The sequence below is a fragment of the Mesoplodon mirus genome, assembly GCF_964341445.2.
Source record: "Mesoplodon mirus genome assembly, chromosome: 12".
NCBI classification, from domain to species: domain Eukaryota; kingdom Metazoa; phylum Chordata; class Mammalia; order Artiodactyla; family Ziphiidae; genus Mesoplodon; species Mesoplodon mirus.
Window position 1 is genome coordinate 71726832 of NC_138988.1, and position 71039 is coordinate 71797870.

The 71039-nt window shown below is 51.0% G+C and overlaps 1 protein-coding gene and 1 long non-coding RNA gene across 4 annotated transcripts; one reads left to right on the top strand and one right to left on the bottom strand.

The window, feature by feature from the left end:
• Nucleotides 1-14976: 14976 nt before the first annotated feature.
• Nucleotides 14977-52892, bottom strand: KCNK5 (potassium two pore domain channel subfamily K member 5). Of its 3 annotated transcripts, none has more exons than XM_082637612.1 (5): nt 52361-52892; nt 21631-21742; nt 20294-20460; nt 19814-19982; nt 14977-17544 (listed from the first exon to the last, which is right to left on the bottom strand). In XM_082637612.1, the coding sequence occupies exons 1-5, from the start codon at nt 52544-52546 to the stop codon at nt 16679-16681; spliced, it is 1500 nt and encodes a 499-aa protein (XP_082493738.1). In that variant the 5' UTR covers nt 52547-52892; the 3' UTR covers nt 14977-16678. The 3 variants fall into 3 exon arrangements, with proteins under 3 accessions (XP_082493738.1, XP_082493739.1, XP_082493740.1); XM_082637613.1 differs by lacking the exon at nt 52361-52892 and adding an exon at nt 43608-43663; XM_082637614.1 differs by lacking the exon at nt 52361-52892 and adding an exon at nt 21996-22064.
• LOC309813185 lies at nt 28604-30576 on the top strand. The gene is made up of 3 exons (XR_014295449.1): nt 28604-28616; nt 30190-30298; nt 30395-30576. It is a non-coding gene; the product is annotated as an uncharacterized lncRNA (long non-coding RNA).
• Nucleotides 52893-71039: the final 18147 nt, after the last annotated feature.

Sequence of the window (71039 nt, forward strand, 5' to 3'; positions counted from 1 at the left end):
GAAAAGGGATGAACAGTTACTTAGCCTGGCAGAAGTTGTATCTTAACTCTCTGGGGTGGGAGGATGGGCAGAATGATAGTAAGAAGGCTGCTGCAAGCTGTGGGCACCTTGAACGTCTCAGCACTTGGAAATGCCAGATCCCTCTAAGAGGGGTGGTGTTGAGGGTGGGGCTGAAGAGGACTAGTTGGAAGTGGGTTAAGAAGCAGTGATAGGGAGTTCCCTGGTGGTCTAGTGGTTAAGACTCCGTGCTACCAATACAGGGGGCCCGGGTTCCATCCCTGGTCGGGGAACAAGATCCCACAAGCTTCAGCTAGGAGCCCACATGCCACAACCAAAAGAGCCCGCATGCCACAATTAAGAGAGCCCGCATGCTGCAACTAAATATCCTGCATGTCGCAACTATGACCCGGTGCAGTCAAATAAATAAATAAATATTTTTTTAAAAAAAGAAGAAGAAGAAGAAGAAGAAGAAGAAGCAGTGATAACCCCAAATCCTCTCCCACTTCTTGCACAGCTAGGCACTGCCTTCCCCACCCTGGCAGAAAATGGGCTGGTTTACCAACAGAGAGGATTATACAGCTGAGGCAGAGGATTAAGTGCAAGTCTGAACACCAAACGGTAAGTTTCCATGAGCCCTTTCCCATTCAGCATCAGAACATTGGAAACAGGTTTATAGCCCCCAGCAGATTCCAGGGATTCTCTCTAGGGAAACTGTCCAAAGAGAAGAGTCCTACAGATATTGGCATTTAAAGGTTTCTCAACGAAAAAGTCAGCTTGTCACCAAATCCTTTAGGCACAAGCTCTGCTCATATAATCAGAGCCTTAGTCTTAAATATGAATAGACAATGAAGGGTCACAGGGATGTGCAAGAGAGGTGTCACTATGAAAAAGAGAGCCAGAATAAGCAAATAAGAAAAAAAATAACTCAGAGATGATGCAGAAAGCAGAATCTTTTTTTGTCTCTTTGAGATAATTAATATTCTCAGAGATAAGAAAAATACTGCAACCTTTGAAACAAGAATAGGATACTATAAGAAAGTAACATTCACTGAATAAGAAGTAGCTATTGAAAATTAAATATGATAGCAACCTATGTAGCATCCTTGCAAAAAATATTTAACCTGTATTTTACCATGATCTAACTTCCAGTCTCCAGTATATACAGCAGGTAGGGGGATAAAATTAAATGACATTATGAGGAAACAAACACAGAATGTAGGGCATCCTACAAGACAACTTGCCTAGATCCTTAAAATGTCAATATTGTAGGAGAAACAAAAAGATAAAAAAGACCTTATAGATGCTAAATAGACTAAGGAGGGAAATCCCTAGAGGTCCAGTGGTTAGGACTCAGCACTTTCACTGCTTAGGACCAGGGTTCAATCCGTGGTCAGGGAACTAACATCCCACAAGCCACACGGTGTGGCCAAAAAAACAAAACAACGCAAAACAAAAACCACTAAGGAGACCTACCAACCAAAGGAAGTTAAGATTGGATCCTAGTTCAAATAGACCAGCTATAAAAGAAAAATTGGACACAATTGGGGAAATTTGAATATGGACCGGATATTAAAGATATTAGGGGATTATTGTTAATTTTCTTGGGGGTGATAATGGTGGTGTGATTATGTAACAGAATGTCCTTGATTTTAGAATCTGAAGGCTAAAGTATTTAAAAATCAAGTATAATATGGTCTACAAATTTCTTTCAAATAGTTCTGCCAAAATATACAGGCAGTTCGTAGACAGATATATAATAACAATTGTTCAATCTAGTCCTACACTGTCTAATACAGTAGCTACTTTTCACATGTAGCTTCTAAGCACTTGACATCATCTGGATTGAGATACACTGTGAGTATAAAATACACACTGAATTTCAAAGACTTAATACAACAGAAAAAATGAAAAAAATCTCATTAATAATTTTTATATTGATGGCATGTAGAATTGATATTTTGAAATAAGTAAAATATTAAAGTTAATTTTACCTATTTTTTTAAACTGTTTTAATGTGGCTACTATAACGTTTACAATTACATATGTGGCTCACATTATATTTCTATTGTACAGCACTGACCTAGGTAGGGAAAAGAATGTTAAGTATACTATTTTTTCAACTGTACTATATATTTTCAATTCTCTTAATAAAAACTTAGAAAGAAAAAGAAATGAAATAAAAATAGAGACTTTCTTTTTAATCCATAGTAGGGTTGGAGTTAAAGTTTAAAAATCCTTTTGAAAGTAGGATAAGATGATAAAAGTAGAGATTAGAAAATCAGAGAACCAATCCAAGAGGCCTCATTCAAAAAGATAGAACATAATAAGCACAGAAAGGAACCAAAGGGCATAAACTTCTAGATTAAAGGGGAGCCTGAGGACTCAGCACTGTGAATGAAAAGATATACCAACTGATGCCCTGGGGAATAAAGAGATTCTAAAAAGTTTCCAGAGAGAAAAAAAAATATCGGTCACATTTAAAGACCCAGGAATTAGAATATCACTAAACTTCTCCACAACCACCCAGGAAACTAGAAGACAAAGGAGAAAAACTCTCAAAATTCCAAAGGAAAAAATTTTCAACTTAGAATTAGATACCCAGCCAAACTATCAATCAATATGAAGGTAGAATAAAGATATTTTTAGACGTACAGGGCCTCAAATTTTTTACCTCCCTTGCATCACTTCTCAGAAAGCTATTGAAGGATGTGCTCTATCAACTAAGAAAGTAAACAAAGACAGAAGGCATTGGATTCAGAAAACAGGGGGTTTGATGTAGGAAGAAGGCAAAGGGAATTCCTAATCAATGGTGAAGGGACACTTCAGGATGTGAGCTGTCCTAGAGAGCAACCATCCAGCCAGGAGCAGAAAATGTTTGGCTCTGAAAGCAGTTCACCAAGAAAAAAAAAAAAAGGGACTGAGAGATTATTCTTCTGAGAGAAGTTTTACAATTATAGCAGGGAGTTTGGGAGTTAATTAGTGACACAGACATACAAAGTTAAGCAAACAAAAAACATGAAAAACAAAATGTCATGCAAGAAGAAAAGTGTACCCAAGTACATTATGAATATTTACATAGCTATGATAGTGTTAACATCGAGTTGAGATCTAACTGTTTTGGGTTATAGGGAAAGAAGTATATGTGTTGGGGATGGAATGGAGCTAATTGTCATCTTTTGTAGTAGGAAGATAATCTATACTAACTAAAGTAGGATAACAAAAATAATGATGGGATTTTAAAAACAGCTATATGTTATTTAAAGAAGTAGAAGAAAAATAGGAAGAAGTAGGTGGAAAGTCTAAAAGAAGTTGCCTCTGGGGACTGGGAATGGGGAAGGGTGAGGCAGGCAATTGCTGTTTTCCGTTAGTCTGTGTAGTATTATTTGACTTTTATTAAAAGTATTTATATACATATATCACTTTGCTAAAAATAAAAATTGAATTAAAAGATAAAAAGAAAATCCAGGTCATCCAGGGCAGGCCTAGTGACTGCCCAGAACTGAAGGTCATTTCAGGTGTCACTGCCTGGCAGCTGCCTACGTCAGCAACTCCGGACATGGCTAGAGGGAGCCTTTTTGGAGAAACATTATCCTGCCTACCCCCATGACTCATAGGCTCCCATTGTTTCCACACCCCTGCCACTCTCCTGCCATGGGGATGTGTGCGCTGATGTGGGGGGTGGGTACCAAAGGAACTTTCTTGTGCTCTTTGTTTACTGTGGGCTCCACTCCCATCCCCATGGGTACAGGCTTCCTTGCCAGGGACCAGGTGTCAGGCAAGGGGTACTAGGTGCCAAGAAAGAGAAAAAAACAATCTTAAAATACCTCTCTGCCCACCCATTTCAGAAATTCAGAATCATGTGGTTGAGTAGGACATATGAGATCAACTTGCCAACATCTCCAAGAGGTGGACACCGACCCTTGGCTTGAGCACTTTGAATGACGGGGAGCTCAATGCTTCAGAGGGACACTGTTAAGGGTTGGGGGCAAAGTAAGGGGCACATAAGGGTCTTTGGTGCCTACAGGCTTTTGCATGAGCCATTCTTCTTGCTTATATTGGTCAAGGCCCTTTGAGTGTCAAAGAACCCACTAGTTCTAAAAGGTGAGGTTCAATGAAAGGATACAGCTCTCAGCGGAAACAGAACCTGCCTAGTCCCCACCTCTGCCTCTTTCTCCAGATGTCTGCTCTATCCTCCTACTTCTCTCTGCATACTTCCTTCCTCTGCCTACTGTCTGGTTCACACATGACCCCAATGCCTGCCACCACTCCCAAGCCTCCATGACTTCCAGATTCAGCTCCCCACAGCTCACTGTCTTAGTCCTCTGATATACTAATTTCAAATACCTAGCCAGGTCATCTCATTGATTCATCTTTTTTCTTTTTTTTTTTTAAGGATTTTATTTATTTTTTATTTTTTTGGCTGCGTTGGCTCTTCATTGCTACGTGCGGGCTTTCTCTAGTGGTGGCCAGCAGGGGCTACTCTTCGTTGAGGTGCGTGGGCTTCTCATTGCAGTGGCTTCTCTTGTTGCAGAGCATGGGCTCTAGGCATGCAGGCTTCAGTAGTTGTGGCACACAGGCTCAGTAGTTGTGGTTTGTGGGCTCTAGAGCATGGGCTCAGTAGTTGTGGCGCACGGGCTTAGTAGCTCTGCAGCATGTGGGATCTTCCCGGACCAGGGATCGAACCCATGTCCCCTGCATTGGCAGGCAGATTCTTAACCACTGTGCCACTGGGGAAGTCCTCATTGGTTCATCTTGGTTCAGGTTTCCTCTCCTAGCCCAATCAGCCTTACCAAGGTGAATCACATGGTTCAAAGATGACTACCTGGTCTGTCCATCTTCAGGAAGAACAGTGGGTAGGGAAGGCATCTCAAATGTATCCACCACCCTCACCACCTTTCTCTCCCCCCTACCCTGCATTCATCCAAGGATGCCTTCAGCAAATTCTTACCAATTACCTTCAGAAAGAGCACTGGGGGGTTGAAGACGGAGGAACCAGGCTCAGATTTGTGACTTTGGGCAAAGCACTGCCTATCTATGGGTCTCAGTTCCCTCCTGAGCCCCTAACATGAGGGGGGCTATGGTTCAACTAGATCAGAGGTTCTCAACCCTGGGAAAACATAATCATCTAGAGAGTTTTTAAATAAAATTCTGATAGCTGGCCTCACCTCCCTCCCTCCACAAATATTCTGATTTCATTGGTTGGAGTAAGATCTGGGTAACACCCTTTTGAAAGGGCCCCAGTGATTCTAATACACAACCAGGGTTGAGAGCCATTGGATTAGAATCTAATCATTAGATCATCATTAATAGTCAATGGCTAAAATGGTACTTGGCTTACAATAAGTGCTCAATAGATTCTCCCTGAAGAAATGAATTCCCTTCAGTTGTAACATTCTGTTCTGAGTTGAGAGGTAGGTTTGGGGGTACTGGGGGGGCTCCAGTGGGACTCAAAGAGTTTGGTCAGAACAAGGGACAGAAAGACACTGGAGAGAGGGTCACTGCCAGTTAAGGAGGAATCTCAGGAGTGGTCCTTTGGAGACAGACCAAGTTGGATCCTCTGACTCACTTGGTATCTACCGCTGCTGTTGGGGTCCAGAGGCTGGAGGGCTGCCTGCGGTGAGGATGAGATCTTGGGGAATCTGAAGGCCAGCCCAGCTCTAGGACCTTGGGCAAGTCAATGAACCACAAGATTTTCCATGCAAAACAGGAACTTAAGAGTTCTCCTTCACTAGGCTGATGAGACGATTAAGGGAGACAAAGGATTGAAGTGTAAACAATTATTCACATGAGGCTTAATCTCAGGTAAATCTCAGGCTATCACTGCCTAACATCACCCAGAGGGAGCTGTAGAGAGGGGGCACTAGATTGTCATGTTCTGACCTGGAAAATGACAGCTGTCCAGTCAAAGTTCTCCCTGGAACTTCAGCGCGTTACTGTCAAGCCATTTCCTAGGGTGAACGGAAGGACAATAATGTACCTGCCAGCCCTACGGACAGTAACATGGAGGAAGACCCCGGGCCTCACATGCTAACCTTTTAAATAAATTTATTTATTTATTTTTGGCTGTGTTGGGTCTTCGTTTCTGTGCGAGGGCTTTCTCTAGTTGCGGCAAGCGGGGACCACTCTTCATCGCGGTGCGCGGGCCTCTCACTGTCGCAGCCTCTCTTGTTGCGGAGCACAGGCTCCAGACGCGCAGGCTAGTAGTTGTGGCTCACAGGCCCAGCCGCTCCGCGGCATGTGGGATCTTCCCAGACCAGGGCTCGAACCCGTGTACCCCGCATTGGCAGGCAGATTCTCAACCACTGCACCACTAGGGAAGCCCCACATGCTAACCTTTGAGGCAGGTTATAGTTCCCAGTTTTCCTGAGAAATAACAGAAGCCCAGACAGGTTAAGTGACTTGCCCGAGGTCAGGCAGCTAGGAGAGGGCTGGGCCTGGAATTTGAGGCGGCCCAAGAGCAGTCCCTATCCTGCCCTCTCATTGGGAAGATGGGACAGGCACCTGTGAAACATCTAGAAAACAAGCCAGCAGCCCCAAATGTGAAGTTACCTGCCAGGTGGAGAAGAGCAGAAAACCTGGGAGAGGCAGGGACTGCTAAGAGCATCTTTCTAGAAGGTTAGTGTAGAACCAGGCCAGCCGGTGGTGGAGGGGCATAAAGAAATGACTTCTCATTAACTACCATCTTGGGCTGCTTCTCCTGGGATGGCAGGTCAGGGTTTCTGGGGTTACATGGCAAGAACCGGAGCCCACTTTAGCTAGCTCATGGAAAGAAAAGTTTGTGGTCAGGATTCAGCAGGTGATGTCAAGGGGATCCAGAGATAGGACCAGTATTTCCTTATAGAGAGTCTGGAGCTGGGGGCTTAGAAAGCTGTCTTCTCTGTAGTGTTCCTTCTCTCTTTCTGTCTGTGTCTTTCTGTGTCTCTCAGTCCCTCTTTCTCTGTCTCTGACTTCACGTTATGCATGTCCACACCACACACACCCCACATACATGCTCCTCTGCCTTTCTCTGTGCATCTGCTACATTCTCCTCTCTCTACTGTCTGACTTCTATGTGAGCATACTTTCTGCTCCCCCATAATTGTGGTGGCAGCCATGAAAGTGCACCCCGAGGACCTCCAACTACAAGGAGGAAACTGACCAATGACCCCAGCTGCTGCCTCTGAAATCCATCACCAAGTTTGTTCCCAGATCATGGGCTGCTCCAGCCAGTAACTGAGCAGAGCAGGGTACCAAGGTGGGTCCATTTCCCAGAGACCTGGGACTCCCCCGAGCCTAGCCTAACCTCCCACAGCCTGCAGGGTAGTCTATCTTGCTTCACCCAACCTCCCCTCCTTCTCAGCCACTCAGGATGGGACTTGCATCTTGGTCAGATGGTGCTTCCAGCCTCTCACAGGTGTTTCCCCTAACATAGTCCTTTCCAGCTTAATCCAGCCATGGCATCTGCTTTTTGGAGAACCTGGATTAACACACAGCGGTTCCAGGTGGGTCATGACAGAGCCCCCACTCCAACCCTACTGACTCTCCTTCCACCTCCTGTCACCAACACACACACCGAGGATGGGTGTGGAATCAAACAAAGGAAGAGAAGTCTTTTCCCTGGGTCCCCTTGTCAAGTCCCAGCACAGAGCCTGTCCCAAAGCAAGTAGTCACTAAAAAGTGGTGGTCATTAGAGGGACAGCCCTACACGCGGCGCACAAGGGGGCCAGACCACGGCTGGCTTACTGAGGACTGCTCTTGGGAGGATTCTGGGGTGGGGCTGGGGCACTGGACCTCTGCAGCATCCACTTTTGACTGGGACCCTGGACATCCTGCGTGGAGTCACCTCCTCCCCTGCACTAGGGGCGGGAAATTTTGGGAAGGCCTTAGACTCCTTCCTGTGTTGTTTGACCCAGGCACACATCCTGTGTATCAACGGTGTTTTTGCTCGGCGATACGATCCCTGCGGCCTTAGTCTGGACCCCAATAGCCCTGGTCCAGTTACCAGACCTAGTGTATGCCAAGAGGGTCTCTCCTTTAATTATAAGGACACCCAGGGGATGAGGACTTTGCCGAAACCACAGTGCGGTTGGGAGAATGTAAGGCACCTCCTGGACTAGGCTTTGGGCAGTCGGAGAACTCCAGCTGAAGGCAGATATGCCTTCTACACAAGGCCTGTGTTCCCCTTTCTGCCTCCAGTTTGGAGTGTGACCCTTGGGTGTACCCTTCCGTGTACATACATGGGGCAGGTACCTGTGTCACCTGCCCACCCACTACCCTCACAGCTCCCACGGCCTTTGATCTTCACCCCTACTCAGCAATGGTCTGAGGGGCCCATGGGATTGCAAGGGACACTTTAGGAATTATGTTCCCCCTGAAACCCAGACATTGCTGGCTCCTTTCCAAGATGGACAAAAACTCACTGCCTCCCACCCCGCCCCCGCCCAGTTCACACAGCGCTTCCAGAAGATCAGTGCAATGATGTGTTGGCAAATGTTTAACATCTGGCTCTCTGCAGAGAGGAGAGCCCTGATTTATAGTGTTTGCTCATTTCTGTGGTGTAAATACTTCCACTATGGCTATTTTAAGCTACAACGTGATGTCACAAAAATGAAGTTGGGAAGAGAAACGCAGTAGCATACCATTATGTAATATTTCCACCGGGTACGTCCAATGGATGTCAGTAACCTCAAAAGCTTGAAGAGTAGTAACATGTAAAGTAATTAGGATATGATGAGTTTTGAGTATGTTTTACCTTCGCTCTTCATACAATTTAAGCATATGGTTATATAATTTAATTTTTAATATAGTCAGCTTGTAAAATTTCTGAAACTTTAACCACTGGCTCTCACGAGCGGGACGAACGGGCTCCAGACCCCTGGGTCAGAACCTTTCCCCTGGAGTGAACTGTTGAGGGGGGGAATGTGAGCAGGTAGAGAGATAGAGAGAGGGCCTGACTGCCTGACTGCCTGGTGGGTAATTGTCTGCTCCTCATTTCCCTTCCTCCTCAGTCACCAGCATCAGGTGTTCTAGGCGGCCTATGAGAGACTCAACAAGTACATGTCGGGGACTTCCCTGGCAGTCCAGTGGTTAAGACTCCGTGCTTCCATTGCAGGGGGTGTGGTTTCAATACCTGGTTGGGGAACTAAGATCCTGCAAGCCCCATGGTGCAGCATTAAAAAAAAAAAAAAAGTACATGTTGTTTGAATTGAATACAGTATGATGTCACCACCCCAGACAGAGCAGCTCAGCTGGCCAGAGCCACAGGTGAAGGAATCTAAGAATGAGAAGAAAGTTTTCCATAACTGGAGGTAAACAGATTTCAACGCAGAATATAAACACAGGCAGGGAAGGATTGGCAGAAGATGCCAGAAACACAGAACAGAACTGCCCTCTGAGATCTCCAGCCAGGCATTTCCAGAACCTGGGTATTTCTGGATTTTACCCCAGGTCTGCTAAGTCAGAATCTCTTGAGAACAGAGCTCAGGAATCCGCTGGTGACTGCTGGGTAGTCACCACAGGGCTGGGATCCGCTGATTGGTTCACCTCACTGGTCCTGTAGAGGACAGGTAGCTGGGAGCTGCAGCCAGGGCACCCTCTTTGGGCCCCCTGGCCCTGGAGCAGGAAAGCCCTGCTCTGGCAGGCTTATGTGGTAGTTACTAGCACAGGCTCTGGGGTCTCAGGTTTGAACCTAGGCTCTGCTTCTAGCTGTGTGACTTTGGGCAAGTTAACATACCCACTCTATGCCTCAGCTTCCAAAGGGCGATAATAATACTGACTTCACAGTGTGGTGGGGATTAAATGAGATCTGAGGTCATGGGCAGTAAGCATCCTGTAAATGGCCGAGGTGGCTTATTTAAGGCACAGGGCTAGATGGTAGCAGACCCCAGGCCTACCAGTACTGTTCAGACATAGCAGAGAGGACCAGAGACCCCAAAGTAGAAGAGACTTTGATATCTTAGGGTAAAAAACTCTGATCTTGCTTAAGGTAGGGAGCTCCTGGTAAGGAGTTTCTGCACCTTCAAAGAGGTTGAGTCTCAGGGCAGTAGGTGCTGTTTGCGTCCATGTCCCAATCCCTCGGCCTGCTTCGGGTGCCAGTGCGGCTATAGCGGACAGTCCTGTACATGCTGCCCAAGCACCTCCCCAGGGGTGCCTCTCTGCGTTTGCACCCCAGAACTTTCTCCGAAGCCCGGCAGAAGGTCTGTTAGCCCCAGGGCAAGCCCAGCCAGTGTTGCCGTCAGCTATCATTGCATAACAAACCACCCCAAACCTTAGAGGCTTAGAATAACACCAATCATGTATTTGCTCATGATTCTGAGATTCAGGGGATGGCTGGGCTCTTCATGTGGCCTCAGCTGGGGCTGGAATGTCCCAGATGGCTCCTCGGCTGGGCAGATCCCCTCCAGGGCATGAGTCTCCAGGTACTTGGATTTCTTACCTTGCAGCTGGCTTCCCCGAGAACACAAAAGAGGAAGCTGCCAGGCCTCTTAACACAGAAGGTCACTTCCAGGGTATTCTATTGATCAAAACAGGCCCAGGGCCAGCCCATGTGCAAGGGAATGGACTCCACCTCTTGTACGGAGAGTGGCAAGGTCACTTTGCCAAGGAGAGTGTGGGATGGTGGCGTCTTTGGACAGTACAGTCTGCCACATCCAGCCTGTATAGGGGGGAGGTGGGGATTAATGTCCGTGGGGCCATCCTTCACCAACGAGGGTGGGAACTGGTGGATAAACGCAGGTCTCCTGTCCTTCAAAGGGACAATTCTGAGGTGTATTCAGCAGGCTCTTCAGAGGGGTCCCAGCAGGATTGAGCCCCAACTGCCCACAGTAGAACCAGCTCAACGATGCCCCCTCAATTGCCTTGTGCTCTTTCCCCATCTTTATCTCCCTCTACCTCTCTGCTACTTCCTCCAGCCATCTCCCAGTTCTGGTCTTAGGCCTTGCTCTCCTGGGCAACCAAACCAAAACATTCAGTTTCCTCATTTGGAAAAAAACCCTTAAATCAGGCTATAAAATATTGCACCTGGCTCACGGGCTGATGAGTAATCCCACAGGCATGGAGGTGAAAGGGCTTTGTAAACTGGGCGGCCCCGAAACCGAGGTGAGTGGTCACTGTGAGCAGAGGTATTCCAGAGGGAAGCACGGGGACTTGGGGGCTGCAGGGGTGGGACACCCAGGCCCCTGTCATCAGGGAGTGGTGACCAGAAGGAACGCTGCCACCTTGGAGGCAATGAGAGAGGTGTGGGGAAACGGGAAAGGGGGTGCAGACAGAGGGGCTTCCTGGAGTGTGAAGTAAGGAGTGCTGCGTCCCTGCCCTGCCTACCAGATTCAGGTGACTCGGCGCAATCAGGTGACTCACCGGGCCAACGCAGCCTGTGACAAGGTCCCTCAAGATCATCCACCCAGTTTTGCAGGGACTAGCCCTCGTGGAATAAACTTCACCTCCTGATTTGGCCTCTTCCCGGGAGGAGAGGGACTGAATTACAATGGGAGGGTCCAGGATTCTGGTTCACTTGCCCTCCATTCAGTAAACATTGAAAAGCTGAGCCCTTTTCCACGCTGGCCAGCTTGTGGTCTGGATCCAAGGTGAACAAGCCACTCCCTGCTCTCTCAGAGGCTCCAGACCCAGAGACAGCAGACTTGAATAGCATCGAAGCAGCCAGCTTGCTGAGGGACGGGCTCTGGGCCTGGTGAGGGACATCTGACCCAGGATCCGGGAGGGGGGTGCCAGTAACTGTGGAACTCTTCCCGGAGAAGCTGCTGTCCACCTTTAACCCCAACAGGTCTTAGAACTCAGCTAGGAGAGAGGAAGGGCATCCCAGATGAAGGAAACAACATGGGCGGCCTGGCTCACTTGGGAAACTTCACTGTGTCTGGAGCCCAGAGAGGTGGGGGAGTAGGGGTAGGGGGCAGATGAGGTTGAAGAGGGAGACAGCGCCAGGAGAGCACTGGGAGCCCCAGAGGAGTTTAAAGCAGGAGATAAAGGGGGTCAGATTTGAGTCTGGGCTCCAGCCTGCTGGTTGCAGTGATGGCCAGGGGGAGACCAGCTCAGGGGCTCATTCATTCATTCAACAAGGGCTCAACCAGGCATCAGGCCCTGTGCTGCTGCGGGGGTCCAGGTGAGGGGCTGTAGTGGCCTGGATGGTGGCCAGGATGGAGAGAAGGGGCAGAGATTCTGGGGAGGCTCTCTCACTGTGTTACACAAACACATCCTGGCAATTCCCAAACTGGCATCTGGTTCCTGGACCAGCTGTGTATGAATTTGGAAACTGGGGACCTGTTATTTCAGGGGTGGACAGCTGATTGGCAGGGCTGAGCCCAAGCCTCAGGGGCCCCCAGAGAGGCAGCCATTCCTGGAGACCCACCCAGAGCAGCACAGCCCAGCCTGCCTCCTTTCTCCCCTTGCCTTTGCCCCAGGCTCCAGAAAGCTTCCCCACAATGGTGGCTGAGGATAACCTTTCCAGCAAGGGGGTGAAACAACCCGGTTTCTTTTCCTAAGTGACTCCTGCAGGATCACACAGGAGCCAGAGGCCCAGCTGGGACCCAGAGTTTGTGCTTATTTCCTATTTCTGTGCTCCTCTCCCTCTCAGATTGCAGGCTCTTTGGGCATAGGAACTGTCTCCTCCATCTGACTGTGGGTTTTCTGAGGGTGTCTCCCCCAACAGATCAGGAGCTTTCCGGAGGGTAGAAGGAAGAACGGAAATGCAAGTCAGGGAAGCTGTTTTGCTGCCATTTAATAGCTGTTTGAATTTGTGAAAAATCCTGTATTTGCCTCAGTCTCCTCATTTGGAAAATGGGGTTAATGATAACATGACCTGTTGTGAGGATTAAAAGACATAAGATAGAAGAGACATTAAAAGAGCCTTGGTGGGGGCTTCCCTGGTGGCGCAGTGGTTGAGAGTCCACCTGCCGATGCAGGGGACACGGGTTCGTGCCCCGGTCCGGGAAGATCCCACATGCCGCGGAGCAGCTGGGCCCGTGAGCCATGACCACTGAGCCTGCGTGTCTGGAGCCTGTGCTCCGCAACAGGAGAGGCCACAACAGTGAGAGGCCTGTGTACCGCAAAAAAAAAAAAAAAAAAGAGCCTTGGGGGGTATGGACAGGACAGAAATACCAAGCACAGACCATGAAAAACAGCGGGAAATGAGAGCAAAGGGAACCAAACTGTAGGCTCCATGAACAGGATTTCTGTTCATGTTACACGCTGTAGTTTTCCAGGTGCCTGGGACAGAGCCTGGTCCATGGTAGGTGCTCGGTGAACATTAGATGAAGGAATGAATGGAGAGTACAGGTGGCGATGGTGGAGAGCAGGGTGCCAACTCACCACCAGGGCGGGAAGGCTTCCAGGAGGGGGCAGTGGAGGGCCCAGGCCTGGAGGGCTGCTGGGAGTAGGCGTGTCTGCCTCAGAACTCATGAAGCGCTGGGGGTTCAACAATACACCCCCATAGTTCTGACCGGGTTATGAATCTGGTGTCAACAGCAGGATTTCCCTGCCAGGGTCCTCTCCCTCGACTTCTAAAGCACTTCCTCCACCTGCCATCCCCCAACAGTTCATGGGCACAGTGACAGTGACAGGAGGGTTCACGGCCCTCCACACACGGTACCCCTCCTCTGCTCTTGATCCCTCAGGAATCCCTCCTGGGCTCCACCCTCTGCTCCAGCTGCTGTCCCACCCTGTTTCCAGACCTTTCACTCAGAAAGCTCACCACTTACCTTAGCCGCAGTGGACCAAAACCACACCTTAACCCCAGCCTTCCCTGCTTCTATCATCTATGAGCAACTCTGCGAAGCTGTGCCTGGTCAAGTTGTACTCTCTGAGCTTTCATCTCCTTCACAGTAAAGGGGGCCAAAAGCCCTGTGCCACGGGGGGTGCTCCGAGCCGCCTGTCAGAGGGCTTTGTGAGAAGGCCAAGTGCCACGGTAGTAAATAGAATTGTTACCTTGAGGTTGCAAGGGGCTAAAGCAAAACCAGATAAGTTTGAACCTCTGTGTGTGTGTGTGTGTGTGTGTGTGTGTGTGTGTGTGTGTGAGAGAGAGAGAGAGAGAGAGAGAGAGAGAGAGAGAGAGAAAGTGGAGAGATGTTTTGGCAAAGGGATGGATGGTATCAAGTCATTACAGAACCCGTTGATATTTTAAACACATATGATCCTTTATAAACGCAGCCACACCCTCATGAAAAATGTGCTTCATTCCTGAAATCACAGAACTGTAAATTTTTCCCAGCAGCCTGAAGATTTTAACCAATGTCCTGTGTGGTGTGGGAAGGGGACCCTGACACTGCTGTGGAAGAGGCCAATCTCTAAACCGTTGAGACCACAAAGTCTGACAAATCCTCCTGTTAAATGGATGCATATGGGCCCAGCTGAGCCTGTCCACTCTTCTTTCATGTCCTTTCCAGCCCACAGTGCCCACCCCTCGAGCTCAGAAGGCCTGATCTCCGGGGTCCTTCCCTGGCCCACCTTCCTGAACTCAGAGGCCCTTTCAGGGGACGCCAGACGTGCCACAACAGAGCAGGTGATTGTTAGCTGGTCATGGGGGCTGCGTGGGTTTGAACCCAGGCTCACCATCTATGGAGGTCTTGCCAAGTCACCTCTCTGTGCCCGTTTCCTCGTCTATAAAACGGGGATGTAATACGCACCTCACAGGGCTATTGCAAGATCAAATGAGTCCATTCACATATTATAGAGCATAAAGCGTGTAGAACGGGGTCTGGCAGACTGGCGACATGAGCTGCTAGCCACGGTCCCCCCACTCCTCTCCCCTGTCCTCATTCCAACCTGTTAACTGTCACCTCCTCCTAGAAGCCCGCCCTGACCACATCTTATGTAGCCGGCCCCTTCTCCACCTCCCCACCTCTTTCATTTTTTTTGTCCCTTCCAGACCACCCCAGTTCTCCCCTTGACTCTCAGGCTGTCCTCAGTCCTCCCAGACTGCCCCCCCATCTTGCCCCCAGCCCCTCTCCCCCCACCCCGCAATAGCACGCATCAGACTGGCTTGTCCATCTCATGTTTTATTGTAAAAATGTTAAAATAAATTACATTTGACATCATTGCCAGTATGTACATACAGTGTGTGTGATTCCAGGACAGTCAGCAACACCCCAGCCAAGTGGGGTCAGGAAAACTAAGACGAGCTCGTTAAAACATTTCACAGAAAAACAGAAGGCCGCTCCTTCCCACCCTGATGCTGGGCCATCACACCCCTGGGTTATAGGCTAAGTGGGGATGGGTGGGGTTCTGGCCCTCTTTGGTCCTGCGTATTGGGGAGGGGGTTGAGAGGCAGAGAGCGTGTCTGGGTGGCACCTCCTGCCCAGCATCCAGTCACCTGCGACCAATGCCCCTCCCCAACTCTGACACCATGACCTTGGCTGAAGTCACCGAGAAAGGCCCAACTGGATTGGGGGATAGGAGAGTGAACACTGGACATCCCGATCCTTGGGACCCCACTCTTGCACCTTTTCTCCCCTCTGGCTCTGAAGCCAATGAGATAAAAAAACAACAACAGCAATTCATTTAAAAAATAACAAAACAAAACATGCAGGGCAGAGTGGGCTGGCCCAAGGGTGCACCTGACGAAGCACCCAAGAACTCTGCCAGCCCCTCACCAGAAACAGTCCGTCTGCAGTTTCACATTATCTTTTGCTCCTCCCATTGCAAATCCTTTCTTTCTTACACAGACAGACAGACGGACATAGACACACACACACACCAAACAGCAGCTGGAGGGAGGAGGTTGATTCACATATTTGGACATTCCCCACTTGTGAGCCAAGAGTGATCTGGGGAGCGGTGAGGTCACGGGACGGAAGGGTGGAGGCAGGATGAGCCGGACCTGAGCCCACTCCTGCAGCTCCCCGGCTGCCAGCTCCAGGAGCCCCAGCCTCTCGTTCTGCCACCGCTTCCTGGGAGGCAGAAGCCCGCGCCTGCCATTGCTTGGCCAAAGGGTGTCTGGGACAGGGAACCGGACTCTGGGCTGGGCTCCATCCCAGTAAGTCCACAGAAGGGCTGGGATGCTGGGCCACACCTGAGACTTACTCTGGGTCCCCCGTAACGGGAGTGTTTCAGCACCTGCCCGTTAGCTCCCCTTCCCCAGATGGCCTCCACCCTACTGAGGTCTGCAGTACGGGCGACAGCCAGGCGGACGAGCTGGGACTGGGGGACGGTTAAACACGTGCCCCAGGTGGGGCCTCACTACTGCTGAGGTGCTGAAGTGCCCAGCCCCCAACCCCACCAGGGTCTTACACCACCCTCACCCTCTCTCTGAAATGCCTGGCTCAGTGCTGGGTGCACAGGAACCTGTTAATACTGGTGAACTCAAACGGCCGAGGCCCCCGACCTAAGAACCGTGAGACAGTCTTAACCGAATGACTGGGCAACGACCCACGCAGGTGCAGGCCTCCCCAGGATCAGTCCTGCCAGCCCACGTGTCCATGAACCGCCAGATCCCCCAACCATGCTCAGGACAGATGCCTCCCGCTGCCAGGGTGCCCATTCCGCTGATGAACAGAGGCCCTGTCCTGGGTGCACCATGTCTGACCGGTAGCATCTAGCTGCAGGGGATGAAGGTGAGGAAGGCCCCTGGCCCCCTACTCCCAGTTCCAGGGCCACCCCCCCCCACCAGGGGCCAGGGTCCCAGCCACAGTAGGACACCCCAGGTTGAGGAGAAGAGAAGCCATGGAAGGTGGGGTGGGGAGCCGGCCCCACCTCACGTGCCTTTGGGGCAGTTTGCCTTGTTGTACTCGTTCATAAGCTGTTCGTAAGGCACAGAGAGTTCTGACTCAGTGCTGGTGAAGGTGGACTCATCCGACGAGGGGAACTCGCCCAGGTTCAGGGGCACCTCGGCCGTGGCCCCCTCCTGGGGCCTCTCCTCCCCAGCTAGGTTGTCCTCCAGTGAGGACTTGGAGGTGTCCTCGTCCGAGAGGCCGGCCTCCTCGTTCACAAAGGTGATGCTGACATTCTGGAAGATGAGCGGGTGGTAGTCCTGGGCGTCCCACGGCTCGCCTTCCTCGCTAATGCGGTCCAGCTGGTTAATGAACACCTCAGAGGTCGGGGAGCCCTCCTCGGGGGGCCCCGCCCCGGCCTCCTCGCCAGGCGGCCGAGACACATGGCCTTTGCTCCTCAGCGTCTGGGACACCTCTTCCAAGCTGGGCACCCGGTTCTTGGAGTAGACCACCAAGGGGGTCAGGGAGGTGGGCAGGGCTGTCAGCCCACCCCCCTGGGGCCCCAGGGCCGGCCCTGGGACCCGCTCCCCACCCCCGCCCGTCTTCATTGCCTTCTTCCCGATCTGCTTGATGAGATCGTTGTAAGTCTCCTCCTTTTTCGACAGAAAACTGAAGATGTTGACATCCTTGGACGCTGCACCCCCTGCCACCTGCAGGGCCTTCCTGGAGTGTGGGGAGCTCTCGAAGGACTCCTTCCGGCGCCGCCGCCGCTTCTTAATGGCCTTGTGCACCTCCACAAACATGCTCACCTTCCAGTTGACAAAGAGGGAGAGCCAGGCCAGCCCCAGGTAGATCCAGAGCTCCACGAAGTAGCGGTATAGGGCGTGGTAGTTGGCGCTGGGGTTCACACCTGAGGACGGGTCAGGAAGCCCAGAGGGTCAGGAAAGGGCCAGCGGGGACCCGGAAACACACAAAGGCCAAAAGCCGTGTCACCTGAAAGTGGACACAGCGCAAGAACACAGAACACCGATGCGGAAGCACCAAGAAAGAAAGGAGGCCTGTGCTAGAAGCCGGACACCCCATCATCCTGAGAACCCTGGCCTGGTCACTCATGTGCCTGTCCCAGACCCCAGGCTGAGCTTCCTCAACTATCAAATGTCAGGAGAGTGGCTCCCTGGGGTGTGGGAGCTTCAAGGGGGAGGGGCTCTGGGGAGGCTAGTGATGGAGCCAGGACTCAGGTCAGGAACTAAGCCATGAATGTTGGCCTTTCAATGATTCACGGACACTGACACTTGGCTGCTTTGTGTACTTTTTGGGTGTACGTGTTACAGTTCAGTTAAAACCTGGATAGAAATTAAGTGACAGGGCAGCTGGCACCCTCCTGCTGGGGATGGACTCACTAATTTAATATAAGTGAGGCTGATAGTTGGGCCTGGGATGTCCAAGAGCACTGGTCCTGGCAGGAAATATCCTGGACAGCCTTGATTCTCCTTCTCGTGACGTCTGGCCTGCCTCCTGACTTCCTGTATCTACCCTCCTCCTACTGGTTCCTCCTATGGCCTGGAGGGCTCTGCCCTCTCCACACCCCCACTTCCGTGGCCAGGCTCCAGACACCTGCTCCAGGGAGCCCTCCCAGGTCACCCTGCACAGCTCTGGTTCCTCCTATGGCCTGGAGGGCTCTGCCCTCTCCACACCCCCACTTCCGTGGCCAGGCTCCAGACACCTGCTCCAGGGAGCCCTCCCAGGTCACCCTGCACAGCTCTGGTCACTCCCCTACCCTCCAGGATCACGGAGATTTCACTTTACACTTCCAGGCATGTTGATCCATATTATTACATATCCTGTGTCCCCCCTTCCTGCCCTGAGACTGGGAGAAACTTGGAAAAGGAACAGGAGGAAGGGGGCCACCTCCAGAGCAAGGACTATAACCCCCTCATCAGACTGGAGGGAGTCTGAAGGCAGGGGCTGTCTCCCTTGCAGCCAGGAGGTGCTGTCAATCTTGCTCAGGACTCCGGTCATAAGCAGGTTATGATGACAACCAGGGCACACTAATATAGCCGGGCCCTACCCACTGCACTCATGAATAGCAACTCATTTGATTGTCCAAAACCCTGTGAGGTACGCACCGTTACTTTTTTTTTTTTAACCAATTTTACAGATGGGGAAACTGAGGCAGTGGTTTGGTGTCTTGCTGGAGCTGAGAAAGTATGATTAAACACCCTTCTGTGCTTCCATGATACGAAGGCTCCTCCTTAGCCTGCTCTGGGCCCCAACAGCTAGACAATGGCAGGGTTGTGCCTCCGTCTAAATTTATCTCCCAAGACAGCAGGCTCAGATCTGCCAGGGTCAGTGGAGTGTTCAGGCCTCTCTTTCCTGCTTCTCCCACCCACTCGGCCTCCCCCTCCCAGCATTCCGAGTCTCCCCTTACAATGGGGCAGGAGGGTAGTGACCTGGCCCTGGCCCTAGGAAGGGGGAGGGGAGAGATCGGAGGTCCTGGAGCAGAGGTGGAGGTCAGCTGGGCAGGGCAGCAGGCACTGAGGGAGCAGCCACTGGGCCAGTGCAGCCAAACGGGGTGTCAGGAAGATTAAGAACCAAGATGCTGTGCAGGCCACAGGCGCAAGGACATGAGTGGCTGGAGCCGACAGACAAAGGGGCCAAAGAATCTTATCGCCTGTCTGGATTAAGTAGGGGAGGAGTGGGAGGGAGGGAGGGTCCGGGGCCGAGGGAGCAGAACAGCTTGGGGGAAAGGCCTCTCTGGTCTTTAAGCTGCCAGTGGCAAGAGCAAAGTTTCTGGCCTCCGAGCCAAGCATCCAGCACAGCCCCCTCAGCGCCCGGGAGTGATGGGAGGAGGCAGCTGTGACGTGGACCCTGCAGGCTCTACCCCCAGTGCACCTAAGCACCTAAGCTCAGGAGACGGCGGGAGAAGAGAAGAAGAGACCAGACGCCAAACATGAACAGAGAAGAAGGAGGGAAAAGCCACGTTCCAAGAAAGAGAAATAGAAAATGTCTGCAATTACTCTGTGCCTTGGTTTCCTCTTGCAACTGGCAGGATCCCACTGGGTGGAGGCCCAGGACACTGGACGCCTACCAGGGCCCCCAGTAAAGGTCAGCTGAATTGAACTTGGAGGAGAAGCAGAGAAAGACAGGGTGTGGAGGCAGAGGCAAGGGGCAGGACTCACCGGCCACGAAGTCGCCGAAACCGATGGTGGAGATGGTGATGAAGGAGTAGTAGAGGCCCTCGATGTAGTCCCACTCCTCTGTCACCATGAACACAAAGGGTGGGATCACCAGGTGGACCAGCACGCCCCACAGGATGAAGATGGCCGTGCATGTGATCTGCGCCTTGCGCTGAGGGCGAAGGGTAGGGAGACCAAGTCAGACGGCAGTGGAGACCGGGGGGAACCCAGCAGAGCACCCAGAGGGCCGAGGAGGCAGCCAGAGGTGAGGCCGGTTGGGCGCCAGGCCTGGGAAGCTCACTGCCCAGGGGAGGGGCGTGGTGATGATGCTCCCAGCCTCACCCGGGAGGGCAGCGGGCTCTGAAACTGCTCCCTTGCCATCTGTCCTGACACTTCTGTCCAATTCTTGGATCCTTCCCAACCCCCCCCATCACCTGCCAGGGTCCCCCCGTCTCTGCCCAGGACCTAGGGTTGGGGACATACCAGGCTCACGCCTCTCTTGGTGAGGAACTGGCCCAGCCTCTTGGCACGTCCCCCGAAGAACTTGCCCAGGGCACTGATCCATGTCAGACAGAGTGGCACCCCAAAGAGACCATAGAAGACACAGAAGAGGCGCCCGGCGGGGGTCTTGGGGGCCACGTTGCCATAGCCTGAGGAAAAAGAAGAGAGTGAGGCCAACAGAGCCACAGCGGGGGTTATGGACCCAGACTCGGAGTGGCACCTGCCTCCACCGCCCCTGCCCCACACCCAGCCTGAGGAAAGCCCATTCCCTAAGATCACTTGACACTGATTAATATCAAGGCTTCAGAAAAGAAATTTCCCTTGACCATGCTATGATCATGATCATTTATAGCAATTATGATGGTATGGGCTATGTCTCCTTCATCAGACTGGGAGCTCTCTGAAGGCGGACTAAGCCTCCACCATTAGCAAGCCCTCCACGAGTCCGTATGGCACCCTTGCACAAGTTACAAGGCACAAGTTAGTAGGTTCTCTGGGTAGACACCCCAGAAGCACTGTGGTAGATGGTCTACAAAGACGGCGATTCGTAATTCCGTCTCTTCTTATGCTCACATCAAGCTGGCCTCTAATTCCCCTCCCTCTGAATCTGGGCTTTAGTGACCTGTTCGTGGAACGTGGCAGAAGGGACCCTGAGTCAGTTAAGTCCTTATCAGAAGCCTTGTTGCTTCTCCCCTTGATCTCCTGAAATGCTCACTTTGGGGAGTGTCCCTCTTGAAACCCAGCTGCCATACTGTGAGATGCCCAATCATCCCCAGCAACAGCCAGCATCAACTACCAAACATGTGATAGAAGAAGGCATCTTGGACTTCCAGCCAACTGGGCTTTTGGATGACCACGGCCCCAGCCACTCCAACTACCATGGCATCAGAGACCTCAAGCAAGAACCAATCAGCCAAACCCCGTCAACTCATAGAATGGCCGACAATAATAATAATTTGTCTTTTAAGCCACTAACTTCTGAGGTGGTTGGTGATGCAATCATAGATGACCAGAACAGACACCCAGACTGGTGAATAAGCACGGGGTGCATTTGTGCAGTGAGCAACCTGCTCAACCTCTGGCTGTCAAGCTGTGTCGTTTCTACTCCAAGAGCTCAGGTCAGGACTTCTAGAAAACAGTCTCCTAAGCATGGCCAGTCACCAGGGACTTAGTAAATCTCCAGGGACGTGTCAAAAGGACAGAGTGCAGCTGGCCTGATTTTAACCTTGACAAGGCCATGTGACCAGAGCTGGACTCTTACAAGATTCCGGGAAGCTTGGACGTGGAAGTAGGTATCCTGAAGGTCCCAGAAGACTTACCGATGGTGGTAATGACCGTGGCTGCAAAAATCATTGCGTTGGGCCAGTTCCAGTTGTTGAAGGTCTGGTTCCCTGTGATGGCCACGCCCTGTCCTGCAGCATCAGATACTATCTGAAAAGAGAGACACAATGAAGGTCAGAGAAGAGGTCGACACTTTATGAACCTCCTTATAAGCGTTCTTATTTAAGTATCACAATAACAAAGTGACAGTTACTGTCTCCAATTTATAGGTGGTGAAACATTTTATAGAGGATCAGAGAGGTTAAGTGATTTGCCCAAGGTCACACAGCTGGTAAGAATATGAACTCCGGCAATCCGGCTCCAAAGTGCCTTCTCTCACTGAGCCAGTGCTTCTCAAACTTACTAGAATCACCTGGAGGACTTCTTAAGTACAGCCTGCTGGGCCCCACCTCCAGAGGTTGATTCAGTAGGTCTGGGAGGTAGTCAGAGAATGTGCATTTCTAACAAGGTTCCAGGTGATGCTGATGTTGTGGTCCCGGGACCACAGTTTGAGAACCGCAGCAGACTCTTCTGCCTCTGAAAGGAGGCAGATGTGATGCAGACAAACGGGAGGACCTCTGGAAAAGCATTCTACTGCAGGGTTGGCCTGGGAGGGACCACCCCCCACATCCGACATGCCTTTCACCCCCACTGTCAGGACACCTGCTAAGGTCAGCCCGGTAAGCTCTTGGGTCTGTCCTCCGAGGGTGGACACAGCTGGCCTCCTTTCTCCCATGCCTGGGACTCTGTCCTCTTCCCCCTACAAGCTCCCCCTTCCCTCCCTTCTCTGGATCCCTTTCTCTCTGCCCTGGGCTGAGCAACTTCAAGGTTCGGGCCAGGACAGGTCATCAGAAGGTGGTGTGTACTTTTCAGGGTGACTCAAATTCATGCTATCAGTCCCCACGGAGCTCCCGGCAACTGTGGGGGGCAGCAGGTGAGAGGTCACCTGGGGAAGTACACTGGGAGGCCCCCAGAGAGGCCTTCCTTATTTGTTCCAGGAACACAGACAGCGGCCAAACCTGCTCGCCGCCCAGGCCCTGCCTGTACCCCATCCTCCAGTGCGACCTCCCTTCACCCACACCCACCACGGGCAGGACCCGGACCTCAGAAGGTGGCTCCCGAGGAGGGGCCAGGATCCACTCTCCATTTGGGGTCCTGCCCCTGCCCCCTAGGAGAGCCCCAGGATGGACCAGCTCAGAAACCAGAAACTCAGCCAAATTCCCTCTAAAAATCAAGCCTAGGACCGAGAAAAGACAGAGGAGTGAAGGATGGAAGCAGGAGGGAGATGGAAAAAGCGGAATTCTCCCTGCGGCACGACTGAAGTTTGGTGAGAAAAGAGGGAAGGGTGGGTTGTCCTGAAGGAATGTGCAGTTTGCAGCGGCAGGCCTGTGTAAACGGATCTGCAGACTTTGTAAGGAATTTTCCATGATGACGTGCTCATCTGACAGGCCGTCAAACCACAGGGCTCACCGCCCTGCCTCCCCCTGCTATTTCCTGAGCATCTCTCTGCAAAGTGGGAAGTGCGGACGGCTGCCTTCACCTGCCCTCAGAGAGCGGCCGCCAAGCCGGCCGGGCCACTTCCACGCAAAAGCACCAGGACGTTCAGATACAAAGAGGCCAACAGGTCTATCCTGTTGGAGGTCCACCCAAAAGGTTTTCTAAACCATGAAATCCACGTTCGAAACAGGAGAATGAAAAGTCCCAGGGCCCTGGATGTTAATGTTAAACAGATGGCAGGGAAAGCAGAACTGCTCAGCTCCCTTTGGCCGCAGCCTTTGTTATCTCAGATATCCATCTTCGGGCGGGGGGGGGGGGATGGGGGGGGTTAGTGCAGCATTGTCAGGAAGCACAGCCCAAGACGGATGACAACTGACCAGGAAATCATGGGACTGGGGCACCACCCCTGGTCATCCCCATGGAATCCCGGAGGAACAGGAAAGATGTCAGAAGACAAGTTGCCCCCCGCCACCCTACCCCCGCCTTCTCATACGAACGAAAAGGGTGGATTCTAGAAACTCAAACCTGAACTCTTGCTGACTCTTCTTTGGAAACAGTAGAACATTTGGCATATTCAAAGAGGAAGTGGTGGGCACTGGAAGCTACTTAGCACAGGTTCACCAGAGCAAGTCATGCTCAGCTAAGTGCATCTCCCATTCCAAAGAGGCTGCAAAGCCTTGAAGTTCAGTGGAATGCAGTCAATCTGGATAGCAGCAAGGCAACTGAACAGATGGGCTTAAAGATATTTCACGTGGACAAGACAGAGAAATGTAGGGAGGAACCGGGGTTAATCCGGGTCCACGTAAAGGCAGATGAACAACCCCAAGAAGTACTGATCATTATCCACCTGGCCTGAGGTCTCCATTATCATGCCAAAGGCCAGGCCTCTTCAGTCTTTTAATCTACAACACAGTAAGGACAAAGATGGCTGACCAGTTTAATCTGCAAAGGATGCAAAACTGGGACAAGGCTGGGATGGGAAGATAGCTAACACACTGCCAACGGCAGTTTGGGACTCAAAATCATCTGGACTGGAAAAATGGGCCCAAACTAACAAGATAGGGCTGTCTTTTAAATTTTTCATGTCTTACACTTTGGGTGAGAAGGCACTGACCCATACAGGGTTGAAGGGGAAAGTCCTTGGGTTTCAGCTGACCACAAGCCAACAAACACTGGTACGGCTGCCAAAAGAAAAGTAAATACAATCTCAGGCAGTGTCAATACCTTATCTTTTCAGGGCTGGGAGGCAACGAGCCCATTGTCCTCTGCAGGTCAGGCCACATGGGGGGCACTCTGTTCCATTCTTGGGTGTCGGACTTCATGATATGTTAACCAGTGGGCCAAGGTGCCCAAGGGAACGGGGGTGGCTTTTTTGGATAACGAGCTACCTCAGAATGGACTGCCCTTGGCAGTCATCCATTTCCGATAATGGAAAGTGTTTAGACGCAGGGAGACCAGCACACATCAGCGATGGTGAAGGTGTGACTGGAACAGGGGTTCTCAACTGGGGTGGTAGCACCCTCTGGAAGTGTTTGGAAATGCTGCCTGAGTATGTGCCTTGTATGTGCCAGGCACTGTTCCGGGCACCAGAGAGAGAGCAGTGAAGGGACGAAATCCCTGTCCTCCCACACATCTACTCTAGTGGATGCTGGGGGTGCTCCTGACATGAGGGGAGCAGGGACCAGAGAGGTGAGATGCCCTGCCACCCACAGGACAGCCCCACACGCCACGTCCATGCTGCCCCCACTGAGATAACACTGGATGGATTGCCAAAGGTGATCTGCGACTTGGGAATCACTTAGTAAGGGCTAAGGAGACAACAAACGTTAAGAACTGGCAAAACAGGGTAACCGAAGAGGGCATTATGGTTGGGAGCTTTGCAGTAGAAAAGCTGGCTTCCTGCTCTTCACTCCACCAATGGTGTGTCCTTTGGGGCACAGCCCTCAGACCCAGCCTCTGCCCTGGATTATCAGGGAGCCACAGCCCCATGAGCTGTCCCCCTGACCTCCGTTATCTCTCCATGGTCACCCAGAGGGGGGGCAGGCAAAGGGGACATTCTGAAGGGCCCTAAGCCCTCTAGGGCCAGAAGCACCACTCACCCTTACAACAGGCCAGTGGCGGTAGTTATATCCACTGGTCAGGTCAGGAGACTGTGGCTGAGAGGTTAAATGGCAGAACTGGGCCAGGTTCTAGACTGTCTCTTGCAAGTCAGCCCGGCTCCCCACCTCTCTCCCTTCGCTGCTCTCCCCGTCCGTGGACGCCCCCAGCACCCCTGTTGTTGCCTTCTCTCTGCCCATGGGTCCCAAGCAGCTGGCCTGGGAATCAGCTTGGCTCCATCCCAATGCTGGGGAGACTGGCAGGATTTTAGTGCTGCTGTGCGTCAGACGCCTCTTGTTGGGGCTTTTCTATATATTCCCTAACGGGCTCTTCCTGCGATTCTGCCAGGCATCACTTGACAAAGGAGGAAAGCTAGGCTCGGGGAGCAGACGTCCGCATGTGGACTTGGGCTGCCTGCTCCCTGCGCCCACCCCGGGTTGCTGTGGCTTCAGTCGGAACACCTCACTGGTTACGGTCAGGGTCAGGGTCCCACTGGCCGGTAGAGAGGTCCCCCAGAACACAGGGGCTTGACTCAGGACTGAGGCCATCCCTGGGTGAGGGGGAGCCATTGGACACAGCATCCCGTCCCCCGAGGTTAGGGAAACAGCTTTCTCAGGAGGAGACGGCCCCTGTTCACTCACAGGATTCTTTAACTTGGCTTCCAAATTCACACAAGACAATATCTTCATTTTCCACACATCCCTGGAGAGTGATGGGAGAGGGGGGATGCCGCACACAGCCCAGGCCCGGCTCTGGTTTGAGGATGGAATAGAGCTCTCCTCCCCGCCTGTCACCCTCATAATAAAGCAGCTGTGATTTACTGAGAGGTTACTATGCACCAAACGCGCTGAGCACTTTATGTGCCTTCAGCTCATCTTTAAGGAGGAAAGAATCCTGCTGGGAAGACATCATAGTCTTTTCCCTTTTGCAAACGAGGATTTAAGGCTGAGAAGTTAAGAAAGTAGCCTAAGGTCGGGATGCTAAAAGCAAGGAAGCCAGGAGTAGAGGCTGCCCCACCTGGGCCCTGGCCGCTGGTGCCCCACCCCTGTCCCACACAGGCCACAGGAAGGAGGCCAGTGCATACCTCCACCCCTTCGCACCACCTGGAAAAACAGTGCCCTAAAACCAGCCCAATCCACTCGGACCTGAGCCCTCCGGGAGGAGACATTCCCGCCCCTGCCTGTGGCTTCAGGCAACATGCTGCCCCAGACACCACCCTCCCAGAATCTCGTTGTCCATGCAATCGGGGTTCCCCACGGTGCCTCATCCCCCAGGGGTCTGGGGTTTCCTGTGCAGAGGCAGTGCCAGGCCTCCCCATCCTGGAGATTCATTCTGCAGTGTTGCAGGGAGGGTACATCCCGTAGCTGGTGCCCACCTGCAGACACGGGCAGCGGGGCTGAGGTCGGGCCTTTGCCTTCATCAGGCCAGTGGGGAAAACAAGTCCAGGTGGCAGCCTGCCTGTGGACAGCAGCTAGGGGCACCCACAGGGCCACCGCCCTGCCTGCCTCCAGCTCTCGCGGCAGACCTCACGCTCAGGTCACAAGGGCCCCTTCATGTAGGATCGGCCTCAAGGATGCCCTGGATGCCAGCCTCCACTGGATCCGCGCTGCGTCAAGGTACACAAGCGGACGTCCCTCACCATCCTTGGCTACATCCATCCCTAATTCATTCCGCCTCCGCTCACTTGGTCCCTCCGGCCTGGAAGGGGAATGAGACCAATGTCATGTGTGCACGGTGCTTGGAGGAGTAGGAACAACCTTTAATGTCCCTCTCACCTGGCCCTCCCAGCCACTTTGGGAGGTGGGCAGGGCATCGTTGATTACTCCTCATTTCATAGATGATAGTTTCTATTTGAATGGTAGCTGATATTTGAGCACCTATTTTATGACAGGCACCAATCAGAGCACTTTAAATCACTCGGCTTGGGCTTCCCTGGTGGCGCAGTGGTTGAGAGTCTGCCTGCCGATGCAGAGGACACGGGTTCGGGCCCCGGTCTGGGAAGATCCCACGTGCCACAGAGCGGCTGGGCCCGTGAGCCATGGCCGCTGAGCCTGAGCGTCCAGAGCCTGTGCTCCACAACAGGAGAGGCCACAACAGTGAGAGGCCCGCGTACCGCAAAAAAAAAAACAAAAACAGAAACAAAAAAATCACTCAGCTTGTTAAGTCTTTACAACCTTGTAATGTAGGTACGCTCACCTCCATTTACAGCTGAGGAAAATGAGGCACAGAGGCTAACTAAGTAACTTGCTAGGCAGTGGTGGAGCTGGAGTGTGAACCCAGGCAGTCTGGCTCTTAACCCCTGTGCTGTCCACAGCTGGGGAGAGGGGACAGGGGGTGCAGGGTGGGCTTCTCAGCTACAGAAGTGAAGCCGGGTCTCTAGAACACAACCAGGCAAACGCAAGGGAAACATCCATGGGAATGCAGAGACCACCCCCCAGAAGGTAAGCTCCACGAGCGCAGGACTTTTATCTGCGGTATCCCCAGAGCCGAGGACACGGCCTGGCACACAGTAGGTGCTCAACAAACATTTGTTAAAGAAGTGAGTAAACGAACTGATTAATAAATTCATCAGCAACAAGGAGCAGGGCTTTAATAAATTCATCAGCAACAAGGGGCAGCAACAAGCAGCAAGAGGGCGGGAAGCACAGTCAGACCCCAGTAAGAGTGTGGCTGGCGGGGTCAGGGGGTGAGTGCAGGGCTGCTGGAACCAACAGCATCCAACGTGTTTGGTGGGGAGGGAAGGGTGTGGTCAGCAGGCTGCAAGAACAGAGGGCAGGGGGCTGAAGGTCCTGGGGGTCAGGGGCTGGGAAGGGGTGAGGTGAGGCAGGCAAACAAAAGCCCCCTCGTCCAAGAGGGCAGAGCGGGTGGCAGTGGGGCTGGGAGAGTCCCTGGGGTGACTGGAGGGACTGTCCTTCCTGCAGGAAGGGGAGGCCTGCCCCCTCCGGAAACTCTCCTAAGGGGCTGTGGACGTGTGGAGAGCAGGGAAAGGAATATAAAGGGGGGCGACAGGCCTCTCTGTCGAACCAGACCTGGCCTTCTCCTGGGAGAAACTCACGGAAATGTGGGGCTGACCTGGGTGTGACTTGGGCGGGGGGCGGTCCTCTCTCAATTGCTGGCACCAAGTCTCTGGGTAAATAACAGCCTATCAGCCTTAGCTGCTCCGTCTGCCAAAAAAAGCACCTACCCCAAACATGAAAAGCACCTAGGACGCTGGAAGCGCTGAATGAACGCACCTTCAGTCAGTGTCATGAGGAAACCAGACCCAGTGGTGACTCAACACCCCGGGGGGGAAGACCGCTTGTCCCCAAAGGTAAATCAAAGGTCGAGGGGTTTACTTCTCTGCACCTGCAGGACAAGCCTGGGTGAGAACAGGGACACCGAGGCTCAGCAGGTAGGTGCTCCTGGGCCCCCAGACAGCTAGTCGGGGGACCTTAGGGTCGGGGGTGTGTGTTAAGGCTCCCCCTGAGGTGGCAGAGGCACACCCAGGATGTGCCACCCCATCCGTCAGAAGGCCCATCTCTCCGGACCTCTGCCCGCCAGAGGCTCCCCGCCACCCTGGCCGGTTTCCCGCACAGCCAAGCAAGGCAGGCCGGCTGCGGAGGGAGCAAGGCCACACGCTGGTCCTCACGCTGCGCTCTCAGGTGAGGCCAAGGCCAGGCGTGGTGGCTTCTCTGAACCCCAGTCCTGAAGCCCCCGCCAAGCTGCCCCCAGCTTCACAGGGCAGCCAAATGCCCATCCACCCCCCTGCTCTCTGGGCTGGGCTCTTCCTTCCTGTGTGTCCACATCTGTCTGTACGTCCATCTGTTATCTAACAAAGAACCTCCTCAGGGTAGGGGGCCAAGGGAGTTGGGGGCGCTTCTGAACAGAACAGACAGAAGTGGAGATTAGTAAACCTAACGCAGGCACTTTTCAGGCAAATATATTTAGAGTTTGGGCTTGTTCAGAACAATGTTTTTGACATTGTTTAACACCACGAACTGATGAACAGATAAAGGGGGCAGGGGAGGGTCCCAGATCCCATGTACTGGGGCTCCGTGCTGCAGTGTAAGGAGGGGGAATGGGCAGGCAGGGGGCTAGTGGGTAGAGCTCACTTGTCCAGCTTTTTGGCCAGCCCTCCCTCTGACCGTCTTTCGGGGACTGTTGGCAGACCCAAAGTGCCTTGGCAAGAAGGTGAGCACCTGTTACCTCTCTTATTCCCAAGACGAATTCGAGGACTGAAGACTATTATCTAAGCCCTCAATTATCTTCACTCCTCTCACTCTCCCTCTCTCACGCTGACTCAGCTTCTCAAACCTTCCTAAAGTGGGGGCGGGGGAGGGGCATCGGAATTGTTTCCAGATGCTAAACTGAGGCTCAGAGACCTTGGGTACCACCCAGTCCCTGAGGCAGCCGTTCTCATTCCCAGCTGCCCAATGGAACCACCTGGGAGTTTAAATAAATACAATGCCTGGGCCTCACTCGCAGCTACTCTGTGCAGTGGACCTGGGCGCCGAGTGGCTAACAAGCTCCACAGGTGATTCATCCCCTCACCGCTGCCTAAGTGGGGGTGATGGGTGTGGGTGCCGGGCTCAGCCTTCCAGCTCCCCGTCCAGGAGGGAGGATGTGGATGCGTGGGCAGGGAGAAGGCATCCTCGGTATTCCTCCCGCCCTCTCCCTGCAGCCCAGGTGACCAGGTGTGGCTCAGAGGGCAGGCCCAGTTTACGAGCAGGGCACTGGCGAGGGCCCAATGGTGCCACCCTGACACCTACACCAGCTGCAGGCCTGGCTCACCCGGGCCCTGTCTCTCCCAGGCGGAGAGCAGGTGTCTGCGGGTCAGGTGCAGGGACCTGGGGGCAGGGCCACACCTCATCTCAGTTACAACCAGACCTGGGCTCTTGTAATGTGGACTTTGCAGACTTCTGTTTTGCTTATCTGCGTTTTCAGTTTTGCTCCAATGCCTACCCGGATATTTATAATGTTTTTAGCTGAACGAAGGAAAGACAAATTGTTGGAGCCTTGGTTGGTACGCTAGGAAGTCAATGTACAACTAGGAAGACCCTGGTTCAGCTCAGGTTGCTTACCGAGACTCTCCAGGTACCCTTGACATCTGCCAACATGACTTCTCTGTAAAATGAGGAGGTTGGGGCTTCCCTGTTGGCGCAGTGGTTGAGAATCTGCCTGCTAATGCAGGGGACACGGGTTCGAACCCTGGTCTGAGAAGATCCCACATGCCACAGAGCAACTACGCCCGTGAGCCACAACTACTGAGCCTGCGCGTCTGGAGCCTGTGCTCCGCAACGGGAGAGGCCGCGATAGTGAGAGGCCCGCGCACCGCAATGAAGAGTGGACCCCGCTTGCCACAACTAGAGAAAGCCCTCGCACAGAAATGAAGACCCGACACAGAAATAAATAAATGAATAAATAAATAACCATTTGAAGCCTTTTAAAAAAAAAAAAATGAGGAGGTTGGCCTATGACTACAGGGGTCCCCCTGTCTGGGGACAATTCACATTTTCCTCTGCCTAGAACCACGACTTCAGGGCCCAGTTCAGCACCTCCCAAGCTCCAGGAAAATCCACAGCACATTCGAGAAAATACATTTTCATTCTCAGGACTCAGCTCACTGGCCACCAGCTCCAGCTCTTCCTGAGCCCCCGCAAGCCGGGCTGCCCGAGTCAGAAGCGAGCCCTATTCCTCATCCCCTCCCAGATCCCACTGCAGGATGAGGAAGGCGCCTCACTTCGCCTTGGTCCCTAAAGTAACCTGCCCGGTGCTGGCCAGGCTGCCCTCCCTCAGCCCAGGGAGGAAGCAGCCAGCCAGAGGACGCACCTGGTGTTCAAAATACAATCCCCCCAACCCCAGAAACCCACACACCCTCATCAGGCAAGGTGGAAAGTGGTATCCCACCCTCACCCTCAATGCACGCTTGAGGGGTCCCTACAGTACTGCTTCTTAACTTGGTTGCACGTGGAGATCACTCAGGGGGAGCCTGGGGAAATACTCATGCCTGGGTCCTACCCGCAGATTCAGACAGAAATGGCCTGGGGTGTGGACTGGGAACTTGGATGCTTAAAAGCTGCCCCAGGTGACTCTAATATTACGTACAGCCGATTTCAAAACCACTGACCCGGACCCGAACTACCCTCACTCCTTGTTAGGGGGAAGGCCTAGCCCAGCCCCACCCCCGGGGTCAGCACAGCAGCCATGGATGGATGACTGTCCTCCAGTCCACCCTTGGGCTTCCCCTCCTGGGCCATCTCTCAGCAGCCTTTGCAGAGCTCAGAGGTGCTGCGAGGTCCCACGCTCATGGGGAAAGCCCGTGCCAGAGGTGAGAGCGTTTTCAGCAGAAACCTCTGGGTTTCCGACTTTCTCAGGCCCGGGAGCCCTGCCTGCACTCAGGAGGGACAATGAAAACAAGGCAGGTGACCCTGCCCCCATTGTTCTCAGGCTGGGACGGTAACACTCCCCCCTCCCCCGGGGCAGCTGGGCGCCCCTCCCATGAGAGCTGAGGCCAGGGCAGAGCGGTGCAGGGACTGGCTGCCCCAGCGGGTGGGCAGCAGGGTTTGGCTAAAACAAACAGACAAGGGCTGTTGGGGCCTGAGCTCAGGATGGGACGTCAGCAAGTGTTCTCAGGCACCTGGAGGGCTGAGCTGATGAGTGAGACTGGAAATCCCTGTGTGCAGACCCAGGGGACCTCAAGGACCCAGTCCCGGTTCCACAGTCCTGCTGCCTGAGAGCCGGCCCTGGGGAGTAGGAAAGAGCCCCCTCCCACCCAAACACACACACCAGATAACCCCCTGGAGCCACGTTCTGAAAATTCACTCCCTGCTTCATCTTCTTAAGTACTTGGGGCAAGGGGAACGTGCAGTGAGGCTTAAATGACCAGAGGGGCACCTTTCACCTGCAGCTTCCCTGCCCCCAATTCACAACCACTGCCCCGCTCTGGGTGGCTGTGGCCCGACCCATGGCCTTGTACTAGTATCCCTTCCCTATCTGGGACGCTTGGCCTGGATTCATGACCTGGCCCCTCCTCTGCCCCCAGAATCCAGATCCTGGGAGTATCTGACATCTTTCTACTTTGACTGATGCCAACAGACATCTTCCTACCAGTGGGTCAACAACTCGAGGGCAGGACATTACTCAGCCAGGACACCTCAAACATGCCAGGTGTGCAGATTACCTGCCTCCTTCCCCATAGGGGTATGGGTCACTAGGGAGTGAGAGGTCCATGCAGGGGATTCGGCTCCTGGCTTGTCCTTTCCAGGCAAGCCGGCAAACCTCTCTGGGTCCTGTTCAGCTCCTCTGTAACAAGGCTGAGGAGGGCAAAGCCAGCAGCTCCCTCCTCCTGGCCCAAACCCCATCCATCAGGCACCTTTCACACCTACCACTCCTCTGGCCCTAATTTCATTTGAGACTCAAGACCCTGTGGGCAAGGCAAGCAAAATGGATATTGTTATTCCCATTTTGTAACCGAGGGAACTGATCAGAGAGGGCTAGTGACCCAGAAGAGCTCACACAGCAAGCTGATGACAAAGCACAGAGAAGAACCAGCCGGAAGCCCCCTGACTCAGTTGAGGGCCCTTTGCACCAAACAAGCAAGCCACCCATCCCCCCTCCTGGGACAGGGCTCAGAAATGCCAACCAAAGTGGATCAGGGGAGGTGAGTGACGGGAGAGAGGCAGACACGAGTGACCGGTGATGGAGAGCTATAAAAGGGTGTGCAGTCACATCCGTGGATCTAATCCTGGGATGATTTCGGATGAACGTATGCTTGTGCTCCCCCCTCACCCAGAGATGCCTTAGGTTTACCCCAACCTCATAGTGGGGTGGAAGGAGCAAACACGGGAAGTCACCAGCCCCTCAAGGTTTCTAAAAACAGCCCTCAAGCAGGCCACAAAGGAGGTCGCAGGAACTGCTGACCTGCCATCTCCCCATCCTGGGATGAGGACCTGAAGGAGATTCATCAACAGCTCAGCAGCCCCACCCTGTCTGTGCCACCTTGCTTCCCATTCTCCAGAGCCCCCGCCCACACATTAGCCTGGACCACACAAGCTGCTGATCCACCCCAAAATCACGCATGTCAAGTTTGGGACCCTCTGCAGGCAGCATGGGGGCAGAGGGGGGAAAGGCCTGGACTTTGGAGCAGACACACATGGGTTCAACTCCTGGCTCCATCGCCCACCAGCAGGTTACCTGGAGCATGTCCTCTCACCCTCTGAGCTTCTCCTTCCGTCTCTGGAAAGCGGGGGTACCAGGACTTCCTTGGGTTGGGGTGCAGATTACGTGAAACAATGCACAGCTTGGTGCTGGGCATACAGGGTGCGCACTGGGTGGAAAAGTAAACTGGGAAGAACAGGGCGGTGGGGAGGCCACCTCCACTCCGAGGGTTTATGCCCGGGCACAGGGCCTCCAGAGCTGTGAATACAGAGCTGGCCAGTTGTCACCTGCAATGCCCTCCTTCCTGGCGACCACCACCTGGAAGATCAGGGCTTGGGACAGTACTTATCGCCCCATGACATTCTATTAGGTATCTGCTATCTGGCCTACTATTTATCTCCCCCGAATAGACTACGGGCTCTGAAGGCAGAGATTTCACTCATCCCTCATTCCCAGAACAGAACCTGGCACCAGTAGGTACTCGATATTTGCCAAATGACGACTCAGTCTCTGAGATGTATGCCTTCCACAACCACGCCTTCCGGGGCACGAAGATGGGTGAAGGTGGGTGCTGGTGCTATATTTAACATGGGTTCTGGCTGGATGAGGTGGGCAGTCCTGGCAGGTGTGGCCACCCGGGGTGATGGCTTTGTATTTCTCTGCCCAGTGCCTTTTCCTCACCTCACCCCACCCTACCTGTCTGCCAGGCCAGAGTCACCAGAGGTCCTAGCCCTGGTGAGTCAGCTGCACGGCAGACTTTGGAACCATCAGGATTCCTGAGGAAGGAGGCCGGCAGGCGGTGAGAGGGGGTGCCCAGGATGGGTGTCAGGGTTGAGGGCCACAGGTCCGCCCCACACCCTGGGCCCCATGCATGCCGCTGCTTCGTGGCTCCTCCAGCCGAGGGGAAAAACGACGCTCTGTTCCATAAAGCTCTCCTGAGCCCTGGGAGCTGCCAGCCCTGTTCCTCTGGACACAGACGCCTCCCCTGGGTCCCCTTGCTGGGTTCCTGAGGACAAGGCTCTCCAGCAACTGACACCCCCCGATTCCCCCTCCACGGGATGAAAGCTGCCCGCAGCCTCACCACATTCATCCCATCCGGGTACACCCACGCCCTTGGGAGAAGGATGTGGCCAATACCCTCACCTCTTACCCAGCAGAGGACCGCACCCCAGACCACCGTCCAACTGTCTCCACCCAAGGGCCCAAAAAAGGGACCCCTCCACCTGCTCCTTCCCCTCTCCCTTCACCTGTGGCTGGCAGCTTCGGGTAATAATTGCCTATCCTTGAAGGTTAGGGTTCTGATGATAAGGGATTATTAAGTCTACCCATTTATTATAATTTGTTTAAGACGACCAGATGGTTAAACTGTAAACCTCTTCACTAATGCGGGGGGGTGGGCGGGGAAGAAAGAAAAAAAGAGAAGAAAACAGGCCGGGGGATACTAGGTGGTGGTGTTAATCCTGCATGAGAGGCGGCAGCGGAGTCTCGCCATGCCTGTGACGTAACCCTCCCGGCCTGTTTATTACAAACCACGGCTCCCCCCAAACCTGGCCCTGCTGCCGCCAAGCATGACCCAAGCCCCGTGCCTCTCCACGAAGCCCCCTGCAGGATCCTCCTGAGGGCCAACCACCTGTCACAAAACCCTTCCTTATTGTCTGACGCTAACCTAAATACCCGCGGCTGCAGTCCAAGCCCATTTCCTTTGGTTCAGTCTCCAGCTGGAGACGGACAACAGCTGGTCTCCATCGTCTCTGGAATAAATTGTACAAGAAACGACCAGCGAACTGGCACAGGCATTTTGGGGTGGATGGAACTGTGTGCAGGGTGGGGAGCCTTCTGCCTCAATGGCAGATCAAATCCCAGATCAAATCTCACCACTGGAAGACTGAGTCACAACTAGAGACAAGAGCCAAGACAGACCACGATGGTGACAACTGTGAACGTCACTCGGCCAGATGCAAGGGGGATTGTGCCCTAAGGTGCAGACTCCCCAAGCCCCAGACAGCCGGACACAGACCTCTCACCACACCAGTTGCACCAGGGGCTCTGGCCACCAAGGCCCCTATCTGGAGGTCACAGGGATGAGATACAAAGGGGATCCCCAAATACAGTGGGAAAGGAACAGAGCCTGATACATGCAACCGGTGCCCCCCACCCGCCTCCCCTGCCTTCGCTGTCACAAAAGCACAAAGGCACAGCCAGGGCTTCCCTGGTGGCGCAGTGGTTGAGAGTCCCCCTGCCGATGCAGGGGACAGGAGTTCGTGCCCCGGTCTGGGAAGTTCCCACATGCCGCGGAGCGGCTGGGCCCGTGAGCCATGGCCACTGAGCCTGCACGTCCGGAGCCTGTGCTCCGCAACAGGAGAGGCCACAACAGTGAGAAGCCCGTGTACCACAAAAAAAAAAAAAAAAAAAAAAGGCACAGCCGCCTCAGCTTTTCCACCCTGCGGGGACAGGCCCCCACCCATCTCCCATCCCCGGCTGACTGGGGCATAACCAGGGTGAAGCAACACAGAGCTGTTTTGTGCTGAAGGTACAGAAAAGTAGAGTGAGCCCTCCTCGCACAGAGAGGCTGGGCTGAGGTGAGGGGTGCTGGGGTGGGGGGGTGGTTAGGAAAACCTCCCATCCTCCAACCTGGGGCCCAGGACCAGGGACAGGCTGGGCCACAGGAAATGGAAACTCTCCCGATGGCGCATCAGGAGAGTCCTGACTCTGAGGCAGCCCCATTTTGAAACACGGGAGGCAGAAAGGACCAGGACCAGGCCTTCAACACACACATTCTCTCGCTCCCCTTCAGCCAGGCTGCGATTTTACACAAGAGCATTGTCTAAGGCTGCTTAGCCCCCTAACACCCACCCAGGCTCTGGCAGCCCTCAACCTTCCTAGGAGCGTGCAGGAACATTTGACACCCATGCCTGCACAGCGTTAGCTATTCCTCAGCCCTACAAGTCATGACCTCGGTTTCTTTACTGATCAAACGGGAGTAATGCTGTCTCCCCACCAATTCACACGGCCATGGGTCCAAAGGCTCAGCAGATGTGAACGTGAAGAGTGTGAAGTAGGTGCACCAGCAAAGCTAGAGATGCCCCTGACTTTGAACTCCTAGTTTCTAAACACCCACTGCCGTTGGGGGTAGGCTTTCCCCCAGCCTCCCAGTGCATTGTGCGTGGCCAGCGGAGGCTCAGAGACAGGAAAGCAAATGCCACCAGATTTCTAAGTCATGCAAGGGTCAGCAGGGGAGCAAGACCCGTTCCTCAAGTGGCTGCATCCTGTCCCCCTGCAGAACCCAGTTTCCCACGAAACACTTTGAGTGGCAGCTGGAGTGGCCACTTCTCAGGCTTGTCCAGGGAGGTCCATTTGCCCTCGCATCTGCTGAAGACGGCCACCAGGCCTGGGCTACTGTGGGCTAAACCCAAGATCTAGCAGTGGGCTTCCAGGATATGGCCTGCCCTCTGCCCCATGGGTCACCTCCCAGGAAGAGCAGGGGGACAAGAGGACAAGATGGCAACAGGGTTCCCTTCACCTTCCCTCCCACCTCGAGGCTCTGGGCATTCCCCTCTTTGGAGCCATTCCTGCCTGATACACATGCCACATCTGGCCAGACACCAGCCCACCAACACCCCTGTACAGATCTACCCACCTAAGTTAACCCAAGGAAAGATGGGACCAGGGTCCTGGGCAAGCTTTCCTCGCATTACGCAGCTCGAAGTCATGTCGAATGATTCCTTAAGAATTTGCTGGGCACCGGTCCTGTGCCCTGATGTAGGCAAAATAAGGGAAGAAAAAGACACAGGCCCTGCCCAAGAGGGCCTTGGGTCTAATGAGACAGACAGACAGATGGGAGGAGTTACAATGACAGAGGAAGACAGCACAAGAAAGCAGCAGACAAGCCAAGGCAAGGCCAGGACAGTCCTTGCTAAATACACACTCATCTGAGCCTGATGGGACAGAGCGGGCAGGGCAGTCAGCAGACCCCGGCCAACCCGCGCTTTCTGTGAACCAGACCGGTGGGGATGCTCACCTCAGAGGAGCTTGCAGGTTTCCCAGGGGGTGGGACGGGGCAACCCCCACTTCGGGTTCTCGGCACATCACGCTCCCCACTCCAAGGCTGCCGGCCAGCTCTGACCTCGCCCACCCCAGAGCAGGATGGAATTTAACTAGGCACCAAGAGAAGCCAGTGTGCCCTTAGGAACCTCAACAGATTCCATCAGCATTCTAGCACCGCCCAAGAGAACTCTCTGTGCTGATGGGACACTATCTGAGCAGTCCCATGTGGCTACTGAGCCCTTGGACTGTGGCCAGTGTCATGGAGGAGCTAAATTCAAACTTTATTAATTTTAATTAAACAGCCACAAGTTAGTCATATCATGTTAAAATAAAATTAATTAGGGACCTGTGGGTGGTAATTACCATACTGATGCAGTCAAACACAACACATCCTACCTACGCAGGGTCTGCCTTACCCTGGACCCCTGGATTCACCCAAGCCTTGGCCGTGGTCTGCAGCATGCTCTGGGCTCTGAATTACATGCATGGTCCTGGGCTGTCCCAAATCTTTCCTGTGTTTGTGTCTTTTGTCAGTCCAAAAGGCAAGGATGGCAAAGTCTCCTTGGGCCCCCACAGGAGTCGGAAGAGCTGGATATACACAGAGGCTAAGACAATACTTGTCCGTGGGCCTCTGGAGGATCTCCTCCCTTGTAGGGGACACTGACTCCAACACTGGGGACAGCCCCTGGGACTCCCCCAGCTCTGCCAGGCCTCTCCCGGGGAACCACACTGTCTTCTTGGTGACCATCAGATCGTGTCCAATCTCAAACTTCTTGGTCTGCAGACCGAAAGCCCACCTGGTTTCCCCAGTCTTTGAGACCCTTCCCCTCAAAAGTGTTCAACAGCACTGCTGCCCAGGAAGCCACCCCTCTGGCAGATAAACTGAAAAATAACACGTTGTTTAGCAATTTCAGAAGCGACACTAGTTTTCGGAGTCTGCGCCGTTAGAACCATGTTTATTTGTGCTTTGTGTACCTCGCGCATTAAAAATAGCCAGTGTAGGGCCTCCCTGGTGGCGCAGTGGTTGAGAGTCCGCCTGCCGATGCAGGGGATACGGGTTCGTGCCCCGGTCTGGGAGGATCCCATATGCCGCGGAGCGGCTGGGCCCGTGAGCCATGGCCGCTGGGCCTGCGCATCCGGAGCCTGTGCTCCGCAATGGGGGAGGCCACAACAGTGAGAGGCCCGCATACCGCAAAAAAAAAAAAAATAGCCAGTGTAGGGCTTCCCTGGTGGTGCAGTGGTTGAGAATCTGCCTGCTAATGCAGGGGACACGGGTTCGAGCCCTGGTCTGGGAGGATCCCACATGCCACGGAGCAACTAGGCCCGTGTGCCACAACTACTGAGCCTGCGCGTCTGGAGCCTGTGCTCTGCAACAAGAGAGGCTGTGATAGCGAGAGGCCCACGCACCGCGATGAAGAGTGGCCCCCACTTGCCCCAACTAGAGAAAGCCCTCGCACAGAAGCGAAGACCCAACACAGCAAAAATAAATTAATAAATTAATAAACTCCTAAAAAAAAAAAAAAAAGCCAGTGTAGAAGTGGCTGACGCTATATGCATGCATCTTACCCTTTCAGAAAATTCTATTTCTTTGCTTTAAAAGCAATACAACAGCATTTCGGAAAACTAGGGAAGCAGAGAAAGAAAAGGCATCAATAACCCTGCCTCCAGCTCAGCGCTGCCCGCCTTCTGTTTTCACGTCGAGTTTCAATTATTCAACGCTAACACAGCACCATGCATGAAACTAGAGTCTCCCGCTGCCCTCACCCCCGTCTTGTCTTTGTCTCACTTGAAGTCTGGCTCATAGCCCCACTGCAAACACCAAATCGAAGCCCTGTGAACCCACCCCTGCCCCCAGGGCCCCAGTAGGTGCCCCTGCTGGTCTGTCTGAGGGTCTCCTACTCCACAGGCCAGAGCCTACCAGGTCACTCGATAAGCAGGGATCAACCTGTGTGCAGTGCAGTGGTGGCTGGGAGTGGAGAGTGTGTACACAGATAGAAACCGGCTTTGGCAAGAGAAAATTGTAAGACACGTACACAGTAACCCCAACACAGAGCTGGTGGAAGAGATGGTGGGTCTGGCCACAGGCAGCCTTCAGCCCTGGAGCATTCCAAAAAGAGAGGGCGTGCCAAGACTGAGACCTATGAACTCTGAAGCCCTGGCATCGTGGAGACAGAAACTTCCTAGAGCAGGACCCAAAAGTGTCCCCTCATGACTCGGAAGTTGCCTTGCCCCAGCCCTGGGGAGACAGCCCTGGGTCCAGACAGGTGCACGCCCGGGGCAGGGGTGTGGGAGGGTAGGGGGGACGCTGACGCACCTCCCTAGGCAACCTATCGACCTGTCCCAACAGAGGACAGAGCGTCCCCACTCATGTGCCCCGTGCATGTGACGGGCAGCAGGGTGGGGGGCCTTCCCAGAGTGCTTGCTGGGTTGGGGTAGAATCTGGCCAGGCGTGGCCCCCGTGGGAAGGGCCCGGGGCAGGAGTTTTCCAGATTGGAGGTGGGCGCTGGTAGTCCTACCTTTGGGTTTTGGGGGCTGGTGGGACAGAGGCCAAAGGAGAGAGAGACACAGCTTCACGGTTCGGATGTTCATTAATCATTACCCTCGTACACAGTGTGAGGTTTGGGATCCAATGGGGCACAGTCGAGGGCCTCATGGGAGGGGGAAGGAGTGCAGACAAGGCACAACCCCCAGTGCAATGTGTTCTGACGTGGGGGAGAAGGAGGAGCCCAGAGAATGATGGGGCTCAAAAGAAGGCCACCTCCAGGGTCAGGGGAGCCTTCCCGGGCGGCCCCAGCCTATGGCAACGTTTCTACCTTGGAGCACACGAGTCCCCTACAACATGCTGCACCCCTATTTAATAATCCTTCATACACACCGCAGGGCCCGGCCTCAACCTCAAAGATAAGGATAACGTCTGATACGTCTCATAATTCCCACAACCTTGAACCAGCACTGGGCATACAGCTGGCGCTAAGAGTCTAATTGGCCTTAGTGAACAAGTCCCTGGCTCAGAGAGGGGCAGTGACCTGGTCTAGTCACACAGCAAGTCAGCTGAGCCAGACCCAGGACCTGGCTCTGTCTTCCAATTCCCAGTCCCTGGGCCACTCATCAGTAGATCTCAGGGCTGCGGCTGGAGTCTGGGGGATGGGGTGTTGAAAAGCTGATAATCAGGACACCCTCCCTTTTCCTGCTCCCCGGGGGGTGCTGACAAGACATTACTGCATCAGCGTGCTCTGCACTCAGCACTATCCCTCAGCCAGAGGCAGCCCTTCCACAGGCAGCCCTTCCACCCGCTGCTCCAAAGGGGGCGGGATGCTGAGGAGGGGAGGGCACCCTTCCAAAGCCAACACTGTCAGGATGCATTCCTCGCCCCGGGAGGCAAGAGTTTTATTTGAACAGGAGCTATGGGGAGGGGATGGGGCTGCCGTTCTTTCTCCTCCAGTGGGTCTGAACAGGTGCCATCCTGTACCCGGGGGCATGGCAGGAACAAGAACCTTGCATTAGACTCAAGGAGCACCCAAGCCAAAAATCAACATTCAAGTCCGTGAAGGGCCTGCCCCGGGGTCCTCGGCATGCTACAAAATAGCCAGTCTGTCCCCAGTCATGCAGGCAGATCTGAGCAGCGCTTACACCCCAGGAGAAAGGCAAGACGAAAGCTGTTCCCTCCCAAGGTGCAGACCACAGCGCTGCTAGGGGTTAGCCCTGGGGAAGCCAAGTCAGGGACGTGTCACAAGTGTGGGTTTAGCTGCTGGGGCGGTAGCAGGTAATGTGTGGACTCAGACAGGAACCCTAGAGCCGAGAGGCAAACTAAACTGCACCTCACTACTCCAGGTCTTTGATTCTTTCTCGAGATCTCGGTCTCTGGGTCCCCTGACCCACAAACGCTGCAGTGAAGGGTCAGAGCCTGACAGGTCCGTAAGGACGCCAGGGGGACAGGCTGGAGGGCAGGGATGGAGCTGATGGCCTCCACCCTGAGCTGCGGCACCTACTTACCTAACGCACGTTTGTCCTGCTTTAAAACTTTTCACGCTGAGCATAGCAAACAAACCTATATATGGTCAATGTGGTCAGAACAGTTACCAGTGTCAGAATCCACAAAAGCTGAAGAGAGCACTTCTCAGCAAAGGGTCAGTAAGCATGCACAGCCCGCTCCCGGAGAGCTGGAGCCAATAGGACCCGAGGAGAAAACTCAGTCTCTAAGAGGGGCTGGTGGCCCAGCACAGGGGAAAGCAAGTGCTGATTTAGGACACCATGGGGTCTAAGTGGGGCAGGGCTCTGGCTCTGGACCCAGAAGGCCTGGGTCCAGGCCACTAACTAGCTGTGTGACCTTGAATAACTTATTCGCCTCAGTTGCCTTATCTGCAAAATGAGTTTCCTGGGAGTCCCCGGGGTGTGGGATGGCCCCCACCTGCCTTTCCTTCACCAAGTGCCAGCTGCAGTCACTGCTGTGGTCTGACTGCTGGAGCACCTCCCTCTGCTCCACCTGCAGGGTGACTTATGTTATCAGTGGACATAGACCTGAATTCTTGGTAAAAGTTGAAACCTGCTGTGAGTGTGCAGGGTTTTAGAATGCCTCCCCACCCTCAGGGCATGGCCTCCTGTCTGTAGCCAGGATCAAGGGTAGGGCTCCAGACAGAGGCAAGACCACACAGGGAACAGAGTCCAGATCACTTGGGCTGCTGCAAGGACTTTGGCTCTGAGTCTGGGGGAGAAGCCATGGAGGGTTTTCTGAGTCAAGAGTCCCAATCTCGCTCTATCAGGATCCCTGACTGCCGTGGCAATAACTGACTACCTTTCACCTCCTGTGGCCTCTGCTTCCAGGAAGCCTTCCCTAACTGCCCCACTTAGCTCTACCAACTCCTTTAATGTACTTTCCCCGCCCTGGTGAGCACAGCAACCTTGGAAAGTTACATAACTTCCCGAGGTCTAGGCCTTGGCTCCAGGGCTGTAAAGGGAGGCTAGTTAGATAATCACTATGCTCCCTTCAGCCTCACATTTTATGATTTGCTGCCAGGAGTGGCACCCAGAGCCTGACCCTCCTCCCCCATCCCTGCCAGCCTCCAAGAAACCAGCCAACAACAGCTCCTTGGGCTCAGACACTTGGGGAGCAGGGTTCTGTGATGGGGAAACTCCCTGGGGAGACATCAGACTACTTCTGCCACAGGCTCTGAAGGGCCTAGAAAAAATCCTTTTTTCTGAGCCTATGGTTGACCACAACTTCAACCTTTGCCTCTTATTTCAGAAAAACTCACTGGTGGGTAGGAAAGCTGGCACTCAAGGAAAGGGTGTGCTGGGGCAGTTTAGGAACTCAGGCCAGTTTAGTGTAAGTGAAAGAAGCGCTCTGCGCCCTAACACACAGCAAGATTTTGATTTAAAGGCTGTTCAAAAGGGGATTAGAGGTGGGGTAACAAACAGCTTGGCGAAGAAAGGCTCTGGACCTGGGCAAGCAGAGCTAGTTTAACCTAAGCTTGGTTCTAGAGACGGTCTGGCCCAGCTTCTCACCAGGCCTCAGTTTTCCCATATAGCAAAAGGGATGACATTTCACTGCCAGACCTCACAGAGGGCACAGGAAGGCACTTGAGGTGAGTGGGTCTGCAGAGACCCATGGTAAGGCCAAGGGTGGGGATGCGGGGACGGTGCAAAGCCTGGGTATCTGCATGCTCCTTAGAGGTCACCCAGGTGCTGCAGACAACACTCCTGCTCCATCCCCTGGTGCCAACGTCCCTAGTCAGCTCTGCCCCAAGGGGTGCACCATGGGGTAGAAAAGGCCTAATGCCTGCAGGCTGCAGTCACGCCCAAGGGCTAGGAACACACCCTTCTCCCCTACAAACAGCCTGGCCTTCCTCCTGCTCCCCCACCCCCACCCCCGCGTGCCCTCGCGGTTTCTGCGGTACGTGGTCTGAGGACATTCCCTGACAGGCAGGGACGGCTCATCCTCTTTACAGCAGGTCTCAAAACAGGCCTGGGCACATGGTATGTGCTTGGTAAATATCTGCACAAAGGACTGGGTCTCTGCTCTTTCTCAAGTTCCTTGAAAGCAGAAACCACCTACCCCGGGGAGGACAGGCCTGCTAGGCATGCTCACGCAGACAGGCCTTGTTCATCCCAGGGGAAAAAGGCGTAAGGGGACTCCTGGAGATGAACAGACCCAGAGAGGCAGACCTGTTTGTTCTATAAAGTCCCTCAAAAGGGAGAAGATAACCTTGAGCTGGTCTTAAAGGTGAACTCGTAGTGCGCCTTCCTCTTGGGTTCTCCAGTGGTCTTCGCGCCCAGAGAGACAGATACCATCACTCCTACTTTCTGATGAAGCCAGGGGCTCAGGGTGCAGCTTGCAAAGGCGGTGTGACTTTAAAGCCTGCGGCTGACCACCAGGCAACTTGGCACCGCCTCATGCGGCTGGAAGGCTAGAAGGAGGAAATGGGCGTAAATTTTGATAAAGCCGCTCCCCTTCTGTTCTCTGGGGCCAGAGCCCGGCCTGGCTCAATTCACCCAGGTAACCACCTTGACCTTGCAGGAGGCTGGGCCCCTCATGACTAGACTCCAACCCAAAGGTCCACATGACTCTTGGCCTCCCCGTCTGAGCCAGGCACACCACTGGGCACCCGGGGGCCCAACAGACACATTCTGAGCAAGTCACTTACTGAGCTAGGAACTGGGTAGGGAGACGTGGCCCTGCCCACACAGGGCTCCTGCAGTCTAGCTGGGCCTAATTTAACAGGCTCTCCAAGCCTTCTTGAATGAAAGGCTGAACTTACTCCCAAGAAGCAGAGTCCAGAGAAGTGAAATCTGACCAGGGTCACACAGCACAAACCAGTACTGTGGGGAGAATCAGAATCCATGTTAGAATCAGCTTTTCCCTGCACAGTGGTTCAGATAAGGGTTTCCCGGCCCCAGCTCCAGCCCCAAGCACTGGTCACACAAAGGGAGGGGCTCCCCTGTGTCCTCCCCAGCTGCTGTGGCCTACAAGACCCCTGGTAACCCACAGGGCCAGCCACCAGGCTACAGGAACAGCCAAGCTGGCCCTATCCCCCAAGTAAGCCCCTCCCCACACAGCTTCTAGCCTAGCCTGGGGGCAAGCCTCTCCCTAATGGGAGGTGTCAGCTAGGCAACCTTAGCCAGATTACAGTGGCCATGGGAGGTGACAACAGCCAGAAGTACACAATACTGCCTAAATAGTTCGGCAGGAAACCCAAATATTTAGCTAGGAGGGGAAAAACAGAATGGACACTTCAAAGCCAATCCAAGGGACCTGGCCAGCAAGGGCCTATTGAGAGGGGAGATGGGTGGTGTCTGGCCCCAGGGAGAGCACAACTCTGACCCCACATCCTGTGTGACCACCCTCCAGGGATGACACCCATGAGGCCATCTGGACCCAGGAATCCTCCGGAAGGGAAGAGGTTTAACAAATGCCTGGGATAAGCCGGGACTGAGCAGAGAAAGCCTTGTCCCCTTTCTGTAGAGGAGGGAGCAGGGCTCTGCTGGAAGGGAAGAGGAAATACACCTTCCACTGAGGGTGGGGGTGGGTGAACATGCAGGAAATGGAAAATGGTGGGGACTCCACCAGGAGTTTTGGTGGGTTTTATCATCTGTGTCTCCATCTCCAAATTGGGAGCTCAATATACTGTGGGGCTTGAACTGGGCATCAGGAACAGCACCACCCCACCCCCAACCCTAGAGAGACGGGGTGTCAGAGAACAGCTAACACATAGCATATCACTAGTTGCATGTGTCAGGCACTCAGTCAAATAGTATTTATGTGGATTCTGCAGGCATGAGGGCAATACTGAACTATTGTCCCATTTCACAGACTAGGAGACTGACTTGCTCAAGGCCCCGAGGCTAAGTAATCAGCCAGTCACACAGAGAACCGCCCAATGCACCCTAGGGCTCTGAAGACACCACTTTCCCACCTCTAGGCCTTTGCTCCTTGTTTTTGCCACCTTTCCGGCTCACATGGAGCGGAATGGTTCAGAGTGTGGGCTCTGGGTTCAAATCCACAATCTTCTACTTCTTAGCAGTACAGCCTCGGGCAAATGAGTGAACTTGAACTATCCATTCTGCCCTGAGGTGGTGCTGGTGAGAGTACCTCCAGCAAAGGGTTGTTGTGAGGATTATGAGACGATGCACATAAACAGTTCCCACTGCCTGTGGTGAAGCAAGTGCTCAGTAACCGTTAGCTGGAATCACCCCCACCTCCGGCCCCCAATCCCTGCCCACTCCCATCACTTCTACCTCCTGGCTCTACCTCCACTCCTGGTCAGGCCCCAAGGCTCTGCAGTCAGCAAGGAAGGGTGAATTTTAGCCTCTGGCTAGCCATGTAGCCCTGGGCAAACCCCTTGGCCTCTGTTTCCTAGACAATGGGCAGAGAAGTTAACACCTCACCCACAGGACAGGTTCAACGAGATACAGGTAAAGAACCAGCCTGGCACATGGGAGGTACTCAGCAGAGAGCTCCCAGGGGCTGCAGCTCACACCATTCATCCCTCCTGGCTGCCTCAAAGTCCCCCTTCTTTAAGTTCAAGAGCAGAAATTAATCTCTCAACAGTACATGCTTGGAACCTCCAGGTGTACCTACCAATGTCAGGTAACAAGCTCCTCACCTGTCTTTCTCTAGAGTTAGGGGCTCTCTGAGGGCAGGGGCTATGTTTTGTTCAGAGCCAGATGCCCCACAGGCCACAGGGTTCTACAGGCCTCAGGACACAGGAACCGAATCCTCTGAGGCCCGCTGACCCTCGTCCATCTCTCCAGCCTCACCATATGCAACCCATCACTGGGCACCAGGGCTACATTTTTCCTCATTTCACCACCGTGGCCCTGTTTCTCTCCCCAGCTAGATTGAGCTCCCGAGGGCTAAAGCCCGACCTGGTTTCTGAGGCTTCAGTGCACACAGAAGTGACAGCTGGCAGGGAGGGACCCCTCTGTGATCCCCTAACTTTGCCCAGGTCTCTGAGGTTTGGGGGCCAGATTAACTGCTCACAGAAAGCCGAGATGCCTCAGGCAGAGCTGTACAGAACTAGAGCACGCTACCCGCACTGTTACCTAAAAGAGCAAAGAAGGTATAATCTGGGAAGGTCATCAAATGGAGGGGACCCAGACCTGGACCTCCCAAGGGGTTCATGGAAGGAAGACAGAGGTACCCTAACGGCAAGCTGGGTGTGAGGGAGTGTGGGTGGGGTCTTTTGGGGGAGGTGCTGTGAGCTCTGTGGGCTTTGGGGGAAAGACCCACACTCCGACACATTGGAAGGAGAAAGGGAGGAGGCGTCCTTATCAGAACACCCATAGGGTGAAAGGATCAGCCCACAGAAACAGCCCGATAATTTAGAGTAGAATACTCCACTTCTTTTAAGTTGCAAACTGCTGTGAAGGAAGAGGAAACTTTCTGAAATGCTGTTCACTCCCCTACTTGAAAATTGCAAAAATTTGGTGAGTTCAAATTCTTTGGCTAAACCCAGAGAGCTTCGTCATCTGGCCCTCACCCCTCTGCCCTCTGGCTGCAGTACAGGACCATCATGCAGTTTTACACCTCCCTGAGGGCTGCGGTGAAGAAAGATCCACCCGCCTATCCTCCCTTCTCTCTCTAGCTTTTGAAAAAGGTGGTTGATATATACCTAGAAATGGAACTGCTGGATCATACGGTAGTTCTAGTTTTAATTTTTTTAAGGAACCTCTATATGGTCTTCCTTAGTGGATGCACCATTTTACACAAAAAGACAAATACTGTACGATTGCACTTATAAGATACTTAAAGTAGTCAACTTCACAGAAACAGAAAGCAGAATGGTAGTTACCAGGGCCTGGGGAGAGGGGGAAAGGGGAGTTGTTTAACAGGTCTAGAGTTTCGGTTTTGCAAGTTGAAAAAATTTTGGAGATCTGCTTCACAATAATGTGAATATACGTAACACTACTGAACAGCACTCAAAAAAGGTGAAGAGGGTAAACTTTGTTATGTATTTTTCACTATAATAAAAAAAAAAAGTCAGTTGACCTTTCTCCTACACTAAGGTCTTCCTGACTCTATGCTCACTACACTTGTGCGTGGATGGCCCCATCACATAGTAGGGGCATCTAGGAGGTGAGTAGCAGCAGCAGCTAACGCGTGATGAGCCTTGCTATGTGCCAAGCACTGTTCTAAGCAACCTATGAGGGTGATGTGACGGCATGACCCAGTGCTTGGATGGTGACTCTTTCAGCAACAGGAAGGGGCCTGCAGTAGTGAGGCGAGTGGCACGTGGACAAAGATCCCCGCTGAGGGCAGCATGTCCTTTTATCCATGTCAACCCACCCTTGTGGGGAGGATCGACAGCTCAGGGCTCCTCCACTTATTCCAGGGGTCCAGAGGGACTCTCAGCAAAATCTCCAAGGGGATTCACCTCTACCTTCTCCATTCCCCAAAAGGAACATCAGGAGGTGAACCTATTTCACATGCCTACTTCATCCAACCTCTCTCTATCACCCCAGTTCAGGCCAATCAAGTGGTTCCTGAGGGACCACTCAGATGAAGCATCTCAATTTGTACAAAGACTCTCTTGGGGGTTCTGTCTCAGGAGCCCGGCTTCTCTGTTCTCCAAAGCCTGGTACCTCCCTGCACCCCACTCCCCCCAACCCCACAGACATAAAGAGTTCAGAGGCTGAGGCCAATCTAACAGCAAACAACCAAGTTCAAGATGAAAGCTCTTGGCCTGAGGTCAGAGCCAGCCAAGCACAGCATCCAAAACCAGAGGATTGTGTTTCTTTTAAATGCCAGACTATAAATAGAGCAAAACCTGAGGAAAATACTTAGAAGCAGCAGTCATCATCTCCCTTACACCCCCTCCTATAGGACTCCCCCACCCCCACTAGAACATTTCAACACTTGCTAATCTCTACCCTCAATAAGCCTCTATTACTGTGCCATCTGTAATCATCCTAAGGACTCTAGTAAAACTCTCAAAACGATTCAATAAAAATTCACCTTAACTGTTAAAACTAATGAGAGTAGTTAACTAAAGCAGATTTATTGATTTGAGAATTTTCTTGTTTTGGCTGCCCTCAGCTTTGAGCGGAACATAAATAAGAAAATGAGCCTTTAGGAAGGAACTTCTTTCTTCTATTTCCTTTCAAAAACCCAACTTCTCCACTTTCCATTTCTGCAGTCTTAGACAGTGAGAGTTCAATTTCAAATGAATGACCCAGAGGCCTCCGTGATTCTGGATAATCAAAAGATCTATTGTGTTCCCTTTACATACAAAGGCAGTTAAGTGGACCAGTGCGCTTTCCAATTTCCAGCAAGGTTTGAAACAAAAGAGGTTTTCATGTTAACCCTCGGTTCCCCCCAAAATTCAAGTCCTGTGCCCAGTATGAGCATTTTGGTCAGATGTAATTTTACTACATGATCCATAGTTATATTTTTTAAAATTTTAGGAGGAGGATTGGTGTTAATAACAGGATGTCAGAACCTCAAAATTGGAATTAGCCTTATTATTATGGACTGGAACATGTGTAGGGGAGTACGAAGGGCCCAGGAAATAAAAGGAGAGAGGTCTGGCACACATGGAAAACCTCAGAATAGGACAATGCAGGTTAGAGGCCAGCAGGATCCAAGAGGCTTCCGGGAACAGGTCAGCTGCATGAGCAGTTGAAGAAAACCCAATTAGGGATGGGGTGTGCCAGCGAAAGGCAGGGCTTGGGGCGACCCCTACCGCACCCCCAAAGGAGAAGTGGGGTGGGGTGGACTGCTGCTTATTTCAGTAAGGGAGGAGGTGTGGCTCAGCCAGGCACAACACAGGAGATGCCTGCGTGCCCATTCCTGTTCTAGGGGAAATAGAAAATAGAATTTCCCAGCAGACCAGAGTCCAGCTGAACCAATTTACTAAGCTCACTGACCAACCATTCAACAGCTTCATATGCCTAAGGGGGAGGGCAAGGGTGTACGAGAAGCAGGCTCTGGAGGCAGACTGCCTGGGTCCCACCCCAGCCTGTGCCCTCCTGGTAATTCCCCTGAGCTTCAGTTTCCTTATCTGAACACGTAAGGGTGCTGTAAAGAGTACCTGACTAATGCAGGTAAAGCACCTAGCAAGTTGCCCTAGTCAACGTGTCCTCAATGTGTGCAGCAGAGGGAGGCTCGCACTCCTCAGTTTCATCTATACACACCCAACGCCTAATGCTTCCACTTTACTTGACCCTCCCCAGACCCCCATTTTGCAGATGAGGAAAGAGAGGCAAAGTTAAAAGGTCTGATGGGTAAATAGCCAAGCCGGATGGCAAAACCAGCCTGTGCCCTCTCATAAAATGCCAATTACCCCTACAGCGCCCAACACGCTAGGCGCTTGGTCAATGCCAAATCCACTTATGGGAGCCTCTGCAATTTAGGACGAGGTTGGGGGAGCGGGTCACCGGCACCTGGAGGAGCAGGCTTGAGAGCAAAAGGGTTCAGGATGGTTCTGAAGGCAGGAAGGAGGGGCAGCCACGTGGTCCGAGGCCAATGGGGCGCTGAGCCTTTGAAAGTCAGCCTCCGCCTCAGTTCAACCACAGCGTGAACAGGGAGGAAGCACCTGACAACTCAGGGACTATTTCCAGAGATCTAAAGAAAGGTGCCTTAACTCTCTTTCTCACGCCTTTGAAAGTACACACACAATTTCCACTCTAAGAAAAACCCCAACCCAGGCTGCACCCCACCCCCTTCCAACAGCCTTTCCCGGGGGGTGGGCCCCTACCCCAGGAATTCCCAACTGAGGGACTTTTTTTAGGATTACAAAGGTGATTATTCAGAACCTGATAAAACACAGAACTCAGTGGAAAATGCAGGAGCAGCCAGATGGGAAAGAAGATTTTTGAGTTTTCATTTTTCCTTAAACCAATTTCCTGTGGCCTGCAGCAGTGCCCCAAGTCCCAGATCAGCAAGCGAAGCCAGGCAGGTTTCTGCAGACCGAAAGTGATGCTAGCGAAAAGCTTCCACTGGTTCATTCTCATTTCTGGGGTTCTTCCTATGAAGGGAGGGGATTCGCCAAGTTGCAGATGGCTTGAGAGGTTGGCTGGGGATGGGGACAGGCCTGTCCATAATCACCTCCAAATCAGACTGGCCTGATCCCCAAATCCTTTTCCTAAAGCTACCTGCCGGCTTTTGGGGGGTTATCGCTGGCGGGTTTAAAAGGACCTCAAAATACCAGGCATCTTGCTTGCTCCTTAAGAAAGCTTAAGACACCTTAAGAAAGCTGCCTAACCTCCAAAGCTATAACCACCAGCTGCACCCGGCTGCCTCACCCCGACCCCCCCTCTCCTTTTCCCTTCTCCTCATGTTTTGAAGTTTATTTTCCCACATTCAGCCTTGAATTCTTTCCTTCCTTCCCCTGCAGTAGCGGAGAAGCAGCAAAGAGGCAAACACTTCGAGGGCAGCTCGATTCTTTATCATCCCCGCCTGCCTTCTTCCCCCTCTAAACAAAGCCCTGGAGCCAAGTAAACAACAACGCGTTCTCCAGAGGAATTGTTTCCTCAAGGGAAATTATAAAGTGACCCTCCCTCCCCAACACACACACACAGGGCAGACACCCATCTCAAGGAAGGCGGAGCTGCCCAGAACTCCTGCTATCAGGAGCTAAAACACCCCACTCCCGTCTGAAGCTCATACTCCCACCAGCCTCACCTACCAACGGCCCCCCGCCCTGGGAACTGCTCCCGGACAGGAGAGTCTCCACTAAAATCCAACACCCAACCTTCTGGCCTAAACCTCCCCTTCCACTGGCTCCTAAGAGAACAAGTCTTTATTTGCCCGGCTGCTAGCAGGCACCTATATGCTCACCTGTGGGAATGTCCGTCGATTTGGGGACAAAAAGGGGGTACCCCAGGCAAGATATCTTCACATTTGTTCCCATTTTACATACGGGCTGTTGAGGCCAGAAAAATGAGAGACAACTACACAGCCATAAAGGACTGGGGAGCCGCAGTAGTTTAAATATTGTTTCTCACCAAACTTCCTTTCTGGCATCTTTTACCCCAAGAGAAATGTAACACCTTGGACAATATCTCTACTCCACCTCACAACCTAGAGCCTTCACGGGCTCTTACCCAGGTCTGGTCGTTCCACTGGAGGGAGGCCATCACTGCAGGCCAAGAAGCGTGAATGGTTGAGGCCAAGAACCTTCGAGAAACTGGGGTAGAAGTCTTCGATCCCCAAACAAGCCCCACAGTTTATCCACGTGAGATCAATGTCATGCATAGGGCATGTGAACCAATGCCAACATGGAGGAGAAACTCTCCCACCACTTCCCATTCTATACAAGTTCTCTGCCCGCCGCCCCACCCCCATCCCGCCCCGTCCCCCGAAAAGGGACTCTCCGGGTGTTGTTCTTTTGTTCAACCTGTTACTTTCACAAAGCTGAACTCCAAGCCCTTCGGGGATGTCTCCGCGAGATAAGCTTTCCCGGAAGCCTGCGCGCGTCCCCAGCATTCCAGCCACCACCCCGCATCCCGGGGGCTCAGGCCCGAAAGAGCCCCGGACCCCCCCCACCCCCGCTCCCGAGACCTGCGGGGGCGGGGGAGCCTCGCGCCACTCCGCCGGGCTGGTGAAGAAACGCCGAAAAAAGCCGGCCGGGTGCCGCACTTCGCCCCGGAGCTGGGAGGTAGAGACGCGAGGAGGCGGCACCCGGAGGGTCTCCCGAACTCTGGGAGCGTCTCCAAGGAAAGACAAACGCCTTTATCCGCCCCACAGCCTCCTCCAACCAGGGAGGTACCCGCACACCCACACCGAGCCACTGCGGGCCCTGGTTCACCCGGGGGTCAAGTTCTTCCCTCCGAACAAACTGGGTTCCAAAGTCTCCGCGCGCGTGGGAGACTCCTGCGCCCACGGGTGAACGGCAGATTCCAGCAGTCAGGCTCATGGGGAGACATTCTCTCCGGTCACCCCGGGACCACCCACAGGGAGTGAGGGTCATCCAGAGCTGCGAGGCGCTCCCCTTCAGCACTCCTAAACCTCCAGCTCACCTGCAGAATCTTGTCCAGGCCCTCCTGGCCCAGGCACGGGAACTCCTTGAGCAGATGCAGTTTCTGCGTATAGTAGTTTTTCTTGGCTTCTTTCCAATGCGGCTCCTCCAGCACCTCGAAGATCGCCGCCCCGATGGCCAGGTAGAAGATGATGGCCGAGGTGAGCAGAGGGCCCCGGTCCACCATGGCTCCCAAGAGGCCACCTCCTGGAGAATGAGAATGCCTCAGCTAACCCCAGCGGCTCCCGGTCCCACCCGCCCTCCAGCCTCTGGAAACAGCTGTTTGAATTTGGAGCTCCGCATGCGCAGTGCCCGGTTCAACCCGGCGCCGCTCCACCGACACAGTAGCTCCTGCAAGTTGGCCCAACGAGCGCAGGGAACTGTGCGGGACCTCCTCACGCGGGCCAGAGGTGGGCGGACACCAAGGGGGCCGAGGGGGCACCCTGGACCGCGGGGGCTAAAGCAGCTGGGTGAACCCAAGGCCGAACTCCCGGAGACACGTGCGCCTCTTCTCCGCGCGCCACAGCAGTGTGCGCCGCGCCCGCCTCCGCGCGCCTCTTTAACCCGGGCCTGTGCGCTCTGCCCGTGGAGGAGGGGCCCGCTGAGGGCCCGCCCCCGTGCAGGCCCCGCCCCGTGCAGGCCCCGCGGCTGGGCCCAGAGTTACCGCTAGGTGCGCGCTGGAACCAGTTGCGGACCATGTTCGCTCCCCAGGGCCGCCGCCAGGGTAGGCTACGCGCCCCGCATGCCTGGAGGGGTTGTGGTCTCTTGGACTCACGTTTCTTACTAGTGCTGGTGTATTAACTAAAATGAGTGTGTACCTAATGACTGGGGTCAGGAAGTTATTGCTATTGTTATTTTCATTATAAGCCAGGTTTTCATTTATTGATGTTTCTGCCAAGAAAGCTTGATTCTCAGTCTTTCTGTCTCACACACCTTCCTGTAAGACTGGGGAAAGGACATTAGAAAGGGACTGGAGAAAGTCAGAGGATATCAGGAACTAAACCAGTCACAAAGATGTGACTCCTTCCTCTCACCCCAGTCTCACCTGCCCTGGTGAACATCTGAGAAAGAGCAGTCAGAGGCAGCACTGTTCATATCCCTCCCCACAAACGCACTACAATTCTACAGGAAACACTTGATGTCTTTCATACTCCCAAGCATATTTAAAATTGCAAACACCCTGCCCCAGACACATAAACACACACACTCACATACACACACTCCTTATCCCCATTGTTGGTCTTATTTTCCTCCTGGCAATAAATTCCCTCTAATATAAAACACTAAAATGATGACAGCTGGGGGGTGGAGTCTGGATTGTTTGATGACATCCCCAGTGCTGGTTATATAGCAGACACTCAAACATTTGTGCAATGGAGTGAATAAATTTATGAATTTGTCAAAAGCACACACCCAATGGAAGTTCTAGCCAGAGCACTTAGGCAAGAAAAAGAAATAAAAGACATCCAAACTGGAAAAAAAAAGAAGTAAAATTGTCACTATTTGCTGATGACATGATATTATATATAGAAAACCCTAAAGATTCTACCAAAAAACTGCTAGAACTAATTAACAAATTTAGTAAGGTTGCAGGATACAAAATCAATATACAAAATATGTTGTGTTTCCATACACTAATAATGAACTATCAGAAAGGGAAATAAAGAAAACAGGTCTATTTATTGCATCAAAAAGAATAAAATACCTAGGAATAAACTTAACCAATAGGGTGAAAGACATGTACACTGAAAACTGTAAGACATTGATTAAAGAAACTGAAGAAGACACAATTAAATGGAAGGATATCCTGTGCTCATGGATTGGAACAATTAATATTGTTAAAATTTCCATAGTACTGAAAGCAATCTCCAGATTCAATGCAATCCTTACTGAAATTCCAATGGCATTTTCCACAGAAATAGAACAATCCTAAAATTTGTATGTAACCACAAAAGACCTAGAATAGGCAAAGAAATCTTAAGAAAGAAGAACAAAGCTGGAGGCAACACACTTCCTGATTTCAAACTATATTACAAAGCTATACTAATCAAAACAGTAAAGTATTGGCATTACAAACAACTTATGAATCAATGGAACAGAAAAGAGAGCCCAGAAATAAACCCACAAAATTAACATGGTCAATTAATTTACAACAAAGGAGTCAAGAATATACAATGGGGAAAGGATAGTCTCTTCAATAAATGGTGTTGGGGAAACTGGACAGCCACATGCAAAAGAATGAAACTAGACTACTATCTTATACCATACACAAAGATGAACTCAAAATAGATTAAAGATTTGAATATAAGACCTGAAACCGTAAAACTCCTAGAAGAAAACATAGGTGGTAAACTCTTTGACATCAGGTCATAATTTTTTGGATCTGACTCCAAAAGCCAAGGCAGCAAAAGCAAAAATAAACAAGTGGGACTGCATCAAACTAAAATGTTTCTGCACAGCAAAGGAGATCATCAACAATGAAAAGGCAAATTTTTGAATCAAGAAAATGTTTGCAAATCATGTATCTGATTTGGAGTTAATATCCAAAATATATAAAGAACTCATACAATTCAATATCAACAAAAACAAACAATTCAATTAAAAAGTGGACAGAGCATCTGAATAGACATTATTCCAAAGAAGACATACAGATGGCCAACAGGTACATGAAAAGATGCTTAACATCACTAATCATTAGAGAAATACAAATCAAAACCACAGTGAGATATCACCTCACACCTGTCAGAGTGGCTATCATCAAAAAGTCAACAAATAACAAGTGTTGGCCAGTATGTGGATAAAAGGGAACCCAGTGCACTGCTGATAGGAATGTAAATTGATGCAGCCACTCACTGTGGAAGACAGTATGGCTGCTCCTCAAAAAGTTAAAAATAGAACTACCATATGATCTAGCAATTCAATTTCTGAGTATTTATCCAAAGAAAATGAAAATAATAACTCGAAAGCATACATGCATCCCCATGTTCATTGCAGCATTATTTACAATAGCCAAGACATGGAAACAACCGAAGTGTCCACTGATGAATGAATGGATAAAAAAATTGTGGTATATATATACAATGGAACACTAAAATTGAATACATAGAAGAGGAAGAAATACAAAAAAAAGAAAGAAATCTTGCCATTTGCGACAATATGGCTGGACTTTGAGGGCATTATGCTAAGTGAAATAAGTCAGACAGAGAAGATAAATACCATATGATCCCACTTATATGTAGAATTAAAAAAAAAAACCTAATAAACTCATAAATACAGAGAACAGATTGGGGGTTGCCAGGGATGGGGGTTGAGGGCTGGGTGTAGGGGGTTAGAAAGTACAAACTTTCAACTATAAAATAAATAAGTTCTGGGGATGTAATGTACAGACAGCATGGTGACTATAATTAAATAATACTGTACTGCATATTTGAAAGTTGCTAAGAGAGGAAATCTTAAAAGTCTTCATCACAAGAAGAAAAAAATTTTTGTAATTGTGTATGACACATGTCAACTGGACTTATTGTGGTGATCATTTTGCAACACATACAAATATCAAATCATTGTGTTGTACACCTGAAATGAATATGTTATATGTCAATTAGACCTGAATTTAAAAATTAACCAAATTTATCTTTTAAAAACACAAGCAAAAAAACAAAACAAAAAACACTCACCTGGGATATTTCTCACTCACCTTGCTATTAAGGGTTCATAAACCTGAGGCCACAATACATCCTTTCCATGCATCTTAAGCTGGGCCTGTCACTGCATCCACTTTGCAGTGAGGAAATGAAGCTTGGGTGGGTTAGTTTGTCCAAAGTCTCTCAACCAGCAACAGCCAGAAGTTGGAGAGGGGGCACACTCCCTCCAGCACTCGTATCAAAGGCTGGCCCTGACCCTGGTGCCTCTGTGTGGGCAGGTAGAGCAGCGGGCTGTGCACTGACCCCTGGCCAAGGCCTTGTCTTTTTTTTTTTCCCATTGCGGGATGGGGAGTCTTCCTAGGGGGCTGGGGGATGGTATCTGTGGTATCTCCAAATCAGGCTGGAGCCCAGGGACTAGGGATGCAAGTTTGAAGGAATGATCTGGGTTTGTAGATGTTTCTGTCTCTCCTTTATGGCACCACATGTGTCCCCTGGAGCCTGGGGCAGGAAGCTGGGAAGCCCTAGGTTTCCTAATTCTGCATCCCTGAAGAATTCAGGGCCCTCTTCCTTAAGCCCTGCCCACCTCCTACAACTCTGCACTGTGACTCTCCAGCCTGTAGGGAGACCAGGCTTCTGTCCCAGACCCCCCTCTCTGGATAGTCAGGGACTGTGGTGTGAACAGTTCATCCAGCATGGGGTGGGGGCAGTTTGAGAGGCCACAGGCTCTCTTTGTTTGCAAAGTTCTCTCCCATTCCTCTCCTACCTCCAGTCTGCGTTCTCTTCCTAAGAAAATAAAGGGCCTCTTCCTATTTCAGTCTCACTGTCTCACAGAAACACTGCAGGAGACTTTGGGATGAATTGGTTTTTATTTGAAGTTTTTATAATTTCAGCTTTATCTTTCCACATTTCCTACTTCTCCATTCCCTGACCCCTTCCTCTTTTTGCCCCCTCAATGTCACGCTCATTCTCCTCACCCTCTCCTTCTGTGGCCCCATTCCTTCCCTTCCCACATTTTCCCAACCCCCTTATCCCAGCTCTCCGTTCTCCCTGCTCCTGCCTCTCCTGCTTTCCTTTGGCTCCTTCTGCGTTGAATGTTCTCCTCCCCTCCTCCGCCCTTTCCCTCACTCCCTGGCCCTATCCACACTTTTGGATCAACAATTTCCGATGGAGATCAGGAGATGTGCCCATTCTCTGCACAGCAGCCAGTGGGGGCTTTGGGAAATATAAACTGTACCGAAACAAATGAACGACTGGACAATTTGAGCCTCAGGGACAGAAAAGGATAAAGGTGTATTGCGGGAGGGGGTGTATTCTCTTAAACGGCTAATAAATACATTCCAATGGCTTTATTATTATGCTTATGGATGGTAATCACTCTGGAATGCCATCTTTTGAAAGACAATCAGCTTTAAGAATGAGTTTCACCTTGGTAGCAACACATCACTAGACTCAGCTGGGTCCCAGGTGAGAGACTGGCACAGCAGATGAGTTATTTTCTCCAAGGCCATGCTCCCAAGCTCTGGCCGCAAAAGGATCCTTACCCACTTTCGTCATTTCTTCCTCTGTTCAATTAGGTGAAGGGTTTATCCTCTTGGTGAATGAATGGCTTGATGATCCTTTCATAATGTTAAGACATTTACTGTTTTATTTCTGCTTAAGATTATTTCTGTTGTATTCTGTTCAGGAATTTCAAAGGGAATAATCCCCCTCTAAAATTCATGGCTGATCTAAGGAGGCATATAAAAAGCCATTAAAAGAATAAAGTGGTTCAACATCACCTGAAAACCTTGTTTCCTTAAAACAAAACAAAACAAAACAAAACCTTTATAGCTCTCAACTCAAAAGGTCAAAAGATTATATTTTCATTTTTGTTCTTTTCATATTGCTTGGAAGAGAGACAGTTTTAAATGTCTTATAAAATAGCTTGCATTACAAAAGATTATCAGTTAATTTATAAACTTGCTTTGTTTCTAATGGATCATTTGGAAACCTGGGGAAAGTATCTGTTAAATTTTCATGTCTACAAATCCTCTACTAATTCAATTAGAAAGGTTTCTGAGTAGTAAATTCAAGGTACATGATAAGGTTACCTTCATGTTTTATACCAGGAAAAATAAAACAAAATAAAATCACTGTGCAAAATGAAATCTCAGAGCCATATAGTTGCAGTAAAAAAAAAAAAGTAATGAAAATGGTATACACATATAATGGAATATTATTCAGCCTTAAAAGAGAAGGAAAGCCTGTCATATGCTACAACATGGATGAACATTGAGGACATAACACTAAATAAAATAATCTAGTTACAAAAAAGACAAATATTGCATGCTTCCACTTATATGAGGTATCTAAAGTGGTCAAACTCTTGGAAAAAGAAAGTGGAATAGTAATTGCCAAGGCTGGGGTGAGGGGAAAAAAGAATTATTCACTGGGCTTCAATTTTGTGAGATAAAAAAGTTCTAGGGGACTTCCCTGGTGGCGCAGTGATTGAGAATCCACCTGCCAATGCAGGGGACACGAGTTCAATTCTTGGTCCGGGAAGATCCCACATGCCATGGAGCAACTAAACCCGTGTGCCACAACTACTGAGCCTACGCTCTAGAGCCCGAGAGCTACAACTACTGAACCCGCAAGCTATAACTACTTAAGCCCACATGCCTAGAGCCTGTGCTCCACAACAAGAGAACCCACCACAATGAGAAGACTGCACACTGCAACGAAGAGTAGCCCCAGCTCGCCACAACTAGAGTAAGCCCGCGAGCAGCAACAAAGACCCAATGCAGCCAAAAAAAAAAAAAAAAAAGCCCTAGGAATCTGGTGCCCAACAAGATACACATAACACATAGTTAACTCTACTGCGCTGTCCACCTCAACATGGTTAAGATGGTAAATGTTATGTATGAGGTTTAAGGGAAAAACACAATAAAAACAAGTAGTGAAAAGTTGAACTTGTAAATCCAATGTTAGATATTTGAAGGGGCAAAAATTAGCCAGGTATTGAGGGGAGAGACATGGCTAAGTGACAATAATGAAGTCAGATAAGGGTTTTCTTGGCAGGATTTCCGTTACTCTTAATACAGAAGCTACGTGTTCTTCGCTCTGAGAACCAATTAAGCTGTGGAGAAACGTGTCCTTATGAGTTAAGGGTAGAGCTTGAGCACTGATTCTGAATTATTTGTTTTTGAAGATTTCAGATAGGTCTCTATTGCCATTTCAATGCCTTTTCCTTTAAAAGTGGAACATGATAATATTAGAATTTCATTGCTCTGTGGCAACATCTAAAATTTCTACTGTCCCCAAAACAACTCAGTAACAAGAGAGGCTCCCACTCTGACCAATTCAGAGGTCACCCGAAGCTATTCCTTAGACAAGGTCATTTTTAGAGTAACACAGCAGGGCGTCAGTTATGGGACCTACCCACAAACCTTTCTCTCCAACTATCATTGACCCTTGAAATTCTACCATTTGAGAGTCATTCCTTTGTGTTAAACATTGTCCTACCCGTTAAGATCTCTTTTCAAACTCAGGGAAGGAGTAGGGCCTTAAGACCCTATCACTTTACTTCTGTGGATCTTAACCTTTTTGTTTGTTTGTTTTGGTCAAAACTTTGAGTATTTATAAGACATTTTCTCAGAAAAATGCACTCATGCACAAACCGAAAAATTTTTTTACAAGTTCTGATGGTTCACAGGAACACACCACCCTCACCGCCCACCAAAGTTGTTCCTGGCTGGGTGACTCTGTAAGCACCTTGGGCAGGGAGGTTCGGGGTGATTGAGTGGAGCTAGTTGAGAAGGAGAATAGAAGAGGAAAAGGTGAGTGGAGAGGGTGGGGGGCCCAGGGAGCTAATTTGTATTTTCAAATGTGCCTGTAGCAATAACAATTAGGTAGCTTTTAAGTGTTCACTATGTGCTAGAAATTTAATAAACACTAAATGAGATAATGCAGGTAAATAGAGCATTTAGTCATTATTCTTTCCTCATTTCATGGTTGCAATGACACCATGGGGGGTTATTAGCCCATTTTACACATGCGGAAGCTGAGGTTCAGGGAGGTGAAGTAACTTGCTCAAGGTAACTTGCTCAGGGTGACCTGAGCCCAGAGTGTGTGGCTCTCCTCGTGGACCTGGGCATGTGTCGTCACCACCCCTTTTCCCATGGCCTCCTCCAACTCCTCTGCAGCCTCCTGGTTTCCTTCTGTGCTGAGAATCCTTGCCCTGTTGGCTCAGGTCTTCCCCTATACATTGCTGGGGTGACTGGGTGTGCCTGGCAGCCCTGTGGGAATGTCTCTGTTGTCCTTCTATCCATCAGTAAGCAACTTCCTCTGTAGCCTGTTGTGCCTCTTTTGGAGATGGTGGCCTGTCCCTGCTGTTCTCTTCCAGCCTGCTCCCTTTGCTGGTCACCCTTAACACAGATAGGGGTTTTAGAGGTAAGAAGTATGGATGGTCAGTGGAAGAATTGCTTTCTGTGTGTAGGATGACGGTACCATACTGACCCTGCCGGTGTCTTTGGGTGACTGTTTACAATGCCTCATATTCATACATTTGTGTATTGACTCATTCATTCCTTCAATTTTTTTTTTTTTTTTAAGCAACTGCTATATACCAGACTCTGTGCCCAGCACTGGGGATATAACGCACTGTCCTTGTCCCAAAGGTCCTTTGAAAGACCAGGAGACAAAGCAGCAGTAAAAGTCTATCCAGGATTGGGGGCAGGGAGCATAAAGGTGGTGGACTGTATCTGGTAGAGTCAAGTGACTTTCAAAGAGGGGCTGACCTTGACATTCATTTTGGAAGCTAGGTAAGCGTTCACCAGATGCACTGGGTGAGGGCGGCAGTGTGAAATAAATCATGAAGGCAGAAGGCGAGGACGTGAGTTGGACTCCATGAACTTGAACGCAGAAATATTTTCCATCTTTACTTGCACTCACCATTATCTGAAACTTAGCATCCACTTCAGTAACAAATCGCAGTAGCGTTAACAGCCTCTGAGACTCGGTCACCCACAGATATCATGGTTCTTTGGCTATCACAAGAAAATGGTGGCAGATATCTCAAAATATTGTTACAAAAACAAAGTATGTCAGTTATTAGACCCACTGTTACAACTTGTAATACAACACGTTAATTAAAAACTACATATATTACTATACACAGATGTCATTTTTAAGAACGATTTTGACAATTGTGTTTTGATAAAATTGGTTGCCTTTGGAACACGGCACATTTTATTTTAGGCATTTAAAAACATTTTACTAGGATGAAGTCCACAGGCCTCACCAGACAGCTAGAGGAGTGTGTGAAACAAAAATCAGTTGAAGCACTCTGCCTGGAAGGGCTTCAAGCAGGCCAGTGTCCTGATCACTGCAGCATTTTCAAGAGCTCACCCAGGCAGCTGTGTCCTTTAGGAGGCGTTCGCAACAGTGCAGGCGTGAGACTGTGGGCCCCAGAAGGAAGGTAGGAACAGGGGCAGTGGGAGGCAGGGATGCTTCAGGAGATGCTAAGAAGCTCTGGGGTCTCATCACTGTTTTCGGAGCTCCCCTACTTTACGCTGCTGTAGGCGAGCCCTGCAGCATCCCGGAGTTTGGCACCCAGGATACTCTGCCTCTCATCCCCCACTGCCTGAGTCCTTGGCTTGCATAGGAGCCTCTCTCCTAGCCTGCCTCCCCAACGTCCCTCACCCCCTGGCCGCTCTAAGGAACCCCAGAAGGCTTTGCTCAAACTCACTGTTTCATGCCCACGACAGCCCCATCCGGCCCCAACGTGGCTGCCCCCGAGAGAGACATAAAGATCCCAGAGACAACTGGCCACTTGTCCACCAGATGGGAGAGGGGCCTGAGGATTGGTGGAGAAGGGGGCGGGGCAGGGAGGAGGATGAGGAGGATGCCAAGGGGAAGGAGGAACCAGGATTCCTGGAATTTCTGCTTTCTGAGCCAGTGTCAAGAGTGAGCCAGGCAATAAACAGAACTTGGGTGCACACTGGACTTCAGCCCTGGAGTCCTGAGATGTGTTTCCGGGTGATGGCTCACCAGGCACTGGAGGCCAAACCTTATCATGGGACTTGTAACACGTAAGCAACTATTCATTTAATATCGTAAGAGACCGGATCCCTGTCCTGGTCATAAAACACCCCGGTCCTATCACCAGCCACCAAAATCTTCCTATTCTTGTGTCAGCGACCCAAGCTGGCTTGGTCTGGAAAGGCCACTGATTGGGACCTTACTGAAGGTGAACATATTGGGGTGAACAATCTAGCCCCTTTCCTCTTACCACCTTACTGTCAGGGCAAGGAGGGGACTAGTCTAAGTGATGCCATGATATGAGTCACGGGCACTGTGTGCTTCTCATCTACCAGGCTCTGAACTCAGCACTTAAATACATCACTGCATTTAACCTTACAAGGACCCTCTAAGGTAAGCCTGGCAATTATTCCCATTTTACCTGCGAGGAAACTGCTGCTCAGGGAGGGGAAGTAACTTGCCCAGTCCAGTAAGTGGGGAAGCCAGGATTGAGACCCAGGGGGGTCTGATGGCAAAGACCTCTGAGTACTTAAACAAGGTGGGACCCAAGTAAGCTTAGCTCCTCCAGCATCCAGTCCCATGTTCCTCCAAAGCCAGGCTTTTACCTGCTGGGCCACAGCAGTGGTGGCTCTGCTGCTTATTTTAAAACTGAAAACCTACAGATATGGCTTTAACAAAGCTCTTATCTGTTAGAGGTTCATATTGAAGCATTTACAGATGAAATGATATGCTGACTAATATTTGCTTTAAAATACTTTACCGTAGGGTCAGCAAATTTTTTCTGTCAAAGGCCAGATAGCAAATATTTTAAGCATGTGGCCCACATGATTTCTCTCACAACTACTCACCCTTGCCGGTGTGATGCAAAAGCAGGTATAGACAATACAGAAACGAATGGGCATGGCTGTGTTCCAATAAAACTTTTTTTTACGAAAAGAGGAGGCAAGTTGGATTTGGCCCATGGTTTTGGCCAATCCCAGCTCTAGTGCAAGAAAAGGAGAGGAGCAGAGAAGTGAAAAAGATTCACAAAATGTTGATAATTGTTGAAGTTGGATGAGGGGTACCTGACGGTTCATTATACTATTTTCTCTATTTTTCAATATTTTGAATATTTCCATAATAAAAAATTCAAGCACCCTGGGGGGAAAAAAAAAACAAAAACAACCTGAAAACCTTAGGCACAAGGAAAGCCCATCTGAAATTGTCTTCCTTCGTCAGGAGCAGACTCCTATACAGGAAAGCTTCCCTACCAAGGGTTAGGACTATTGGTGCTCAGAGGTAGTGGAGAGAAAAAAGCCCAGGGACCATAGCTGCCCCTTCCTTCACCAGGAAGTCCTTCCCTGACGGACAGGGAGACGCTGGGACCACCCCAGCCTTCATCCTGTTCTCCCCTCTTTACCTGGTGCCACAGGGCCATGACCCCCTGATGGACTCATGTCCTAGGCAATGACTGTCAGCAGCTGTCAACCTCCCCGGAAGAGAGACAAAGCAGTGCCCCCGTGGGAAGTAGCCAACACCACCCTGAAATAGACTTGTGCCAAACTGAGCTTGAATCTGATCAAGTCTCTAGATACTACTACCATTCCTAGGAAATACAGCGGACAGAGGAGCACGTTAAGCTACACCACAGGGGTATAATTGCCATAATCCAGGTCAAATGACTTGGTTTCTTTAACAAATAAGTCACAAGAAAAAAAAAAAAAAGGAAAGAAAGAATGAAAGGAAGATGGGAGGGAGGAAGATTGAGCAGAGACCTATGGATTGCAAGGGACTTTGAAGAGAGCAATCAATTACGTGTATAGACTACATTTGGTTCTTGACTGAAACAGTAACAAACAAAAACAAAACAGCTTAACTATTTGTAACATTTAAGAGACAATTGTAGTACAAACTATTCTGTATAAAATAAGCTGCAAGGGGCTTCCCTGGTGGCGCAGTGGTTGAGAGTCCTCCTGCCGATGCAGGGGACACGGGTTCGTGCCCCGGTCTGGGAAGATCCCACATGCCCGCGGAGTGGCTGGGCCCGTGAGCCATGGCCGCTGAGCCTGCGCGTCCGGAGCCTGTGCTCCGCAACGGGAGAGGCCACAGCGGTGAGAGGCCCGCGTACCGCAAAAAAAAAAAAAAAAAAAAAAAAAAGCTGCAAGGGTATATTGTGCAACACAGAGAATATAGCCAAAATTTTATAATAACTGTAAATGGAGCATAACCTTCAAAATTGTGGATCACTATACTGTACACCTGTAATTTATATAATATTGTACATCAACTACAATTAAAAAAAATTTTTTTTAAAGAGACAATTGAAAATGTGAACACCAAATGGACATTTGATGATATTAAGGAGTTTTTGTTAATTTTTTGCCTGACCATTGGCTATCTGCTGCCTCTATTTTTTTTTATTATGGTAAAATATACATAACATAAAGTTTACCACTTTAACCATTTTTAAGCATACAATTCAGTGGTATTACATACACAATGTCATGCCACCATCACTGTATTCATTCCCAGATATTCACATTTTTAAGGTATAATATGGCATTGTGGCATAATTTTAAGGTATAATATGGCATTATGTCTAAAAGACATTTCCTTTTTAGAGATTACATAAAATGTTCAAAGAATCTTGTCACCTCTCTGTTTTCCTATCGCTAGAGGAGAATGTCCTACATTCCTAATGTGGCCTCTGGATCCAGCCCCTACCTGCCCCTCTGGTCACATCTCCCACCACCTTCTCAGGCCACTCTCTCTGCTTCAGCCACATGGTCTTCATGCCAGGACCACATGGTGACTTTCAAGGTCACTTTTGCCTTTGTGAGGTTCCTTCTTTCATAAATTATATTTTACAAATGTATTAATATAAAGACCAATGCATGAATATTATATTTAAAACATTTTCTTCAACCCAAAGTCCATTTTTTTCTTCTGGTTTTAAAAGAAATTAAAATATTTGCATGGGCTCCTTTTAGTGTTGTGGGTCCCTGACACTGTACTGGCGACAGCCAACGGAGAAATCAGCCTAGTCACGAATTCAGTCTCCACCTCCCCAAACACCCTCTCCTCCACCTCCATCCTGGCGAGCCCTGCTCTTCCTTGGAGAAGCCTTCTCTGACTTTCCCAAGTCCCCACGTTGAGCTCGTGGCCCCCTCATGTGCACTCATGCTTCCCTACACCCTGGCTTCATGAGAAGCATCACAGTTGAGAATCATGTATTAATGTGTGTGATTCTTTGCTGTCTCCCCCACTAGGTTGTCTATCTCTGTGATCCCAGAACCCAGCCCAGTGCCTGGTGCTTAATAATAAATATTTGCTGAAGAAATAAATACATTTGAGGTGGGAAGGGACGTCAGTGGTATTCTAAAACATTCAAATAGGAAAAAGAAAAATGTCCGGAAAGAAATACACCAAAAGGTTAACAATGTTTTTTTTTTGAGGGGGGAGAGGGTTGGGGGGAGGTAGTAGGAGTTAGAAAGAGTGGTGGGTTTAAGAGTGAGTTTTACAAAGTTGCTAAGAGACTAGATCTTAAATGTCCTCACCACAAAAAAAGTAATGATAATTGTGTGATGTGATGGAGGTGTTAGCTAGTGCTATGGCGGTAATCATATTGCAATATATAAATGTATCAAATCAACAGGTTGTATACCTTATACTCTCTCAGCATTATATGACAGCTATGTCTCAATAAAAAAAGAGTGATTTTTATCTTCTTGGTTATACTTAAGTGCATTTTCAAGCTCTTTCTCAATGACCACCTGTTGCTTGTGTCTTAAAAATATTAAAACCAAACAGCAGAGAAGCATTCTTTCCAGACAAGTACTAAAGGAAAAACTCTACTGCCTACAAACTCCTTGAAGCATGGCTGTGTCTTTCTTGTTCTCTGTTGGTGTTGGCAAGGTGTGGTGTCCCTCATGATGGGCACATTATACGTGCTCATTCATTACTGTTGACTGACCAAATGCTGATCCTTGGGGTCTGGATTAGAGATGGGAGCTGCTAACAGCAGGAAGGAGGCTGCTGTTTTGCCCCGATAAGGATGAGATGGGGATGCTGCATGATCGGCAGAAGGTGGAGAGTATGGGACCTTACAGAGGTATGATTAGCAGGATACAGAGAGAAAGAATTCATTTTGCATAGACAACTGGGTGGATTGTAGAGTAGGGACTAAGACAGAGAGAGTACAGTGGAGGGGGAGAGATAATGAGCTCACCTTGGGCTTTTTACATGTAAGATGCTCTTGGCACACCTGGATGAAAAACCCAGGAAGGCAGTGAGGTTGAAGGACTAGGAGTTCAGGAAACTGAAGAGGCAGATTCGGGGGCCACAGCACCCAGATGGCGTTTGTTGGCAGCTGTCTTCTCCCAAGTGGATCAAATTGCCCTGCTCCTGTTCCCAGGCTGGAAAACCAAAATGTTACCAGCTGTGGCTTGCTTCAGAGCTCTTGGAGAGGAAGAGGAAGCTTTGCTGAGACAAGGATGCAAACCGATCCCATGGGGTGAGGCAGAAACTGGGGAGAACTGTTCTAGCCTCTGAACTGAGGACTAGAACCCAAACAGCCATCAGTTACATGTACTGGGTCAGAGTCCAAGTTGAGGTTTAAGAAAACAAGCACATAGGAACATAGAGAGGCAGATATTTCTATTCAGTAACAATCACTGCCTTGGACCAACTGAATCATCCTTCAGCTCATGCCTAGACTGGAACCACTTCTCATTCCTAGTGTGTCCTTGCTCTGAAATGGGCATATGAGTCACTGGGAAAAGAGGATTCGATGAACAAAGATTCAATTTGACTACAGCTGTGGCCAAAAAGTGGGGTGTGCCTGCAGGGCAAGCCTTCCCCTTGGGCAGCCAGGTTGCCATGCACCCTGTTCATGCCTGCTGCCTGTCACTGTGCCCCAGATCTCACCATCAGGGGGTGTACCATGGGGGGAAGGCATGGCAGCCTCCAAAGATCTTATTTCAAAATGTAAATGTCCCATCAGGGTAGCACATCCCAGTAGCTAAGAACTTGTTGCAAATTTGCTTTTCAGTTCTCTTTTCTCCTTGAGGGTTTGCTAGGATCAGCACCCTGAGAGTGGAAAGGAGTTTTAATGAGGGAAGGAAAGGACAGAGGTAGTTGTGTAATTTGGTCTGATGCAGGGGGAGGGAGGGGGCTGGGAGGTGCAGCTTGAAAGCTGTGGGCATGAGGTGGGGGTGGGGTACAGCATGGGAGGGGTCTGCATGAAGTGTAGCTGTTCCAGATGTATGTGGGGACCAGTTGAGCTGATCCTACAAGTTAGCTCACATCCTCCATGTGCTTTGTGAATTGTTCTGAGGGGTCCATGTATGTTCCGTGATTTTTTCCCAACTGTATAGAAAACCTCTTCTTCCAGGAGCCTTTCCTTATATTTCAGTAACCTTTTTTTAAATACATTTAATTATTTTATTTTATTTATTTCTGGCTGGGTTGGGTTTTCATTCCTGCGTGCGGGCTTTCTCCAGTTGTGGCGAGCAGGGGCTATTCTTCGTTGCGGTGCTCAGGCTTCTCATTGCAGTGGCTTCTCTTGTTGCAGAGCACAGGCTGTAGGTGCACAGGTTTCAGTAGTTGTGGCTCATGGGCTCAGTAGTTGTGGCTCGTGGGCTCTAGAGTGCAGGCTCAGTAGTTGTGGCTCACGGGCTTAGTTGCTCTACGGCATGTGGGACCTTCCCGGATCAGGAATCGAACCCATGTCCCCTGCATTGGCGGGAGGACTCTTAACCACTGCACCATCAGGGGAGTCCCTACTTCAGTAAACTTTGAACCTCTTGGCGTCACACTGGACACACAGTCTCTGCTTTATAAGACATGCCCATTTTTAGCTTGAGGAGAAAAGCCCAGCCAGAAACCAAGCATCCAGCAAGCATAGTGATAACTTCAACAAGTTTTGCACACAACAGCATCTGCAAATAACAGAGAGCTCCACAAACAGCTACAGTCTCTACAAACAGCTCTAGGCTCTGCTAACAGCTGTATATTTTAAAACAATTAAAAATTTAAATTGTGATTTAAAAATTTAAATACACTTACAGACCAGAGGCTCTGTAAATAGGGGTAGGTTTTGCAAACAGCTATGGGATGTGTGAACAGCTATAGGCTTTGCAAAAGGAGGCAAGCTCTGTGAACACCTGCAATCTTCAAGTGCCTGCAGGCTCTGCAAACAGCTATAGGTTCTGCAAACAGTTGGACAATAGGCTAAAAGTATCAACTACAGACCCAAGCCTGAGAACGCTATTAGAGCTTTTGAAACTGGTCACCACTTACCCTTTCCACAAGGAATGCATATTAAGATAAAGATGGGAAGGGATGGGAGAAGGGCAAGTAAATTTGATAAATAAAGGTTAGAGGCTCTGGGTGGGTTGAAAATGTGTCAAAAATAATTCAACAGACATTGATGGGGGCATTTTGATGTGCTGAGAATGGTGCGAGGGACAATGAGAAGTGTGGGGAACTACATGTTCTCACTGATCATGGAAATTCAAACTCCCCCTGGGCCCTTTCTGATAGCCCTTGGGAATACCTGCACACAGCACAGATTGATTTCCTTCTGAGTCATGATTACTGTGTACCTGGCTAATGCCCCTGGTTATCAACTGGAGCAATAAAAACATATTACAATCTACTTGAATACTGCATCCAAAGCAGGTTGATGCCCCTGCTGATGGCTGATGGCATCAGGGCTGGGACAGTCTCGTCTGTGGGGACACAGGTACTCTAAGGGCGAAGAGTAGACCAGGACTGGGGGCAGGACTCCGTGCGTGGCACCACCCCAATACATGATCCCCACGTGCTCCTATGTGACCCTAAGGGTCAGAGAAGCATGGGAATGAGGCAGAAGCATTTGTTTGATTAAAGCAGGCTTCTGACAGGAGATGATGGGCCTGGGACATAGACACACCAGCTGATGGCTTGGGAGAAAGATGGCAGTTGAGGTAAGAGGAAAGGAGCAGTCCTGGGGACGAATGCACAGACACTTTCTGGCTGTATGGCCTTGGGAAGATGATTTAACCTTTCTGAGCTTCAGTTTCATATTCTATGGAAAGTGGGGATAGTAATAGGACCTACCTCATAGTGTTATGATAAGGATTAGATGAGCTCAGATAAATAAAGTGCTCAGAACAGTGATGGCGTATGCTGCGCTCCATCTAGGACAGTTAGGTGACAAAGGTAATGACGGTGATGGTGATGGTGATGGTGGTGGTGATGGTGTGAAGATGTTGGTGAAGATGTTGGTGCAGATGATGGTAGTGTTGGTGGTGATGCCACTGCTGATGGTGATGGAGATCGTAATAGTTTCCAAGAGCTGCTTTAACAAAGAACCACAACTGGGTGACTTAAACAACAGAAATTTATTGTCTCACTGTTCTTTTTTTTTTTTTTGGCTGTGCTGCATGGCTTGTGGGATCTTAGTTCCCGGACCAGGGATTGAACCTGTGCCCCCTGCAGTGGAAGCACAGAGTCCTAACCACTGAACCACCAGGGAATTCCCTGTCTCACTGTTCTTTATTGTCTCATAGTACCTGTAAGTCTGAGGTCAAGGTGTGGGCAACGTTGGTTCCTTCTGAGAGTGTGAGGGAGAATATGCCTCTCTCTTAGGTTGGATGGCAAGCTTTGGCATCCTTTGGCTTGTAGATCCATTATCCCAATCTCTACTTTCACATGGCATTCTCCCAGTCTGTGTGTCTGTGTCCAAATTCCCCCTTTTTATAAGGACACCAGTCATATCGGATTAGGGCCCATCTTAATGACCTGATCTTCTTTGATCATCTGTAAAGACGCTATTTCCATATAAGGTCACATTCTGAGTACTAGGAGTTAGGACTTCAACATTTTTGGAGAGACACAACCCATAACCGTGATAATGATGATGACGGTGATGATGACGGTGATGGTGTCCTTCCTTTCTCTTACCTCCCTATGCCTGATTGAACAGTATAAAGAAATTCCTGTTCATTGCCTGGTGTCAGACCTTGCCCGTTTTAGGCCCATGGTAAATACCTACAGCATTGAATTGCAGTCAACCCCACCCTGCCATGACCTTGCTGGGTGACTTTAAGTTGGAGGTTCCCTACTTTCTGTTCTGAGTCCCCTGTCCCATCCAAGACAGAGGACCACACAGGGTGGGAAAACTCAGTCAGGGAAACAGGATGCAAGTTGTTTCAGCCAGCATCACTATATTGATATTCCCAAGGTTTAAGCAAGCAAGGCATGAGGCTGTGTTGTTTTATAAGTGTCTGTATAAACAGATGGCAGGGAAACACTCAGTTGTGACAGGAAGGGATGATAAGGCATGAAGAGTCACAAACACTTTGGCACAGTCTTCATCCCAGCTGAGCCCGGGCTTGGTGTTTGCTCAGATGTGACCCTTCCCTGGCCACAGCACGGATTGCATCACCTGTTGCCCTGGGGAAGAAGGGGTTAATCTGGGGGGATGGAAAATAAATAAGCACACACTCCAGGTCAACACTGCCACCCCCTCCCCCCACAAACACACACACTGCATACCCTCCGGAAATAATCCCACATTCTAACACATCATATAACAGCAGTCTCCCCCTTACCTTCTGTGCCATTTGCAAAGCACTCTGGTACACTTCTTTTTTTAAATTTTTAAATAATTCATTTTGAGATCATTTCAACTTTACAGAAACATTGCAAGAACAGTACTAAGACCCCCCCTGTCTCTTTCACCCAGATTCTTTAACATTTCTCTACATTTCCTTTGTCACCTTCTCTCTTTTAATATACACCCATTAATCTTTTTCTGAATTTCAGAGCAAGTTGCAGACATGATTGCCTGAAAATACAAGAATAAGCTCCTGTATGAATCACTCTAGGGCTCTCCAGTGTAGGGAACTGACATTGGTAAGACCCTACCATTCAACCCATAGACCCTGTTCAGATGTCCACTGTCCCAATGATGTGTTTTTCCTCTTCTGGTTCAGGATGGAATCCAGGACCATGCAATGCTATATGTTGTCATGGCTCATCCAGCTTTTTTTTTTT

Bases quoted from the DNA above. Each gene is read 5' to 3' on its own strand.
- KCNK5 (XM_082637612.1), bottom strand. From the start codon at position 52,546: ATGGTGGACCGGGGCCCTCTGCTCACCTCGGCCATCATCTTCTACCTG. The intron at 19,983-20,293 runs GTATGTCCCCAA...CTTCGCCCTCAG, and splicing joins CCAAGAGAGGCGTGAGCCTG to CGCAAGGCGCAGATCACATG. The intron at 17,545-19,813 runs GTGAGTCCTGCC...ACCCGTCCTCAG, and splicing joins TTTCGGCGACTTCGTGGCCG to GTGTGAACCCCAGCGCCAAC.